General features: G+C 38.4%; 1 protein-coding gene and 1 pseudogene across 17 annotated transcripts; both read left to right on the top strand.

The window, feature by feature from the left end:
- The first annotated feature begins 12,192 nt into the window (after positions 1–12,192).
- On the top strand, positions 12,193–56,489 carry RIMKLB (ribosomal modification protein rimK like family member B). 17 transcript variants are annotated; one of them, XM_074326069.1, is made up of 12 exons: positions 12,203–12,739; positions 14,237–15,041; positions 22,973–23,102; positions 25,906–26,137; positions 37,067–37,297; positions 39,135–39,221; positions 40,525–40,728; positions 42,380–42,525; positions 46,729–46,938; positions 49,133–49,210; positions 49,680–49,838; positions 55,391–56,489. In XM_074326069.1, exons 4-9 carry the CDS (start codon positions 25,963–25,965, stop codon positions 46,816–46,818), a joined length of 933 nt encoding a protein of 310 aa, XP_074182170.1. In that variant the 5' UTR covers positions 12,203–12,739; positions 14,237–15,041; positions 22,973–23,102; positions 25,906–25,962; the 3' UTR covers positions 46,819–46,938; positions 49,133–49,210; positions 49,680–49,838; positions 55,391–56,489. The 17 variants fall into 17 exon arrangements, with proteins under 17 accessions (XP_019569072.1, XP_074182159.1, XP_019569070.1 ...); XM_074326058.1 differs by having other exon boundaries at positions 12,194–12,739; positions 14,237–15,032; positions 42,380–49,210; XM_019713511.2 differs by having other exon boundaries at positions 12,194–12,739; positions 42,380–49,210.
- An 11,614-nt stretch (positions 56,490–68,103) lies between these two features.
- On the top strand, positions 68,104–69,267 carry LOC109435526 (ferritin light chain; annotated as a pseudogene).
- The last annotated feature ends 2,822 nt before the right edge of the window (positions 69,268–72,089 follow it).

The raw sequence follows: 72,089 nt of genomic DNA, 5'->3' as shown, positions 1-72,089 counted from the left end.
GAGTCCATGTAGAATTTGATTTGGGGAATTTTTCAAAAACATTAAAATATTTGAACATTTTATTGAACTGAATCACAGATCATTATAAAATCATACTTATCTATTTAACCAAAGTTACAGTACATGATTTTAAAGGCAAATACAGAAGGTTACATACTTGTGAACAAAACCCAGTTCTTTAATGTAGAGAAGATGCAGTTCTCCCAAGTAAATCAGTCCTGAAAAGACACAAAATCTTTGCTTTCCAGCCAAATTACTTGAAAGGTAAGGAAAAACCTTTCAAAATCTTTTACCATGTGCAGGTTAATAATCCAAGAAGATTTTGTCCTTTAACAGAAAATCAAAATCTAACTTTTCATTACTATACTTTTGATACAAAGACTCATTGTTTAAAAACTTAAATTTATTCCAGTCTTAGCCAGCTTGACCACACATAAAATTCTTTTCTCAAAATTCCTTTTTGACAAATCTTATACAACATTTTTCCATCCATTCATTTTTTTTTTTTTTTTTTTAAGATTTGATTGGGGGAGGGGAACAGGACTTTATTGGGGAACAGTGTGTACTTTCGGGACTTTTCCAAGTCAAGTTGTTGTCCTTTCAATCTTAGTTGTGGAGGGTGCAGCCCACCATCCCTTGTGGGAGTCGAGTTGTTGAACTGGCAACCTTGTGGTTGAGAGCCCGCGCTCCAACCAGCTGAGCCATCTGAGCCATCTGGCAGCTGCATTGACTTCATTCTAGTTGCGGAGGGTGCAGCTCACTGGCCCATGTGGGAATCGAACCGGCGACCTCGGCATTAGGAGCACAGTGCTCCAACCACCTGAGCCACTGGGCTGGCCCCTCCATTCATTTTTTTTGGCCTATACTTTTCCTCTTTCTCATTTTGAAACAACCAGTCATTCAACTTTAAGACAAAACTGCGCTTTTCTCCATAACAAATCGTGTTCTTCAGACTTCCTTATCTACCCCCCCACCAAAAAAAACCCCACTGCATTTTACTTTTATTACTTACTTTCCCTACACAGTTGTTTTATTTCAGCTTTATTATTTGTAGTGGTTTTAATTACATATATTGATTATAATTTCTAACCTTAGAAACCTTAACTTTTAGTGAAAACTAAGAAGTAATTGTTGGATGTCTGTTACACTACCATTCTGTGGATTGGCAAGTTCACAGATAAATTTCATAATTTCTATCTGTATATTTTTCCTTCATACATATATATATATAGACATACATAAACTTACAGATGCATAAATCGTATGACTTTTGTTTAAAAATTTTAGCTATGAGGCAGGTACAATAATGCAAAACTCACTAATTTAATAAAAGGACAGTTGGATCCAAATTGTTTCTGGCAGGTGGAATAAGTAAAGGTTACCTGTTCAGATGGTTTAAGAAAAGACATTAAAAATTTTTTACTTCCTTAATTTCCAAATAGCTTTCTCCCCCCCCCCCATATAAATTACCTCCCTGAATTTTGCATTTGTTTTTTTGTTTTTCAATTACAGTTGACATTAAATATCTGAGGTTTGCATTTCAAAGAGATGGATTTGGGTTTCTAGAGAAGCCCACTCACTGTAGAACTTTTACACCTCAAAGCCACAGAGAAAGGATGTTAGTTTCTCCAAGAAGTGCTTTTGTTTCCTAAATCCAGATCTTGTACAATATCTGCAAGCCTTTTGAGATGAATAGGGAAGTTTGGGGATTGGTGAAAACGATAGGTGGCTTTGTATTGCTTCTAGAGCTTCCATTTCTGTTCTTGTAAGAATTCAATTTATAAAGCAAGAACAGTTGTGTTTGGTCCCTCCAAGAATTGGGTTGCAACCTAAGTGATATTGAGAGGCTGACCCACCACACCACCTACATTATTTTCAATTTGCTTCTTTATATCAGGGAGATTTCCAACTAAGGTGGAAATCCAGATTTCTATGTTTTAGATTTAGAACTGTGTGTCTTTGGAATGTTTTTATAAATGCCTCCACATGGGATGGGGTGGGAGTGGGTGTGTGGCTGGTTAGCTCAGTTGGTTAGAGCATGGTGCTAATAATACCAAAGTTGCAGGTTTGATTTCCACATGGGCCACTGTGAGCTGCGCCTTCCTTAAAAAAAAATAATGTTTCCACAATGGCCTCAGAATATTTTTCTTTCCCTCTGAGTACATAGCTTCTTTATAGCTTAGGAGAGAATGACCCCCCAAAAAGTTCCTATCAGGCTCTGAATATCAGCTTCCTATTGAGCCAACTTCTGACTACTGTGTTTCCCGAAAATAAGACCTAGCCAGACCATCAACTCTAATGCGTCTCTTAGAGCAAAAATTAATATAAGACCTGGTTTAATTTTGCTATAGTATAAGACCGGGTATAATATAATATAATATAACACAATATAATATAATGCCGGGTCTTATATCAATTTTTGCTCCAAAAGACGCATTAAAGCTGATGTCCGGGTAGGTCTTATTTTCGGGGAAACACAGTATAGAGCTACCTTAAGAAAAAAAAAATCTTTTAAACTATTTTGTTAGGTTTCAGCTGGGACAAACTGAATATTCCTTGGCAATGTTGAACAACCCCATGGACACAAGAGGCGTCCTCAAAGAGGGTACAAAAGATACTACTCTCCTAAGATACAGAGCCACTCCCAAAGATAGCCAAAAGAGAGACTTAGACAATTCCTCTGAGAGCCGGCAATAGTCAGTAGCAGCTCAGCTACAAATGGAGTACAACCCACATTCTGTCCAGCCAGATCGAGTTACAAATGCATGCAACTCACATCTCTGTCCAGTCATATTTTTGGGACTTCTAACTTGATAGTTGAGCTACCCGAACACACAAGAGTCGCCAAACTGCATGCCCCAAGCAGGTAGAAAGCCAAGCCAAGTTCTCAGGACACAAAATAAGTCAAACAGGAGGCAATAGTTGTCCCTGGGAGAGAAAGAATCAATAATCAATGGGTACTCCAAAACCAAATTCACAAGAGTCTGAATTTGGGAAGGAAATGTGTGGGAGGAAGAAACTTTACCCTTCAAGTTTCCTTCAGCTGGTCTAATAATCAAATCTACATGAGACAAATTAACAAGAGAAAATAACCAAATTTAATTACATATGTATGTATGGGAACCTCACAGGAGAAGTTCATGGGCAGAGAGTTAAAATGAAGTACACATAGCATTGTGAGCTAAGGATGAGGTGAGGCAACTTAGGGGATCAGAAGGGAGGAGGTCATTGCAGGAAGAGTAGATGTTCATTTGCTCTGCCCTATAGATAAGTCAAAGGGTTATCTCTGATAATCTCATTATGGACAAGGCCTCTAATTTAAATTTTTTTAGGTAGTGGGGTGGGGGATAACACAAAAGTTTCTCTTGAGCCCGCATACAACAGAGGCACATCTTATGACTTGTTCTGAATTTCTACAGAAGGGGCAACATGAAATTCTGCCTTCTTCTGTCAAGCAAGCAACACAGATAGAGATCTGGGAGAGTTGACTTAGGTAAGAATTCTCACCCTTTGCTGGCTTATGCCAGTTTTCCCAGGATCCCATCTGCAAGCTCTGGAAAGAATGGGCTGTCCCAGTAGATGTCATTCTGATCACTAGAAACTGTAGAAAAAATTTTTTCCTCTACTTTTTATAGTGAATGCTTGACTAAAACGCTTTTTTCTCCAGGGCACCTCAAAAATGGATCCAGATTAAGTTTCCCACCATGGCCTCTGTAATTCAAGATTATCTTTTGTAAGGTTAATCTACTTATTCAGCCGTAAAAGAAAATTTTATTCACCTGAGGCCTCACACTGGACCCAATCAAGTTTAAGTCAGGTCCAGCTTCATCCCCAACTAGTTTGGTTTCTAAGTTGGACCATGTCCAATTCTGGTTGGTTTCTGGACTCAGTCTGGAAAAAGAAATGCTCAAACGAAGTCGGACAGCTTGTCACACAAAAGCTGGGGAGCTAGGATCCGAGAGGGACTTAACTATGACCACTAGATACAAGGAGAAAGCAGGGAGCTCAGTGGGCTCAGTGGGCAGCACACTGGCTTGTTCATTGCTCCTGGGGGCCACCGGGTGTCTCCTTTGGTTCCTTCTTCTGACACTAGAACTGTTAAAAGATAAACTGAGGTATGTTAACATTTTTGAGTTTATTTGAACAAAAACTGAATTGGGCAACACCAAATTAGGAGTGCTCTACCCACAGGAGCTCCAAGAGAGAATTTCATAGAGAAAAGGTGAAAACAAGGAAATTATTGATTGGCTATAGCTTAAAGCCTAGCTGGCTATTTGTGATTGGTTGTCCTTAGCTTTTGATTTCCTAACCCTGACTCATTTATAGGCTTAGATTTTGGTTTGCTTACATAACTGCCATGGCATTAGAGCCACCTCAGTCTAATGGCCCCCTGTTCAATTAATTTAACAATTTTTAATGCAAATTTAGGGAGGATTCCATGGAAGAATTGTGGGGAAGTCAGTGGTCATCATCATCAAACTTTAGCACATCAAAACCATCTATTGTATATCAAATAAAGATTCTTATTCGGGGATTTCAATTGGTATGTCTATGGTGGGGGTGAGAATCTCCACTTCGCAATAGGTGATCTGAAACTAAATGCAGGTTTTCTTACTTTATACCAGTATTTCTCAAACACGATCATGTATCAGAATCCCCTGAGGACATGATTGCCAGATAAAATACAGGATGGTCAAAATAAATTTGAATTTTAGATAAACAACAGATAAAATTTTAGTATATCTCAAATACTGCAATATTTGGGACAAATCACCTATTGTTCTAACTGAAATTGAAATGTACTTTCTCTCCAAGCACCGCTAAATACTAATTAGTTTAAATCTTCTTTGTGGCAGATAGTTGAGATATTTTGTCTTTTTAGGAAATTTCAAAATGTACAATCTTATCAGAAGATTGCTATTTTTATCACTGATTTTCCTATTAACTTTCTCTAGAAATGTTCTGTTCTACTTCTAGGGTCACCTCAGTAAGTTATTGAGTAACAAAAAGCTCAAGAAACTGTTATAAGTAATGTTTCATAATTTTATTTTGTTTCTTTGTTTCTTCTTTTACTTTCACACCTGGTCCATTTCCTCTCTTCTTGTCTGCTCTCCACTCTTTCCTCCTAAAGTCTCTTTTCTCTCTCTCTCTCTCCTCCCCTCTGTTCCTCCCTCTCCCTCTCCCTCCCCCCTTTTTTCCCTCTTATTTTTCCTTCCTCCCTGCCTTCTCCCAGAGCCTTTCATGTCAAAATTAAAATCTGTAGAATCGAGTTAGGGCACTAGGGACCAGCCTACATTATTTTGTTCCAGAAGGACTGTTCTGACAATCCTTTGGCTACAGCAAGTTCCCAGTCAGGGGAAAAGGGAGCTTCAAAAAACAATTGCTTTGCCTGAGGATCTGTTGGGAGGGTGATGGATGGCACTGCAGTTACGACTTCAAGAACTGCAGGAAAAGGAGGGGAGTCATTGCCAGGCAGCATGAGGGGAGGAGGGGCTGGGAGAGCCAGTCAGGAAGAGCTCATGAAAGGGGTGGAGAATGCAGTCTGTATGCTGCCTGCAAGACCTCTCTGCAGATATTGTGTCTTTGTGAGCTGACTGCAGAAGCCATGTGCATGCAGAATGTATGTGAATGTATGTGTTGCTTATTTCAGATTATGGGTCTGTGTGAGCTGCTGACTGCAAGAAACGGGAATGTATTGTTGAAAGGATTTTGCAGTCAGAGTGCTTGTTTGTGGTTGTGTGGTATGTGTGACTGACTTTTTGCCAAAAGCACTGTTCCGATTCCAGCTCTGAAAGTTTAGTGGAAGTCTGGCTGACTAAGCCAAGACACAACAAAATCAGAAGGAAATATGGGGGCACCATCAGATGGAAATAAAGAGAGAGGCCATTACAACAAGTGAAAAGAAAAAGGAGATTTGGAGAAAGGGGGAACAAGAAAACAAGAGAAGCAATAGAAATTCCTTCCTTAGAAAAGGGAGAAATTTGAGAGGAAGGAAAGAAAAGCAACATTCTTCTAGAGAGAGACACTATGTACCCTAGTTCTGTTACCTTGGTGAGATAGTTCCTAGTTTTTCTCCCTTATTTCTTTCTAGACATGATTTATCATGATATGTATATTACAGGTATATTTTAGTTACACCAAGGGATATTTAAAAACTTAACAATTATCCAGAAAGGAGCATTAACAGTTCTTAGATAAGAAAAAACGGTTGTTTTTTGTTATTGTTGTTGTTATGGTTGGTCAGGAAAGCTAGCAGACATATGGAAAGACAGTCAGTTTTGATCAGAGATTAATTAAAAAGGATTTGAGAATTATTTTTTTGGTGATTAAAATAATATGTGACGTGCATGACATTTCAAAAGCAAGGGTGTTGAAATATATTCTATCTCCATATTGTAAGGATAGTTATTGTTATTACTATGATTACTAACAAAATTTTATAGGGACCCCCTATACCTAGAATGAAGATTTAACTTCGTCACGAGATCTTCTTCTAGATCTAGACAGATAAACACAGAGGCAGCATAACTTTGAACTTGGATGTGGGCTGAGGAGAGAAGTCTTAGTGGGGAGCATCCCAGTTTTGCTTTGTTGCCACAAGTACATATTTTTGATGATTTCAAAATGCAAACATTATGATGTCTTTCTCAGCTTGTTGATCACTTCAGTTTTTCAATGTAATTAGAAATTATTAGAATTGTATTTCCAATACTACTTTTGCTTCATTCGTGAATGTCTTTTGTTTCATTTAGCCATCTTTTCCTCCTTTTCTTTCTACTTTTTTTAATCTGCCTCCATCCATTGTTATTACTTCCATGTTTCCCCTATTTGATTAAAATTCTGTTATCAAAATAATTTTTTTTCCAGGCTTTTCTTCTCATTCCTTTCTCGGGTGTCTTTGTATCTGGCAGAGGAGGTCTGATGGTGATACAGAGGTAGGGAATGAGGCCTGAGAGAAAGCAGGCAGGGAGAGGGGAGGAGGAAGTTGTTCTTCAGCTGTTTCTGCAATCAGCCTATAAGAGGCTGCCTTAAGCCCGCCTCTGTAAATTCCTCCTCTCCTGCCCCACAGTTCTCCCCCTCAGTGTCTCTCTACTTCCCCACCTTAAATTCCACCTCCCCTGCCCCCCCACCCCATTTCTTGGTGACATCATTCTCTACCAGCTGTGACTGCCAGGAGACACTGACCTACTTTTGTCCTCTTTATTAGGAGCTAAAACCTGCTTTCTCTGCTAAACCCTGAATTTCTGCTAAACCCTTTTTGTCCCAATGTGTCAGCGGGTCCTTATTTATTTATTTATTTATTTATTTATTTATTTTTCAACCTTTTTTTTTATATTAGTTTCAGGTTTACAGAAGAACGTAATGGTGGGTCCTTTTTTAAATGTCAAACATTTCACAGTCTCCCTCAAGATAGTAGTTGTATTGTTAGTATCTGAATTTTGAGAAAAAGCATAATGATAAAAAGCTTCTATGCGTTTAGCAAATTCATTTATGACTTAAATGGATCTGTACTTTGTTAATCAAAATAGAATCTATGTATATATTTGGAGAACAACACATATTAGTAATAATTTTTTGTTGAATATTTATAGATATACTTGGTTAATGGACTCTTAGATCATTTGCGACAAATTCTAATATATATGTACTATTATTTTTCAAATGTTTGTGTATGGTGTTGGAGACATAAGCAAAAACAGCAGGCATCGATATCTAAATAAAACTTTACATACTAAGAAGTGGGGGGAACTGCAGACAAAATAATTTCATAGTCTTTGGAGGGATTATAAGAAGTGGTTAAGAGCATGTACTTTGCTTGGATTCAAATAATGGTTTAACCACTTGCTAGTTGTGTGAGTTTGGACAAGTTACTTTGCCTCTCTGTGCCTCAGTTTGCTCATTTGTAAAATGGAGAGACTCAAACCCAGTAGGGTTATTGGTAGTATTCGTATATATATAAATGCTCAGAGGACATTGTATGTTCTAAGACATATTAGGTTTATTGTAAGACTGGGGACAGAAATATCACTATCTGTGCTTCAATTATTTCTGTGGTAATTTCCTCATTCACGATTTATTTACTAAGCAAGCCAGTATTACAGATCCTCTATTTTGGTCTAAGTTTTCTGCCCCAGTTGTCCAAAAAAAATTATTGAACAAGCAAAAAGGATTGGAACAAATATATTAGAGATTTGCCTAGTAATTCCATTGTGTCACTCAACACAGATTTTCTTTTCCATTTTTTTTTTCTTTCTCTTTACTGTCTCCTTTGACTTTATACTATGCGGTTAGAATAAAACCCAAACTGAAAGGCACTGAGAGAGAAGAAAAATCAAGGAAAGAGTGGTTTGGGGATTCAGGTGAATTTGATGGAAGAAAGGTTAAATTGGAAAAACAAGGATGATTAAAAAAAAATTCTAGCTCAATGACCAATATGGTTTTGAAAACCAAGAGAATAAAATGATTTAAAAACAAAATGAAGAAATAGGGCATGTAAAAGATTTGTACAGAACAGATAACTTGCACTGTTTCTTAGCACTAAAGATAACTAAATGAACTTACACTAATGAACAATGCTCCCTAGTTTAACTTCTTCAGTGTGCAAAAGACAGCAAAACAAACCAGGACAATCATGGTGGTGTAGGTCATTAGGATGCTTCCAACATTCTCTCATTCATTCAGTCTGTAAACGTTGTTAATCATTCAAGGTGCTGCTGGTGACATAGATGTGTGACAGATCTACACAGCCCTTGTGTGGTTTGAATATCATCATTTCTGTGGTTGAAATGTCTACCAATTCAGTCATGTTTCCCTGCGTATAATGGGGGACTCTTGTTTTCTTTTTTTTCCTCTTATTACTTGATGGTCCCTCTAATCTTTAGAAGAGAACACACTGCCTTTCTACATTTACTTATTCCATTCTCTCTTCTTCCATTCTTCCCAGATTGATATACTTTTAGGATACTCCAGTGGACCAGGAATCAGGAGACTAGGAAATAGCCACCAGTGATTTTATCCTATTGCCTCAATTTTCTCTTCTGTAAGAGGGGACTAACAACATCAACTTGACAAGGATGCTTGAGGCTAAAATGAGTTTATAAATGTTGAGTGCTTTAAATAAAGAGCATTTTATAAATGGTTATTTGTTTCTTTAAGTCACTATTCTCAAACTTCCATGGATGTAAGAATCACTTGGTATACTTATTAAAAATGCAGACTTACGGTTGATTCCATAAACTTTGAGTTTGGCTCAAAAAATGGAGATACACAGGCTGATTCAGGTCAGGGTGACAGCCAAGAAAGCTGCATTTTTAAAAAGCATACCAGATTATTCCTATGTAGTAGAGAAAAAGAAATATTACTAACAACCAGAAACAAAGAAGGTGGGGAAAACCCACATCATTCCTCTTAGTCTTTTTTCTTTACATCCTTTCCTTCTCTGCTTCAGCCAACAGTCTTTCCTCCCTTTCCCCACCCCATCCTTCTTTGTGTCTGGCATTGGCATTTTCTTAGCATAGTTAGAGAGGCACTCAGTTTAATGTGCAGAAATGGAGTGGAGGAAAAGGAGGGGGATGTGGGTGGAGACAGGCTAGATCAGTGTTTAGCTATTCTAACTGTGAAGACTGTTGTCGGGCTGGTTTTAGCCGGCTAGCAGAGAGGAAACAGTGGGGTGAGCTAGATCTACTGCAGCTGTTCATACTCTCTCTTATTTGCTAGTGTAGGTTCTGATATAAGACACCCGCTTGCTACCTTTTCTCCAGCCACATGAATTTTACGGTAACCATGTTAGATATCCCATAAAGAACACAATTTTAGGTACTGATAACAATCCTGTATTCATTCTTGTTTATAATTCTCCTTTTTTACTACTTTGAGGCCTTTAGGTTCTGATCAAATGCCAGCTTGTTTCCTTGTCTTGAACCCAGGAGGAAAATATTTGCACCAGATGGAGTCTATAGGCTACTGAAACATTTTTTCTTGATATGCAATCTAGATACTAGGTGAGTTATGCTTTTCTGGCTGATGTAGATATACACCAATGCAACACAAGTAGAATCAGACATTCATGGGATTGGTTGGAGCTGGGCAACTTTGTTAGAGAGGATTTTGTTTTCATCAAACCCTCGTTTTTATGTGCCTTCCCCCTAGTATCTTCATATTGTCTACCAATAAGTTTTAAAAATGTTTCTTGGGCCAGCCCAGTGACTCAGGTGGTTGGAGCCCTGCGCTCCTAATGCAGAGGTCGCTGGTTCAATTTCCACATGGGCCAGTGAGCTTCGCCCTCTACAGCTAAGATTGTGAACAACGGCTCTCGCTGGAGCTGGGCTGCGGTGAGCAGCCTCCGGCTGCCATGTGCTGCCTCCGGCTGCCATGTGCTGCCAGGAGAGGCCAGTGGCCAGCGTGAGTGGCCGGCAGCCAGTGTGAGTGGCCGGCAGCCGGCGAGAACTGCCATGAGCTGCCGTGAGCTGCTGTGCGCAGCCAACTGATGACTGGCCACCGGCGACTGACTGTCTCAGCTGGTGGGAGTGCAAGGCTCATAATACCAGCATGGGCCAGGGAGCTGTGTCCTACACAACTAGACTGAGAAACAAAGGCTTGAACCCGAGTGTGGGGCAGGGATAAGTGGAAGAAGGGGAAAAAAAAAGTTTCTTGCTGCAAATCTAGCTAATATTCTAACCAGCTAATCTGATTGGTTAATTGAAATGTCTAGGTAACACGTACATTTCAATACTGTCATATATAGTTAATTATTCTAACATCTCTGTTGTCTAAACCTTGGTCTTCAGCTTGGCTGTATATTAGAATTTCCTGGAGGGCTTTTAAAAAACATTGGTGACTGGATTCCAATCCCAGATATTCTGATTTAATCAGTTTTTTAAAGGTCTCCATTGATTCTTACGTGTTTAGGAATATGAACAAAAATCTGTTTAAGTGTTTTGGTTCAGGCATAGGATGCACTACAATTTCATCTCAAAGATATTATTTACCATAGGGTTGGTCTATAATATGCTCCTTGAAAGTAGGTAACTATTTTTAGTTTTTATAAAATATTTTATAATTAATTTTTTATAGTTGAGTAAGTTAAAATACAGAGAAGTTTCTTCAGAAGGTCACATAGGTAAGTGGAATTAGAAATCTGATCCATTCCAGAAGTTATCACCCTAGGTTCCCTGAGGGAAATCAGCAGAAAAACCAGTCTCAAAAGATTGGGAAAGGAGTGCTGCAAAGAATTTGTTGGCTGAGGCCACTGAGAAGGGAGATGTGACCTGCAAGTAGGCAAACTGGTTAGGACATTATTTTATCTCATATCTGGGATTTCAGGCTGTAATAAATGACTGAGGTTATTTGGCAATGAATCTTCCATGTGAAGTACGTAGCAGTCATCTGTTGCCTTTGGTTTTATTCTATATGATCTAGAAAGATTTAACAGAGTAGTAACCTAGTGGAAGATATTCATATACTTAGGCTCTTTTGGACTATAGCTTTTTAAAATATAGTTTGAGAATTTACAAAACGCTCTTAAATGTATAATCTCATTTCATTCTCACAACAACCTTGAAATGTACTCTTATCTTTTCAAGTCTCTGATAACGAAGTTAAAGTATACTAATTAGCCCAAGGTTTACACTGGTTTTTTAAGTGGCAGCTGGTATGTACAATACCTTGTATCTTTAAAACCTGTCTTGAAAGCTTCTAGAATATATGACGTATTTTAAAAATTTGCCTCACACTATACAGAGGCATTGTGTATATTCCGTACACGAATAAGGACCTTAATAGGTATTAATTATCTTTGTTCCCAAATCTTTGCCTCGGATGCCATCAAAAAGGCTGAGCGGGAGATGGGCTGGGCTGGGCTGGGCGCGAGGCAGAGGCGTACACTGCGTCCTAGAGGCTTGGTGGGCTCACGTCAGGGTCCAACGTGTGGTTGAATGCTGCCCGAGAGGGAATGTGAGGGCAGGGAGGGTGTACAACGGAAGGGATTAATCTCGCGGTTTCGAGTAGGGAACAAACCTCGCCCCCCCACCCGTTTCCCTTTCTCCGTGAGGACGGTTTGGGGCGGGTGGGGGAAAGCGCGTCCTCGAAGCGCTCTCGCGCTCCCGTTTCCCTCCCAGTGCGCGCGCTCCTTCGCTTCTTCGCAACCCCAGAGGCCGGCGATGGCCGCCGGTGGGGACAGGGTGCCTGGAGGGCGGGTCCCACACCCCAGGTGGCCCACCCCAGGTATTAGACCCGCTTGGCGGGGTTGGTCTGGCAAGCCTGGCCCCTCTCCCCGCCGGCCACCGCCCCCTCCGTACGCCGCGCAGCCGCGCCTGGAGGGCGGGGCCGGGGCGCGCGCCGGGGCTCTGCACGCGGCGCCTCGGTCTAGGGCAGCGCGGGGCGGCCTCAGCCGGCGTCGCGCGCGCTGTGTGTGAGCGAGGTCTCTCTCTCTCGCGCGCGCGCGCGCGCGGACGGCAGGAGCGTGAAGGAGCGAGGAGCGTCCGGGTGTGGGTGTGTGGGAACGAGTGTGTGTGGGAGTGGGGGTTGAGGGCAAGCCAGAGCGACCGTGAGGCTGTGAGAAAGTGGGCGAGTGTGCGAGGGCGCCCGGCCTGGCTGCGGGAGCCGCGGTGGCGGAGGAGGAGGGAGGCGGCTCCCGGCATCCCGACCCCATCCCCCTTCTCGGACCTCCAGCCCGCGCTTCCCTCCGAGGCCCCAGCCGGGCTCAGCTGGCCGAGTGCAAGGGAGCAGCCGTCCAAGCCAGGTGAGCGGTCCGATCGCTTCCCTCCCCCGGTGTCGGGAGTGTGGTGGAGGCACGCCCGCCCCGTGTCTCCCTCTCCGCAGCGGACGGGTTCGGCCGAATGGACTCGGAGGCGAGCGGGGGCTCCGTCCCCAGAGTGAACCGGGCTGTGCGCGCCCACCCGGGGCCCGAGGTTTGGGAAGGCCGGGGGTCGCTTCAGAGCCTGACGCGATGGGAAGCGACGCAGAACCTGGGCGGACTTGTCGGGTGTGCTGGGAGGGGGTCGATGATGCCTTGTGCGTGTGACTGGGAGGACCGTGTTGGAGAGGCAGCGATCTCAGGCGTGAAGTATGGTCTCCCTGTTTTGAACGGTGAGGGGGGTGTGGTAACCCTGGGAATGTGCTGTGCTAACCTGTCCCCAAGAGTGTGGTCATCTGTGCTGCCCCTGCTTCCGTCAGACAAATTCCTGTGGTATGACCGAGGGAGGAGGATGTGGTGTTCTCCCTACAGTCATGATGTTTTTAATTCCATGTTTTCCTCCTTACGTGTAAATTTTAGAGTGTGACAGTCATTCCTCTGTCCTTTGACAGCCCTCTGAATAAGAATGGGGTGACAAAATAATTGCCTGTGTTTGTTTTTCTTTTTTTAAAGCATTTGACCCTTATGCAACTTTTACCTTCCCCTTCTCCCCTTTAAAAAAGCCTAAATATGGGCTAATTTCAGAATTACTAATTTATCCATATGTCTGATAGCAGATTTGTAATCCCAGTATTTTATCCCATTTGTGTTTATGAATAGAGATGGGGCGTTAATTCTGTTCTGTGAGTGGAGTTATTATACTAACTGTGTTGAATGTAACTTAGATGTAAATTTTCAGTGTGCTGTTTTCCCATTAATTATGAAATCGTTCCCACATCTTTGTGGAGTTGGGTTAAATGCTAAATCTGTATGGGAAGTATATGGGCAGCTTAGTATGGTAGATATTTTTTTGTGGGCTTGACATGTTTATTATATTTATGGATGATTTTAATAATTGTAGCCATTAAAATTTAAATGTTATTTAAATCCCATTTTAATTCTTTCCAACATTGGGTAGTTTCAAGGTCATTTTTTTTCTGTTTTTTAAACGATTCATTGTCAAAATAGTTTAAGATATTCATTTGGAATACAATACTCTGGAATTCCAATCATGGAGATTTAACGTTTATTTTCTATCTTTTAGAGTGAAAAAGTCTAAATTAACAGTCATAGTTAAATTTTTTGTTTATTGGTTAGCTGTGTGTTACCTGGTTAGTGTGTCAAAGGGGAGGAGGCCTATTTTGTTTTGAGGTAATCTTTTGTTTATTCCTTTCATCCTGGTTAGTGCTATTAATTTCCTTCTTTCATGTCATAGATTTAGTTGTTAGTTTGGCAATATGGCTGTTGATGTTTTTTTCTTTCTTTCTCTCTCTCTCTCTCTCTCTCTCTCTCTCTCTCTCTCTCTTTCTCTCTTTCTTTCTTGTCTTCTCTTACCCCTACCAGGTGCTGGAGTCTGCTTGTCAGGGAGGGGGGCAGTCTGTCATTCTGAGAACAGAGAGCCAAGAAGGGGAACAGCAAATTTCAGTCACATACAATCTTCCACTCAGTCTAGAGCCACCTTTTTCTTTCCGACTATCCCCCTGCAGGTGGTAAGGAGCTGCATATCTAACCTTTAGACTTTTGGCTACCAGTTAAAATCCACTTAGTTTCTGTGGGGATAGCTTTTAAATTTTTTTCTCAAGTTTCCTTAGAGCCCCTCTTGATAGCATCTAGAGGTGGAGGGGAGAGTGACATCAAGAAACTCCCTTTTTCCCCCCTTCTCATTCAGTTCCCTTTTCCTCTTCAGAGGGAAATCTTATAAATTCTCTACCTCTTCTTAGCCATATTGTGAAGAAACAGACTAAAGGGAACATTCTGTTTTCCTCTGATCGATGAACACCAACCAAGTTTCAGGCATTAGTTTGTTGGGGGCACAGGATGAACCAAATCCTTTAAAATATCTTCCAGTTCTTCCTTTGCCTAATTTGTATCCACCTGGGATTTGCTACCGGGGTAAGTCACTACACTGATTTTTGTAAACTTGTTTCCACCCTTTGACCTGAAAGACTGAACAACATGAACCCTGGAATGGGGTTGGGAGAAAGGGACAGAGCAGAGCGAGTTGTCCTACACTTTGGGAAGTAGCTTTTATCATCCCTTGGGGAGCAGGCATAGAGACCTAAACTGAGTGAAAATGGGGAAGGAAGAACTTCTAGACCCACGAACAACATGTGAAGAGTGAGAGAAAACCAAACATAAAGTAAGGAGGGTGAGTTTTATTGTATGTTGCTTCCTGACAACTGTTTTGGGGGGGTACTTTAGTGATGTGGATTTGTATAGAGAATTTATGGCAGGTTAGTTTAAAAAGTATTCTCTGCCAGTAGGATTAAGTTATAAGCATATGAGAAAAGAGCCGTTAGAAATTGTAATAGTTATTTTAAAATCTGAGTTAGTAGATTGTGATAGGAATGATTTAAAAAAGTGTTTTTAAATGTTAGCTGTACTGGCATGTGCAGTTGTTTCAAGAGAGGTTGAATACAGGAGATTAGGTACAGATGTTGGGGAAATTGTCTTTCATTACTTGGGAATTTTCCTGCTTGTCATATTAAGGGTTGTTAAGAAATAATATAGTACCTACAAAAATATCTGTACATAATGTATTTCAGAGTCATGTGCCATATGTATCTGTGTATGTGTTAGGTTTACAAAAAAGAAGGACTTTCTGGCTTCATAGTAATGAATGCCATGGTGTTATTTTCAATGTTTTCTTTTCCAGTGTTTTTTTTCCTTTTAAAATTGGCTTGGAGGACAAAAGCCACAGTGCTCGCCAGCTCTACTCCCTTAGAGCCTGATCTGCATAGAACCCATCTGCTTACATCTTTTTTCCTCATCTTACTAAAATTGTTTTTTTTTCTCACCAACTTTAATTGTTAACAAAGCTAATTATTTCAGGATCAGTTGTATAATAATGACGGAAAATAGCATTCGGCTTGGTTGGGTTGTTTGTTTATGAGAAATACCAATTTTTGATAGCTATGTTTTGATCGAATGGGATACACATTTGTTTGGTATTTAATGTTGAAAATAGCTATGGTTTTTTTGGTGATCCCTTATGATTCAATATAGCAAACTCCTTAAATTAACTCCTAACCGTTGACTTTTGTATGTCATATATGAGGTTCTATGTTGCCCACTGGGAATAACAGCAGAGAATAAAACAGGGATTCTATCTTCATGGCATTTACAGTCCAATTTCATTGACCCCTGTACTTTTCATCTGTCAGTCAGTCCCCCCAGCAATGTCTGGAGGAGTCTACTAGATTCTTATATAAAATGTATACCAATTTGTGAATTGATGAATTAGCAAGACAAATTTGTGTAACCATTGATACACCCAATTCATTTTTACTACCTTTCTTTCAAAAATGGCATCACATTATCAATTTGTGACCAAAAAGAAATCCAAACCTACCCCTTACTTAAATGTTTTTAATATAGTCAGCTCCTTATAGTACATTCTTCTCTCCCTCTCCCTCTCCCTCTGTCTCCCACTCCTTTCCTCCCTCCCTCCCTCCCTCCCTTCCTCCTCCTCCTCCTCCTCCTCCTCCTTCTCCTCCTCCTCCTCCTCCTCCTCCTCCTCCTTCTCCTCCTCCTCCTCCTCCTCCTCCTCCTCCTCCTCCTCCTTCTCCTTCTCCCTTCCTCTTTCTCTCCCTTCTTACACTAGCTCTTGGCTTCATGTTCTTCTTAGGAATAAGGTCTCCACAATAGAACATGGATTTGCTACATAAGATGAGATGAATTCTGTTACTGCTCTGCTGTCCCATGTTTGACAGCATTTGAGACTTTGATACGTCTTGAAAACTACATCTTGAAAATTCATGCAAGTTTACCCAAATAGCAACCTTTGAATTCCCTGATGCTTTGGTGTTATCAGTTAGCCATATCTATAAAGTGTTCCGCTGGAGTACATTAATAGCTTTCCAACTGTTTTTTTCGAAGTAATATCCAAATGTTCAAAGAAAATTTGGCCCAACATTTAACATGTTAGATGAACTTTGAGCTATACAGTGCATTGTGTCTCGGGATCATTTTTCAAATCTTGTGCCATGTTCTAAAGATACTTTGATATAACATTCCTCTGTTAAGTGAAATCATTAGAAATTTTATTTGCATTCTAGAGTTTAATAGGTTTTGTGTACCACAGAGTATTTTGGGAATTTTAGTAACTAAGATACAGGTAATTTAAGTAACACCTTTTCTCACCTTTTAGTTGAAAATGTGTAAAAATTTGTATGTTAATTTGCTTATGACCTGTTTTTCCTTTTCCAATTTTCCTTTCATTATGGTAAAATACATACAACATAAAATTTACCATCTTAACCATTTTTAAGTACATAGGTTAGTGGTATTAAGTACATTCATATTGTTGTACAGTCATCACCATATCCATCTCTGGAACTCTCTTCACCTTCCAAAACTCAAACTCTATACATAAAAAACAACTCCCCATTCCCCTAACCCGCCAGTCCCTGGCAGCCACTGTTCTCCTTTCTGTCTCTATGAATTCGACTACTTTAGATACCAGAGCGTAATTAATGTCCTCAAGGTTCATCATGTAGCATGCATCACAATTTAATTCCTTTTTAAGGAATAGTATAGATATACTACATTTTGCTTATTTATCTGTGGACGTTTGGGTTGCTTCCACCTTTTAGCTATTATGAATAATGCTGCTATGAACATGTGTGTACAAATACCTCTTTGAGACTCTGCCTTCAGTTCTTTTGGGTATATACCTAAAAGTGGAATTGAATTGCTGGATCATATGGTAATTCTATTTTTAATTTTTTTTTTTTTAAGATTTTATTGGGGAAGGGTAACAGGACTTTACTGGGGAACAGTGTGTACTTCCAGGCCTTTTTTCCGAGTCAAGTTGTTGTCCTTTCAATCTTAGTTGTGGAGGGTGCCATTCAGCTTCAAGTTGTCCTTTTAGTCTCAGTTGTGGAGGGCGCAGCTCAGCTCCAGGTCTAGTTGCTGTTGCTAGTTGCTGCGGGCACAGCCCACCATCCCTTGTGGGAGTCGAACCGGCAACCTTGTGGTTGAGAGGACGCGCTCCAACCAACTGAGCCATCCTTGAGCTCGGCGGCAGCTCAGCTCAAGGTGCCTTGTTCAATCTTAGTTGCAGGGGGCGGAGCCCACCATCCCTTGCGGGACTTGAGGAATTGAACTGGCCACCTTGTGGTTGAAAGCCCACTGGCCCATGTGGGAATCCAAACGGTAGCCTTCGGAGTTAGGAGCATGGAGCTCCAAACGCCTGAGCCACCGGGCCGGCCCCTGTATTTTTAATTTTTTGAGAAACCGCCATAATGTCTCCTATAGCAGCTGCACCATTTTATTACATTCCCACTAACAGTTTGCCAGGCTTCCAGTTTCTCTACATCCTTACCAACACTGTTTTTTTTGGATAGTAGACATCCTACTACTACTATGTGTGAAGTAGTTTCATGGTTTTGATTTTCATTTACCTAGTGATTGGAGATGTTCAGTATCATGTCTTACTCATGACATTTTAACATCAGATAATTTTTAGCTCTATGAGGGCTGGGACTATGTCTATTTGTTTACCGTGGTATTTTTTAAGTATAGTGCATTGTAGAAACTCAAATATTAATTGAATGTATTACTTAATTGAATGCTTAGTTTTGTGTATTTAGTAGTTCCTTTATTAGAGTCTTAGTTTATCTGTGGTTATGACTAATTTTTGCTATTTGGGGGGGAGGGATATGGAAATACTTCTCCAGGGAGGTTGTGAAAAGGAATATAAAAGTTATTAAATCGTTAAATGTAAAATGATTATCTTATTAGTGTAAGAAGAAAGTCCCACTTATAAGCAGTACCATTACTTGTTGACATGTACAAACCTTGATATCAAGGGAATAATTTCCTTTAGCTTTTGAGCTAAGTATGATAGAGTATATTTGTTAAGGTAAAGTTTAGTGGTCTGTAATAAAGAATCCCCAAATGTCTTAGACGTAAACAGGATAGCATTTTATTTCTTTCCCATGCAAAAGACGTAGTAGGCAGTGCAAGGCCATGGCACCACACAATTGTTAGGGATTCAAGTTCTGACATACAGCTGTGCTTTTCCTAGGCTTGACTCCTGTCCTCACACTCCAGATGGTTGTTAGAGATGTAGTCATAACATCCTCATTCCAGGTAGCAGGATGGAGGAAGTGCCAAGGGAGAGTACATGTCCTAAGTATGCTTCCTGGAAGTTCAGTGCAGTACTTTCACTAAGCTCTCATCCACCAAAATTTAGTTATATGACCACATCTAGTTGCAAGAAAGCCTAGGGAATACAGTCTTTTAGTTACATGGCATTGTATTCTGCTTAATGTCAGATATCTTATTACTAAGGAGTAAGTAGAAAACGGATATTGTGAGGCAAGTGGGAATCTCTGCCACAGAATGTGTGGAATTTGAAGTCACTCTGGGCTCTACCACTTTCTAATTGTGTGAATTTAGACAAATTAACCTCTCTGCTTTACTTGCTAAACAAAGACAATAATGTGTCAAAGGGATGGTTGTGAGGATTAAATGAGAAGATACAAAAAACTGCCTAACACAGTATTTGGACATATACTCACTGAAAATGTGAATTTATTTGCTTTATCCAAATTTCCTTTAATATCTTTCCTTTAATATCTAGGTATAGTAGAAAAGAGTCCAAAGAGATCAGAAAACCTGACTCCTAATCCTGCCTCTATTGTGATGTCTTGGGCAGGCCATTTCTTTAAAATTGGATAATATATGCTTGTGTTCCTCACATAATTAATTATATGAGATTAAATGAGAAAATATATGTGGAAAGTACTTTTTGAACTGTAAATGGAGAATGTGTTTAACCTTACCTGTGTGCATTGTTTTGCCTTTGTCATGCACATATTTCTTTATATGAAGAAGGGGAATTTATTATAGGCACTTGTCTATGTATTCCAAAGTGTTGCCTTTCCTTACCTTCATGGCTTTTTCTGTTTCTGTGTAAGCACTCAAGGTTTACTATTATTTTTCTTCAGTCTTTTGATAAAAGGACCATATTGAATTTGGTTAGGAAAATGGTTATCCTTTCATTTTTCACCCATAATCATGTATATAGCTTTTAAAAAGGGGTGTTATGGGTGAAAGAGGTATAAGAAGGAGAGAGTAAACATGTCATGTAAATTTTGGGAAATTAGGTGTTTGCTCCGTTTTTGAGGTATATACTCTTTTGAGTATAAGGAGGGTACCCTAGGGACTGTCATACATTCCTTTTCTGTCACTGGTAAAGTCAGTTTTGATTAATATCTAGCCTCCTGCTTTTGCTTTAACAGCATTTCAGCCTACCTTTAAGTTAATGTAGTAAAGAAAATGACATTTTATAAACTCAGAATATCTAAACAGCAATATTATTTTAAGTGGCATCTTAGCTAAAGGATGCAATTATATAGGAACTACCTAGTTTCAAAAGGACATTCTTTTTGTGATCATTTATTGATGAACATTTTTAGTGGGTAATAGGGTAACTGGACTAACACAATTATTTGGTTGTTTTTGAGACACTTCTGAGTTTTTAGACTTACCATTTATTTTCTGTATCTTTAAAAAATGTATGAAAATCACTACTCTCGCCAAACAGCAGATGATTCTCCCTTTTCCCCATTTTTCCTCTTAATGCGTTTGTCTCTACCACTTATTCCCATTTTTTTTCTCATTTCTAACAGCAGTTCAGATCCACCTCTGATAGACTTTTGGATAAAGGACAGGAAAGGGTAAATTTTCACATATATCCCAAATTGTGTTTTGTTTTGTTTGGAGGGAGTTGGAAATAATTGGAGACATAACTCATTGAGAGAAAAAAGCCTTGATAAACAGATCCTTGGTTAAATCTGAAGCATTACAAAGTTGGTGTTAAAAGGTTATGATTTTATTATTAAGTCACATGACTAGAGGGGGTGGGGAATAGATTAATGTTAAGGAATTGGCTAGTGTGATTGTGGTGCTGGAGAATTCTAAATCTGTATGGCTGGCCAGTAGTTTGGAAACTCAGGCAGGATTACTATGTTATAGTCTTGATTCAGAGTTTCTTCTCTGGGAAATCTCATTTTGCTCTTTAGTCCTTCAACTGATTGGATGAGGCCCTCCCACATTATAGACAATAATCTCCTTTACTCAAAGTCAACTGATTATAGATGTTAATCACATTTACAAAATACCTTCACAGCAACATGTAAACTAGTAACATGTTTGACCAAACAATTGGGTACTGTTACCTAGCTAAGTTGACACATGGGGAATTCAGGTGTTGGAGCATGTTTGTAGTGACTAAAAATAAAAATTCATTTTTCCAATTTCTCAACTGAGGCAGTAGTAGGTAGCATTAGTTAGGGATGTCCAGTAGGCACATTGAAATTCAATTTAGAGCTCCTGGTTGGAGAGAGATATTTAGTAGGTCAATGAAATATTCAGGTTTCAGTAATAATAGTTGAAACTTGTCTGAGGATGACATTTCTAGGAAAGGAGAGAAGGGCTTAAGAATGAAGCCCTGAGGGTTATGTATAGGAGAGCTGTCAGGAAAAAAGAGTCACAGAAAAGGAGACTGGAAGGGTGACTACAATTCAAGATACACATATTTATAAATCTGATACAACTTCTGTATTTCACATATAAGACAGAATGATATCATTGAAAGCACATCTGTAGTAATTGTCAGATGTAGTAAATTTTAGTTTTTATATTAGTATTCATTTTTTTATTTCCTAACCTTTATTCTTTTTCAGTCTTTTGATTCTGATTTCATATGTTATTCTTACCTGGATTAAAGAATTTTCCTAATAGTAAGTGGTATGTTAATATCTTCCAATGGTAGATTGTGATTTTGCTTTTTTCCTACCAGAATAATTACTACTGGGGAGGGGCCTCATAAGAAAAATAAATGATTCACTTTATTTATGACAGTGACTTTTTTTAATGGTGTTCCTATCCAGAAGTTTGCATGAGAAAGCTATCTCTAATATAAAAGTAAATTCTCTCTGAATTTCTCTTTATTTCAAAAAAGCTACTTTAGTAGTTTACCAGTAGTATTTATTTGGTATCTGATATTTATGCATAACATTGTTTTCCTTTGATACTCTGGGGAAATAAAGAAATGGAGGATGGAAATTAGTTTATCAGAGTTTACATTCTAAGAGGAGAAATATTGTGCTCTAGTGTATATATATATGGACATTTACAAATGCCATATTTGTCTTACACTGTTGGAGACTAAACTCTTACAGATATCTTATTGGGTAACCAAACCTACTCCTTTAAATGGCAGAGGAAAAAAAGGAACCACTTTATTTTACAGGGGACTTTTTTCTGTCTTTTAAAATAATGAATATAATTTGAACTTTTTTTTTTTTAAAGACTCAGGACAGTGATTTATTTGGTGTACTTTTGGGCTCCTGGTTTGTAAATTTACTGTTACGCTTTTGACTTCTTAACAAGCTTTTTTGTTCTTTCTTTTTCCTTGATTTTAATGGTAGGAAAAATAGAAAAGTAGATGTTTTAAAATAATAGTTAGGGAAGGAGGAGGCCATCAGAGAAGGTGCCAACCTGCTGGTCCCCTCCCGGCCCCACTGGAAGGTGTTCGTAACCAGGCCATGGGGGTGAGGATGGGGGGTGGAAATGGCAGGTGATGTGGAGCCTCTGCCTTTGGGATTAGAGAGTCTTCATGGGTATGGTTAGATGTGATTCCCAGTGGATCAGCCTTAAAAATGTGAGCAGCCACCACAACATCAGCCCTGGGCACTGAGGATGGCCAGCTGCTCGTCCTCCTGTGGAAACGAGTGGGTCATTGAGTGGAGAGAGTGCCCTTTCATTCCCTGGCAATAAACTGGTCTCTGGAGATCACTGTAAAATATAGTGGATAAAAAAATCTTGACAGGTGTCACTTGATATCAGCACTAATGGAACTATAATTAACAAGCTGAAGGTTGTTAGAATCAAATGTGCCCTTTACAAACTGGGGATGTCATCTACTTGGTGTATAGTAGGAATAACGAGTTGGAACACAATGTGGCATACCTCTATGAATCTTTACATGAAAAACAAGACATTAACGATCTTTTGAGGCTGATAAAGAAAATGTATTCCTCATGACTAAAGATACCTCAATTCTAGGTGTGCTGATGACCCCTACAGCCTGCCAAGTTACCTGCCACTTAGGTGGGCTTTGAGAAACCACAGCTTGACACTAATGTCAGATCTTCAATACAGCCTCTACATCTTTCATAGAGTCTTCTTTTACAAGGTGAGAGCATTTCTCCAGTTCCAAATCCTAGGGTGCAGGCATCCCTTCTGAAAGGATGTGGTCCATTTAGGGCAAATGATGGTATCTGTAGCTTTGCTTCCACTCTCCCAGAGAGGGGATGCCATTTTCTTTGTTAGAACCCCAGGATCAAGAGAATTTGGAGCCCATTATAAAAAGAGAAGGAAAGGAGATGGGGGAGCCCAATCTGAACATGCAGTTGTTTGTTACATACCAGTGTAGAAACACCCAAACTTTATGCAGCTGTGAAGCCAGATGTGATGGAGACGCTCACGTGCATTATCTGTCAGGAGTTGCTGCACGACTGTGAGACTGCAGTCCTGGAGTGCTTTTATTGTTTGGTTATAGAATCACTGGAAACACCATATTGGGTTGCCGGTGAGGCCTGTGCTTTTTCCGAGAGCCGACATATCAGTATTGGCAGAATGTTCGTGCTTCCCAGTTGCCAGTGGCTTAACATCCCATCCTGATTTCTGTTGGGAACTGCTGTATTCATGCAATACAGTTTTTCATACAGTGAAATTCAATCGTATTGGTGAACAGACGATGTTCAAGAACTTAGAGTCAGGGAGGCATTTAGATTAGAGTATTGGTGGTCAAGGACACTGTTTCAAAAACTACCCAATATAAATATTTTAAGGGCATTTTTACAGTTTTCCTCTGGGGAAACGAGATCTCTACATTAGGTACTCGGTGTGACTTTTCTTTTTTGGAGTTTTTCCTTCTGAGTGAGACCCTTCCTAGTAGGCTGGGAAGCCTTATAAGGGCCACGTCCTATCTTCCTAGTGTGTAAGAATAAGTTCAGTTATTACCATATATCTAGCCTAGGGTTCAAGTGTACGTGTTCTTGACCACAGCTGTGGAACAAGGGCAAAGAGGGCCAGGAGGTTCTGGGCACAAGACATCCCCTCTGCTGGTTACTTGGGTCTCAGCCTGATGCATCACCACAGCTGAGAGCTTCTCCCTCTTGCTTTTCCACAGCTACAAGCTCCTCTCTCGCACATCTCCCACATTTCTTCCCTGCTTTCCAGTGACTGATGCCTTTGAGGGCATGGGTGGGGCAGGCATGGCAGGCCAAGGTTCCGGGTGTGTGTGTAGTAGTTCCTTTGTCCCATGATGTTCTGGTCTTAACCACCGTGTGCATCTGTGGAGCAGGCTCTTCTGGCTGAGACCCTGGGGAGGGAGCGAATGGTGCATTAGGGACCAGTACCAGCTGCTGTGACGCTGGAAGCCATCCATCTGTATGACCACTGCTTCCTCTAGTTCTTGCACTTGTCTTTTCCTTCTATGTTTGCCAAGTTATCTGGAATAATACCAGAAATTTTAGTTTTGAAAGCAAAAACTAGTTTTTTGTTGAAATAACCTGTTAACGTTTGTTAATAAAACTTACAACTTCGCTTCTTCTCAGGGAAGCGATTTTTGACTGTTGTCTTATAATATAAAACTCTGAGAAGCAAAACTATTTGTAAAAAAAAAAAAAAGTCCTTTTTTTGCATTCTAGTGAACAAGCTGTGTTTATTTTGTTAAAATCTATTTAAAAAAAGAATGAAAACACTGAATAAGCACATGTTGTCCTGACGGAAATAAACAAATTTTAGTAAATGGACTTTGACATTTATTTTGGTTATTTAAAGTTTTTTTCAACATTCTCAAATTACTTATTTTGATTAAAGTTGCTGTGTAAATGACTTCAGTGTTGATGCTCATCCAGTAATATAGGTGCTGTGCTATTTTCTCTTTTTACATACCCATAAATATGTTTATAATAAAATATACATATAACAAAATAAGGTAAGAAAATTGAATAGAAAACATAACATGAATAGACGTGGTTGGGGTTTGTAGTAAAGGGAGAGCTATGGGGACATACTGTTGATGATTGCAGTCTCATTTATTTTATATCAAGGATTTGCATTTTTGGGGAGGGAATAAATTTGTCGAAAGTATATGATCAGAGTAAAGTATATTTCTAGACAATATACAAGGCGTGGTCGAACAATACGGTGAATGTTTAAATAAAAATTTATTACAGTAAAAGACACATTGCCGTTAATCCTCAAAATACTCCCCCTTCGAATTTACTTATCCCATCATTCTTGCCACTTTCTGAAGCAGTTTTGGAAGTCCTCTTTCGTGAGTGTCTTTAGTTGCGCTGTCATGGATGCCTCAATGTCCTGAATCATTTTGACTTTGGGGAAGAGCCAGAAGTTGCATCTGGTGAATAAAGTGGATGAGGACACACCATAATGTTTTTATTTGACAGAAATTGCCGTATATCAGAAACAATGTTGTCATGATGGAGGATGATTTACTGAACACTTTAAAACACACCGTCTCTCAACCGTAGCTCACACCTGACTGCACCGAACAAGTTGAAACTTGTCACACACTGTTATTAAGGTTCGATGTGCCACTTCCTGTATTGAAAATCCCATTTGATGGCACTCGGTAGCAGCATTTACTGTATTTTTTTTTATCACACCTTGTATAATATAGGGAAAAGCACTGAAAGTATCTGATAAGTGCTGGCTGTAATTAATTACAAAATTGCAGTGCTACCCAGCTTCCCCAGTGGAAAATGGAGAAATATTATGAAGGGGGAGGTTTGTCAGTTTCCATATTTCTAGTGGTGTAAAAATTTTTAATTTGAATGAAAGGGAAAAAGTCATAATATTCCCTGTTATCCTGTTTGTATAGTTAATACATGATCACAGCATTTATTTGTGTAAAAGTCAGCAATTAAGTAGATTTCTTAATTTGTATGTATATTTTCTCTTCCATTTAGGAAGAGTTTACATTCAGGAGGAAATAATCCAGGAAAAGGAAGAACACGCAGATCAACATGTGTAGCTCTGTGGCAGCCAAATTGTGGTTTTTGACAGATCGTCGAATCAGGGAAGACTATCCCCAAAAAGAGATCTTACGAGCATTAAAGGCCAAATGTTGTGAGGAGGAACTGGACTTTAGGGCCGTGGTGATGGATGAGGTGGTGCTGACAATTGAGCAAGGAAACCTGGGTAAGTCTGTACTAAGTAATTTTTGGGGTTTTTACTTAGAATATGGTTAACTGCATGTTTTCTGAATAATTAGGACAAAGGAGTTGTTAACAGCCTTATCATACTCAGTATTCTCTAATCTTAAGAAATGGAAACATCAGTGTTTATTAAATCCCTTATTGCATTATTTAGTAAATAGTTGGGAGGGAAATTAAAGATAACTTGCTAGTTTTCTTTCATTATTACTGTCTTCTAGTTTTGTTTTGTTTTTTAATGCTCACACTTTTTTTTTTTTTTAGATTTTATTGGGGAAGGGGAACAGGACTTTATTGGGGAACAGTGTGTACTTCCAGGCCTTTTTTCCAAGTCAAGTTGTTGTCCTTTCAGTCTTAGTTATGGAGGGTGCAGCTCAGCTCCAGGTCCAGTTGCCGTTTTCTAGTTGTAGGAGGCATAGCCCACCATCCCTTGCGGGAGTCGAACCGGCAACCTTGTGGTTGAGAGGACACACTCCAACCAACTGAGCCATCCGGGAGCTCAGTGGCAGCTCAGCTCAAGGTGCCGTGTTCAATCATAGTTGCAGGGGGCGCTGCCCACCATCCCTTGCGGGAGTCAAGGAATCGAACTGGCAACCTTGTGGTTGAGAGCCCACTGGCCCATGTGGGAATCGAACCAGCAGCCTTCGGAGTTAGGAGCACAGAGCTCTAACCGCCTGAGCCACCAGGCCGGCCCCTTTTCTAGTTTTAACACGTTGTGTATGGATCACGAGAATCTTCGTTTTGTTCTGAGCCATGCGTTAAGGACGGATAACGAGAATTCTCGTTTTTACTGTTGACTCTTTTTACTTTGCACATTTTATTGAATTATTTGTGTTTCGTTAATAACAAAGGAAGCTGCTTTCTGTAGTATCACACCAGGAGGGATTACTAACATCATAGGTGAGTAAATCCTAAAGAATTCCATAGAAAAATAATAAATGACATAGAAGCATTTACGCTTTAAAGAAAAGAGTGCCTTTTAAAGTAGTTTCTTTTAAAAACCTGCCGGAACAGAGGGGTATGAGGGATTTAAACCCCGCCGTACGCAACGTGTTAAATACCTTGTTTATAACATACTCATAAGGGAATTTGTAATTTGTAATCCATGGGGGTCCTTTTAGTAAATGAATCAATTCACATGTGATTCCTACTGTTTTTTTCTTTTTTTTGCCCTCTTTTTCGCCTCCCCCTCCTACTCCCATTCAAGCTGTTGTTTCTCAGTCTAGTTGTGTAGGACACAGCTCCCTGGCCCGTGCTGGTATTATGAGCCTTGCGCTCCCCCCGGCTGAGGCAATCGGTTGCTGGTCGTTGGTCAGCTGCTCACAGCTGCTCACAGCAGCTCTCGCCGACTGCCAGCCGGCTCACAATGACTGCTGGCCACTCATGGCAGCTCACAGCAGTTCACGCTGATCCCCGGCTGCTCACGGCAGCCCAGCTCCAGGGAGAGCCATTGTTCACAATCTTAGTTGTAGAGGGCGCAGCTCACTGGCCCATGTCGAAATCGAACCAGCAACCTCGGCCTTAGGAGCATGGCGCTCCAACCACCTGAGCCACCAGGCCGACCCACTGTTTTTTTCCTTTATAAAAAGTTTACACATATGGTATAAAAGACTAATAGGCTTTTTAATGGAAAAAAGAGTGCTAATGATTTGACTCAACTGATGATAAGTATGCCTAGTATTTCATATTTGTTTTAGGATTATAAGGGGAAATACCTTGGAAATGTATAAAAATTCTTTAGGACTAATTTTCAGGAATCTTTTACATCTTTGCTTTGGATAGTTATGGCTTGTTACAGCTAAATTGGTCATTTCTGTTGTGGAGCATTATATGGTGGCATATAAGTGACACTTTTGATTAACTTTCAGAAAATAATATAATGGTTTAGTGATAGTGTTGGGTATGGATATAAGTAAAACAAACACTTAAAATGCATTCTAGATCATTTACTTGTTTTGTTGACAGGAATCATAATGAGGCTATGCATTTTAATTTCCTCAACATTAAAATGGAGAGATGATTTTTGTAAGAATTAATATGCAAAGTACAAATCTGCTATTTTAGGGTAATTTCATTCATAGGCTAGTTAATAGATCCAGAATCTTGCACGGTTAATAACATGATACCATAGATTTAAGTAAGTAGAATTTCTTAGGAAAATTCACTCTTTGTTCTCTGCCCTCTTAATATTTATTTATTTCATTCTCAGTACCTTTTAGCAGTTATTGCAGCTTTAGAAATGACTGCTTTAGAAATGTTTCTAAGTTGTTGGAATTGAGTGAGTAACTAGTTACTACCTTCGTAGAAAAGATAGGTGGCTATCTTTTCTACACATACATCAACACATGTATCCTAGGATGTGTTTTTCTAATTCTGTAAAAAATATCATTGGGAATTTGCTGGGGGATTGCATTGTCTCTGTAGATCACTTTGGATTCAGTCCGTTATTCTTTAATTTCTTTCAGCAGTGTTTTATAGTTTACATTGTACAAGTATTCACCTCCATGGCTAAGTAAATTCCTAAATATTTTTATTCTTTTTGATGCTATTGTAAATGGAATTGTTTTTGTATTTCGTTTTTAGATTATTCATTGTGTATAGAAGAAATGAAGCTGCTTTTTGTGTGTTGACTTTTTATCTGTTACTTTGCTGAATTTATATATTTGTTTTAACAGGTTTTTTTTGTGGAGTCTTTAGCCTTTTCTCCATATATTAATAAGATCATATTATCTGTAAAAAGAGATAAGTTTACTTCTTCCTTTCCAATTTGGGTGCTTTTTATTTCTTTTTCTTGCCTAATTGCTCTGGCAAGAACATCCAGTAGTATGTTAAATAGAAGTGATGAAAGCAGACATTCTTGCCTTTTCCCTTACCTAGAGGAAAAGCTTACAGTCTTTCAGCCTTGAATGTGATGTTTGCTGTGGGGTTTTCATATATGGCTTTAATTATGTGGAGGTAATTTTCTATTCCTATTTTGTTGAAAGTTTTTATCACTAAAAGGTGTTGAATTTTGTCAGATGCTTTTCCACATCATTTGAGATGATCTTTTTTTTTCCCCCTTCATTTTGTTGATGTAGTATATTACATTGATTGGTTTTCCTATGTTGAATGCTCCTTGCATTCTAGGAATAAATCTCACTTCGTTACTGTGTATAATCCTTTTACTATGCTGCTGGATTCTGTTTGCTATTGTTTTGTTGAGGATTTTTGCATCAATATTCATAGGGGATATTTGTGTAGTTTTCTTGTAGTGTCTTTGTCTGGTTTTAGTATCAGGGTTATGCTGGCCTCAGAATGAATTAGGAAGCGTTCCCTTCACCTCAGTTTTTTGGAAAAGTTTGGGAAGGATTGGTATTAATTCTTTAAATGTTTGGTAGAATTCACCAGTGAAGCCATCAGGTCAGCTGGTCCTAATTTGTTGGGTTGATTCTGTCTCTTTAGCACTTCTTTTCCATTGTTGCATTAGTAGACAGACCTATCCCCAAATAAAGTTATTTCATATAATTAAAACATTTTAATTTCTTCTGGCATTTTTCTTAAATACTCCTCTGGAAGTTTTCTGTTAGTTAATTGCAAAGGAAGGAGAAAGGAATAGTTTGAAAGCACCTACTATATACAAAGCATAACACTAGGCATCTTAAGTACATATATCTTTCCCCCCTCCTTTTCAAAATACCAATAGGTTTATATACATTTCTTTGTTATACAAATGACACAAACAGTATCAAAATATAAAAATAAAAGTAAATATCTGAAATTTTGCCATCTACAGATTGATCACACATATACATATGTGGATTCATAACATACATGCTGTTTTTTAAATTTTTTTCACGTGTCAAGGTGATTCACGTCTGTGTGCCAAGATACTGTGGTAGGCACTGGAGATGCAAAATAGAATAGTCCAGGGGCCGGCCCGGTGGCTCAGGTGGTTGGAGGGCCGTCCTCCTAACGCCGAGGTTGTAGGCCAGTGAGCTGCACCCTCTACAGCTAAGATTGTTTGTTAACAACGGCTCTCCCTGGAGCTGGGCTGCTGTGGGCTACTGTGTGCTGCCATGAGCGGCTGGTGGCCAGCATGAGTGGCTGGCAGCCATCGTAAGCAGCCGGAGGTCGGCGAGAGCTGCCCTGAGCTGCTGTGAGCAGCCAATCGGCGACCCATGACCGACTGCCTCAGCTTGGGGGGAGTGCAAGGCTCATAATACTACCATGGGTCAAGGAGCTGTGTCCTACACAACTAGACTGAGAAACAATGCTTGAACCAGAGTGGGGGTGGGAGGGACGGAGGGAAAAAAATAGAATAGTCCAACTGGTTCATGGCTTCTTTAACCAAAGTGGGAGACAGGACATTATGCCAAAGTCAAAGACATAATTAGACACTAATTATTATAAAAGGAAGTATAGTGTGACATGAGAGAGTACACCAGTGGAATCTTGTTTAGATACAGAGATCAGAGAAGGCCTTTTTAAGGAAATGACTCTAAAAACCTGAAGGATGGATAGGTGTTATCCAGGAGTAGAATGAGAGAAAGAGTATATCCATTGCCCCTAGGTAGGATTTCTTTGCCATAAATTCCTAGAAGAGGGAATCCTTTTCATTGCCAAACTGTCCTCCAGAAAGGTTGTACTTATGTGCCTCTTTCCAATATTCTCTCCAGTGTGATTGTTATCATTTTGATGTTAATTAGACAAATGGCCCAGATTGAGTTGCTTTCTGTTTTAATCTTTTGGAAATTGGGGTTGTGATTCCCAACCCAGCTGGGCAGTGGGATATATACAGTTGGGTATTTCCTTAAGTCAGAAAATAAGTTGTTAAGTATTCAAAGGAAAAACCTTTACTGTCTTCAGTCATCAGGAAGAAATATCTTTAATGAACTCAGATCTTCTCCCCCAGCCTTCCTCCTATTATCAAAGTATTTGGGAGCTTTGATTATATTTAGTCTGCATGCTAAATTAGTCTACATTTTTGGTATTAATTCTTCAGTGAGATACCTGAATGAAATTTTATCTTCTCTGCCAGTACCAAGTGATTATACCTGTCTTATCAGTGTTTACCTGTCCTTTTCCAAAGTATTTCAGGAAAGTGAAGGAATTGGATTAGTTGTACCTCTAATGCTTTAAATTCTTTCACATTTAGGGATCAAATTGCTCTTGGAAATAACTATAGTTTTATATGTGATGCTGAGTATTACAAATTAGGGTATAGCTGTATGAATAAAACTCACTATGATAAATTACAAACAGATGAAGTGAGATAAACTAGGAAATGTGACATTCTTGCAAATAAATAAGAAGGTCCTTATTTATAAGTGCCATGTCAAAATAATTCCTTTCATTATTTATTGTTCCATAGCTTTCAGTTTATATTTACTACTACTTATGTTTATTTAAAATTCTATGGTTATATAAATATGTTTATGTTTCTCTGTTTTTATTTTTATTTACTTATAGGTGTATTCAGAAAGTTTTGATATCATGCAGTTGTGATTGCTAAAAGTTGGGTAGAACAGATTGACATAAACAAGTATTTATCTTTAATGTGGAGCCACTGTTTAAAAAGTTTACCCTTTTTCAAAGTGGACATGGGCTCGGCATTTAAAAGGTTTGCCTACATTATCAGGATGCTTTGCTATCTCTCGCCCCTCTCGTACAGTATGTTGCTATTAGAAGACTGCAGTAAATTTTTATGGCTAGCTTCATTAACAATTACTTAAATTATATATTTCCTCACTTCTGTATAGCTTTTCTTTACCATTTCAGTAAAGATTGCTGTTATATTTTATGTATGAAGAAACTATAATAATAAGGTTGGATATAGTATCTCAGCTTTTAATTTTCAAATCACATTAGGATAATAGTAAGGAAAATAACTTCATAAACACAAGTTTTCATGCTAAATTAGCAAAATAGAAGACTATCATCTTGTTTCTAATACTGAATCCGTATGCATCAAATACTAAATAAACCAGAAATATTTGATCAGGATTGAGGACAAAAGCGTTCTTCCAAGTCCTATTGCTAGTAACAGGTATCATGTGCCAGCAACCTACTCTACCCCACCATTGTAAACTGAGAGTAATTGAAAGCTACTAACAATTACTAAGGACTTACTGTGTATCAGTCAAGTACTTTAGATGTTCCCCCTCCCCCCCATCCTTCTCAAAACTTCTCAAGTGTGGCTAGGATTTTATCCCAAGGTTCAGATTCAGAGTATCTTAAAAAGTAGGTGCTCAGGAAATGTTTTTGAATGACTAAAATGACTAGATAAATGGATTAATCCCTTAAGGGTATTTTGTCTTTTTGTTTATCAATTTCATAAAGTATTTCTCCTAAGCCAGTTTTTTAACTATCTGTAGAGAAGCTAAAGAGAATGTACGCAAACATGCAGAACTTGCATGGTTAAGCATTTATAAATAAAGTCTAAGGAGATGAATTATTTTAGCTAGTGGCATCAGTGTTCTCTAAATTTGATATGTCTTTCTTCCTTTTGCCAACTTTTGGGATAGAGTTGGTTATCTTGACCTCAGATTCTGTATTTTATAATGGTACTTACAAAAAAAACTAACCAGTTATTACCTTCCATAAAAAAATGCTTTAAAAATGGATAGCCATAATGATTGTGCTTGTTTACTTGCTTTCTATTTTCCCTTTCTCTTTCTTTTCTGTCAAAAAATTTTATTCAGTTAATTGAATTAAAAAAAATCAGTTCACCCATTTTCTCTCTGGTTTTTAAACACATGACTGTCAGCTGCGATGCAGTAATCCTCAGTGATAATGAGGAACACTGTTATAGTAGTCTTCCTTTTGTTTCTTTCTGTACCAACTGATGAAGGTCTGGGAAAGGAATTTTATTGATTCCTCATCATTCCCAAAAGAACTTACCTGTGAAGGAAAAAAAATTGTCTCTGCCTGGGATTGATAGCTAAATAAGACAGAAACAAATTGGAGGGGGAAAGGATTACTGAGAATGTCAAAGAGGGATATTTTGATGGGAAATACAAAATATATCTTGTTAGGAAGCAGCCAAGCAGATAGGAAAGGCATATATATTCTTATAAGAATGGATTCTTAAAGAGTGGCATTTGCTAAGAGTGTCCAGGAGATCAGTAGCAGAGTCATAAGAGATGTTACTTTGCCTATTTTGGCTCACATTCATCTGTACCTTCCCTTCTTTCCAGCCTTGGATGACCTTCTCTTTGCCTAGAATAACAAAGTGTTTCTGTTACTGAAGGCATTGGATTTCTTTCCATCCTCAATAATACCCATAGTGTACAATGCAGATCTGACTGCCTTGGGTAGAGTAGTACTCCCATATTCCCATTTTTCTGGTGGCAGCAGATAGGTGGTTGCTACTGGAGGTATGTATTGAGCATGGAACAGTTTCATTGCTTTCTTTACCCCATTTCTTAAAAAGAGCAAAAGCTGTCTACAGTTTAGGGAAATGAGAAGATAATGTAATAATGGTTGAATTTTCTTGACAGTTGATGGCATCTCTTTTCCTGATTACTCAAGCTTTTCTTAAAATTCAATTTTTTTGTTACCTCTGTTTTATTTAGTGAATTTGATCATTCCCCCTTGATAATACTGACTTTTCTTATCTTTCATAATAGTACTTACCATTAGATTTTTCTAGTTTTTTGACTGACTTTTCCTCAGGTTTTTGCTTCCTTATTGACATCCACCAAATCTTGGTTCTAGGTTTCTGTTTCTTCCTTTTGTTTTTCAGTCTATATATCCTGATTTCTTTAGTGATAACATCTTGGGCTGATTCCCAATAAATAAATAAACACACACACACACATTCCATAGTATCAATATGGATTATATATGCATATATGTAAGTTTCGATCCATACTTCAACTATTACAGAGTAGTTCTACTTTGTCCTTATGTTATCACCAAAATCTTTCATATCTAGATGCAGATTCAGCATCTTCTGTTCTAAACTGGCTTCCCTTTCCAACTTTCTCATTCTCCATAGCGTAGTCTCACACTTTTCACTTCCAATCTGGTCACTAGGTTTTTTTTCCGATTAAAAATAATAGTAATACTCTTTAGATTTTTTTGAGTGACTGTTGAGGCAAATCACTGCCAAAGCCTAAGGATGAGAATGTGCAGGATTGCAGAAATATGCTGTTGCTGATCTCAAGATGCCTGTAGCAGCACAGTGAAGGATTGTGAGGAGAATGCCTAAAGCCACTGGTGAAACCTCACATCTGCTGATGACCACGTACCTACCCATAGCTGCCTCTGGAGAACAATGACTTCCACTTCTCTTTCACCTTTAAAATTTTGTGTAATTGTTTCTCATTGGATTCTCTAAACGGAATCCTTTTGGCAAGGGAGCGTGGAAATGTTTCTAGCCCCTGCCCGTAACAGGGCGAGATTAAAAGATGGGGGTGGGGGAATAGTGTGAAATGTCAACAGGTAATATTCAGCACACACCCTCAGTTTCCTTAATCAGAACAGATGAAAACTCTTTAGCTCAGAATTTGTGGATCCAGCAATTCCACTTCTGAGTATTTACCTGAAAGAAATGAAATCACTATCTTGAAGATACACCTGCACTCCCAAGTTCATTGCAGCATTATTTACAGTAGCTAGGACATGGAAATAACCTAAGTGTCCATTGATGGATGAATGGATAAAGAAAATGTGTGTATATGTGCGTGCGTGTGTGTACATAATGGAATATTATTTAGTCAAAGAAAAAAATGAAATCTTGCCATTTGTGGCACCTTTGATGGACCTTGAGAGCATTATGCTAAATGAAATAAGTCAGACAACGAAAGGCAAACACTGTATGATCTCACTAATATGTGGGGCCCAAGTCCTTGATACAAAGAACTGTTTGGTGGTGGCCAGAGGTGAGGGTGGGGTGGAGGAAATGGGTGAAGGTGGTCAAGAGGTACAAACTTGCAGTTATAAGATAAGTAGGTTCTGGGGATGTAATGTTCAGCATGGTGACTGTAGTTAACAATACTGTATTTATATTTAAAAGTAGCTAAGAGAGTAAATCTTAAAAAGTTCTCATCACAAGAAAAAAATTGTTAGCTATGTGAGGTGATGGATGTCAACTAAATTTAGTGTGGTGATCATTTCACAATATATACAAATACTGAATCGTTATGTTGTACACCTAAAGCTAATACAATGTTATATATTGATTATATGTCAATAAAAATTTGTGACTTTGCGTGTTTGACACCTTAACTGACCAACCTTATCTTTTATATCAGTACAAGTTGTAATTGAGGCAGACATTGTTCTTGTTCTTTTTCTTCTGTGACTTCAGCTACTCCCTTACATCTGAAGTGTCTTTCTCTTTTCTTTAAACATACAGGATCTCAAGGCTTATGCCCTAAGTCAGCTGTTACCTGTCACCGATCTTTCCTGTATCAGGACTTCTACCATGTTTAAAAGCTAATGTTATAAAAATTAATACATAGAGTCTCTCCCACTAGAATGAAAGTGTCTTGAGAGCAAGGGTCTGTATGTAAAATTTCCCAGGGCCGGAAGACTGGAGAAAGGCTGACAACTGTAGTATAACATGGGAGTTCATTAAGGGAACTTATTTATGAGGCATGTCATGGCGGGCACTATAGGATGATATAGAGCAGGATGGATAGGGATACTGGGGCATAACCTGTCCCAGGTACGGGGAAAATGTCTTACATACTTGATCTGGGAAGGGCAAGGGCGTGTTACAAGAACCAGCATGCCTAGAGCACAGGGGAGGGGTCGGGCACTTTCTGAAGGGGTTTAGGGGAAGCAGTCTCTGTTCTGGGCCAAATCTAGCTCAAGGGTCAGATAAGCAGTTATCATGTCATGGCGCAGTCTCTCCTCCACAGGACCTTATCTGCCTTATTTACCAATTTATTCCCAACTTTTAGAAAATAATCTGATGCATAGTAATTGCTTAATATTTATTGAAAGAATGAATGCCCATGAATAAGGGATTGAACATATGGTATATCTATAAAATATAATTCCATTTGGTCCCCTAAAAAAAGTGAAGGGAATAAAACTATATATGCACTGACATAGAAAGATGTCTGTGGTATAATTTTAAGTAAGTGAAAGAAAGTGACATAAAATAATATAAAACACTTCATTTTTCTAAAAGTTACATTTTTTTCTATACTAAGATTAATGGTGGGGAAAATACATACTAAGTATTAACACTTAAGTACCTGTGATGTTGGATGGGCGGTGAATACGTTATATCTCTTTGTATTTGAACTTTTTAAACAAGTATATCTATTATTTTTTAATGAAAATAGGTGTTAAGGACCATCTCATATAAATACCTTGTTTCATTACTGGGGAACTCTTTAAATAGAATGGTATTGGATAAAATTCCAGAAACTTCTCTTTTTAAACTATTCTTTTCTTTATGATAGCATATGTCCTCACTTAAAAAAAGAACATAAAGAAAATAGAGAATTGCATGGAGAAAAATGTTAGTTTTCCATTCTGCCTTCCTCTTCCTGCCTTGCCATCCACTCAAACTCAGAGAGAAGCCATTTACATCATTTACTCTTGCATACATTTTCTATGCATATGTAAACACAGATAAAACTTATTCTCAGATTTGCTTTTTTAAAAAATTCAACATCTGGACATTTTTTCCATCTCTGAACATAGAGATTTATGACAGTCTTTTTAATAGCTATGCAGTATTTAATTGTATTGACATGTACCATAATTTATTTAACCAGTACAGAAGTTTATCTCATTAAATTTTCTTTTTTCTTACAAAGAAATATAATTTAAGGAGGGATGTCTCTTTGTCCCAATGAAATGTCAACAAAATAGTACATTTAGTTTTGTGAGTCAAACTTTGATATGCTTCTCTTCCTCTATTTTATTGCATGTTTCATTTTAATGGTTTTGGCTTCATTCCTATATATCTCAGGTCTGCGGATCAATGGAGAACTAATTACTGCCTACCCCCAGGTGGTCGTAGTGAGAGTACCAACCCCTTGGGTGCAGAGCGATAGTGACATCACTGTTTTGCGCCATCTAGAGAAGATGGGATGCCGTTTGATGAATCGACCTCAAGCAATCCTGAACTGTGTTAATAAGTTCTGGACATTTCAAGAGTTGGCTGGGCATGGTGTTCCTCTGCCAGATACTTTCTCTTATGGTGAATTCACTAATAAGTTATAACCTAAGTTTTAGAGAACTGATTGTTTTGAAAGCATATTAAACTAATAGGGTTATGTGATATAAGGAAATTTGTGAACATGAAAGAACTTCTTACAGAAGTGATTTTCAGTTTTAACAAACTGGCAGTAGAATTATGAATCATGTTCTAACATTTAGTTTCATGATATGAGTAGAACAGACTTAGCAAACTTTTCCTGTAAAGAGCCAAATAGTAAATATTTTGAGCTTTCCAGGCTATAAATTCTCTCTTGTGAGACCTTCAGTAATGCTGTTCTAGTGTGAAAGCTGCTAAAGAAAATGCTTAAGCAAATGAATGTGGCTGTATTCCAATAAAACTTTATTACAAAAAAGGCAGTGGGCCAAATCTGTCCCACAGGCCTTAGTTTGGCAGCCCCTAAAAGATAATAGAATTTGATGATGTCTCTAATATCTGTTTATCTTTATTACCATTTTCATGATAATTCTTCATATATATTTTCTTAAGACAATACTATTTTGGGTATGCATTCTGATTTGTACCAGTACTCCTTTAAAGTACAATAAAAATATCACAGCAATACCATATTGCTATAAAAACTTCTAGCGCTTACTCTTTTTATATTTATCTGGTCACACATCAATAGCAAAGAAGTCAGAAACGGGCACAGGTTACTGGACCACACTTTTAGTAGCACTGCTGTAAACAATATTATGTTAATATTTTCTACCTTTCCAGTTCTTCTAGTTTGGAAAGGATAAGATTTACTATAAATTAGTACAGTTTTTTTTTATAGATATTTCTACAAATAAATGTCCCTGTCCTCTTCTTATTTTTAATATTCTTAAAAAGGGAACTCTCCGAGTCTGTATGCCATATGTGATACAACTGGCTGTTTTTAGCACTTGCACAAGAGACAATATGAATAGTTTGAGAATTTTATCTTTCTGATACTTCTGGGATGTTATAGCTTGTGTCATGGGTCTATTATTCTCATGTTAAGAGAATGGAAAGGAGAAAAGGCTTAACCAAATTAAATATTACCTGTGCTCTAATATTGAAGGTTTAAAATTTGGGGACTGAATTATCTTAATTTCTCTAAGCTGCAAATTTATGGCATTGCAGTTGTTTAATGAACTGTTTCCTGGTTTAATTTTTCTGTATCACCATGGTATTTTTTTTTACAATTATAATCCAATTTTGCTACTTGTGTCATTTGTTCTTGGGCAATAAAAACAGTAAGAAGCAAGGTTTAACACACAGGTACTGAATAGCTCAGTGTAGAAACAACTCTGAATAATAATGGAGATAAGAAAATTTAATTTGTATGTTTGAGAGAGGTGTGTGTGTGTGTATGTGTATGTAAACGTGTGTACACATGCACGTACGTGCACATGCAACATCTTCGATCTTAGATGAGTCTTCTGAACTGACTCATTCTTCTGTTTCTTAATCCAAACAGGGAATTGAATATACTAAAGTAGACCGTGGGGCTTCTATTATTTGTATGGTGGAAATATAAAGGATAAAAATATGAAAAATGGTATAGAATTAGGAAAAATTGTTTTAGCTGAAGGATACTTAATTTCTTTAGGTTGGATATTAGAATGTTTATAATTTAAGGTAGGTTTTATCTATTTTAAAAGATGTGGTTGCTTTAAACTGATGTTTAACTGTGCTTTTGACTTTGATTTATTACCTTCTCCAAGAAAAACAAAATTTAGTCATCAGGTCCTTACCTTCTACCTCCCTTGTGTTGCTGACCTTAGTGTAGATAAAATTCATCACAAAACACCTCTACTACTGTTTTTAAATTTCTTTTTTTGTCTCCAACCAGGTGGCCATGAGAATTTTTCTAAAATGATTGATGAAGCAGAAGTACTGGAGTTTCCAATGGTAGTGAAGAATACACGGGGTCATAGAGGTATGTATTAGTCGTTGCTTTGGTACCTAATTTTGAAATTTATTCTGGAGAATCAGTAAGGGTGATTATACAGTAGAGATTTTTTTCCTTAGATCAGAGCAATTATTTTATATTTGTTCATGGTTATTGATTAGACAGTAGTCTTATCAATTGAAATGTATAGCTTTTGAAGCAGGGATTCTAAAGAATAATTAGAGGGTAATTGTTAGCTGTATGGTACCTCAGACTTACAGTTTCAGTTTGGCTATTTCTGTTCATTTAGTGGTTATCTTAGAAATTTTAAGATGCACACTTAATTTAGATGGAGTCTCAAGTTAATACCTTTACCTTTCTCTTCAACAGTGCAAGGCCCCACATCACAAACTCCAACATTCACCCTCCCAGTTTATATAGTTTGAAGACTTAAATGTATAAGGCAGAAATACAAAGCTTTAGAAGACAGTGTATGAAAATATCTTAATGACTTCAGATTAAGGAAGGATTTCTTAAGGCATAAAATGATTCATAAACCCAAGTGCTTCATAAGATTTAGTGCCTTGACAGGGATAGCTGGATCAGGGTTCAGCTGGGACTGTTGACTGCACTGTTTGTTTGGCTTCTCCAGTATGGCGGCCAAGAAGTCTCGGCTCCTAGAGGGAATACTCCAATGACCAAAGAAGTGACATGAGCTTTTATGACTTAGCCTCAGAAGTCATATAGAATTGCTTCTGCTGTATTCTGTTGGTTTTGAAGCAATCACAAGCCTTCCTAGATTTAAAGGGATGCAACATAGATTCCCCTTCCTCTTAATGGGAAGAATGTTAAAACATAACTATTTTAAAAACAGCCACTTCTGTTGGCATTAAAATTTACAAGTAGACCAATGGAACAGACTAGAGAATTCAGAAATAAAACTAGATGTGTAGTGACATACTGCTATTTTACTATACACAAGTATAGTATATTAATATATTGTACAATAATATATGACATGTTTTAACTTAAAGGGAAATATTTTGCTAATAAGTGAGGCTGGCATTTGTCTAACCTGGAGGAATACAAATTTTAGATACCTACTCACAACATACTGAAATAAATTCTAGGTTACTGTAAGAGTTTGGGCATAGAGGGACTCATAAAAGGAGATTATTAACTTCGTTATATACATTTTTGCATTATCACTAATTATCATAACTATATTACTTTAGTTAAAAAGTAATTGGTTCTGAAAGAGCAGATTGGGACAAAAAGATGGAGGTAATAGATAACAACCTACCCACAGTTTGATGGCTTGCATATATTTTTTATTCTTTTTCAATCACAGGCAAAGCAGTTTTCTTGGCTCGAGACAAGCACCATTTGGCTGATCTAAGCCATCTTATTCGCCATGAAGCTCCATACCTGTTCCAGAAGTATGTTAAAGAGTCTCATGGACGGGATGTACGTGTCATTGTCGTGGGAGGCCGTGTGGTTGGCACCATGTTACGTTGTTCAACAGATGGGAGGATGCAAAGCAACTGCTCACTAGGTAAAAATGATGCAGGTGTCTTTCTGGTATATAAAGGAATGTTACAGCTTGTCTAATTAGTATTTGTGTATAACTACAGAGCTTTTTACTTAGTTGAAAAACACATTATCTTTCCTATGTAAATATGATTAATGACTTACCATGAATGTAATATATTTTTGAGTTATTTTTCTAGTAATGAAATTGAATTTCTCTGAATCATGAATTAATATTTTCACCCAGGCTCAATTTGTAACTCAATTCAGACATATATGAAATATCTGACCAGAATTAAAGATTCCTTCTTTGTTGATATGCTTATTTTGTGTATAATTGGAGTTCATTTAAGATGGATGTGCCCTAGCTCATTTTACCCATTGGTCCAAGCAAGATTGCTGACTTTGATTGATTTAAATGTGTATTTTCTGAGATCTCTTATTGTTGAAGTGCCTCAGAGCTTAGTCTGGATTGTTTCTTCTCTGTTTATTTCACTTTCTTAGTAATGTTATCTAGCTCAGTCTTCCATATTTCTTATCTTTCTTTTGTGATTTCACCTCAGGCTTTTTGTATGTGCTTTGAAGTATTTCTTAACACTTGAGTTTCCAAGTTATGGCTCACAAAAGTGACTATACTTTCCTTTAGTTCTTCTAAGTTTTTAGTTGGGTAATCATGTTTTTGTTTTAGCTTCAGAAAGTCTTTTTGTGTTGAACTTGAATCTCCTTAAAGTGCTCGTACTTCTTTTATTCAAGTCATAGATGGCTTGTTATTTTTTTGTAGTTATCACATCATGGCTCTGCTCTGGTTTTTTGGAGTATTCCAGATGGCCTCAGTCCTAGAGATGCTGAGAAGCAGAGTCATTTAATTCATAGGCTAGTGTGCCAGTCATACTTCAAAGAAGCCTTCCTGTTTCTTGGACTCCCTCCCTACTCTTCCAGCCTCAGTGGTAGGGAGGACTTAGCTTACCTTTGTAGTTATATTTTGGTCTCTTTGAGGTCAGAGACATTAGGCATATTCTTATAACGCTGATGTCAGTTTTCCTCCTGTGGATACATAAAGCTTTTTGAGTCAAGCTCTTCTCCAACTTCTTTGCTTTCTAGTCCTTATCTCAGAGCTTCCTGAAACTAGTCTCCAAACGAGAAAATCTAGTTCTAATTCCTTTCTCTCAGACACCAGCAAACCCCAAAGCTTCACTTACATTCAGTCAGCTACCTTAAGCCCCAGAATCCTTTTGGCTGAGGAATGGCAGGTAGATGGGAGTGAGAACTGTAGAGGAAGTGTAGAGGAACAGGGCTACGTTCAGGTCCCTTTGTTCAGGTTCCCAGATTCCAGCCTGTCCTTTATATCTATATTATTCATCTCTTAATTTTTGTCGTAATTGTATTTATGCAAAAATTCCTTGTACTTGGTCTATATTATTGAAGTAAGATAGGCTTCAGTGCAAGTTTAATGTCTTCTTCAGAATAAATAGCACATTGAAAAAGTACTGAGTCATGAATTCTTTGAGAGAATGAGTTGGAAGGGGATTCCCCAGTGAAGGAAACTTAGACTTCAAAGTCCTGATTTTACACTTTGTTTTCACTAATTTACGATAAAGGGTTATCCTTAGGGCCAGTTTTAGTTTTACTGCAGATATTTATCATTTTGGTAACTTATTTTGTTTCCCCTTTGCCAGGTGGTGTGGGGATGATGTGCTCATTGAGTGAACAAGGGAAGCAGCTAGCCATCCAGGTGTCTAATATCCTGGGGATGGATGTGTGTGGCATTGACCTGTTGATGAAAGATGACGGCTCCTTCTGTGTCTGCGAGGCCAATGCAAATGTAGGTTTCATCGCCTTTGATAAGGCTTGTAATCTAGATGTAGCTGGTATCATAGCGGACTATGCCGCCTCCCTTCTGCCCTCTGGCCGGCTCACCCGGCGTATGTCCCTGCTCTCCGTGGTGTCCACGGCCAGTGAGACTAGTGAGCCGGAGCTGGGTCCCCCAGCCAGCACTGCTGTCGACAACATGAGCGCAAGTTCCAGCTCTGTTGACAGCGACCCTGAAAGCACCGAGCGAGAACTGCTCACCAAGCTCCCAGGGGGCCTATTCAACATGAACCAGCTGCTAGCCAATGAAATCGAACTCCTGGTGGAGTGACTCCACTGGTAAATAATTAACCAACAAAACCCTTGTAAAACTTTCTTCTTTTTTTTTTTTTTCTTTTTCTTTTTTTAAACCAATTTGCAATGCTGTTCATGGAAGATGCTCAGGAAGATGAGAGAAAATTGAGTAGGATTAGTTAGGAGAGAAGAGGGAGCTAGACAAGACCTCTGCTATTAAGATGTTACTGACTTTCTTTTACAAATTCTACAGCTAGAGAGGCAGAAGAGGTGAGAGACAGAAAAATGTGAGGCTCTTATAGTTACCCTTTTAAATTACTCAAAATGTTGTATGCTCTCAGGCCATGAGAAACATAAATTTTTTTCATGGTCCCTTTTGTTTTTACACAGTTGATACAAATTTCAGAGTAGTGTAACTTCACATTGTGTTGCAAAGATTTGTAATGGGTGAGGAAAACATCTACCTAAATTACATGAATTTTTTTATACAAATCTGAAAATTCTCTTTACCGTATTAACTAGCAGCTTTATGTTCATAAAGTCTTGAGGGGCTCCTATTGGGGTTTATTATTTTTGTTTTTAGTTTTATCCCTTAATTTTGGTGGGGGGGGCAACATGAATATGACCCAATAAAAGTTTCTTTAATGACAAAATTGGCATGTTTGCATGATAAAAGGGAAATGAACAGTATTGCAATATCTGGTACACAAAATAACATTTACTCCAATGTAGATAAAATTACACTCGTTTAAAATATGTGCATTGACCTGTATTTGTTAGTGTTTTAGTCTTTTTTGAAAGATATATGCTCTGTTAATGTTGCATTTTTTTTTCAAACATGCTAGTTAACATTCCCTGATCTATGCCTGCATCTTTAACAATGGCCAAAGTGAAGAAAATGCTACCTTTTTTTTGTTAACAAGACACTGACTTGAAACGTGTGCATATAAAGCTTTTTATTTTTTCCTTTTTTCTTTTGGTGGTTGGGCATTTAAAGAATAAGGACAAGGAAAAATATTTTGAGGGGATACAAATCAAGGGCCTGTAAGTTCTTACGTATAAAGCTGAAGTGATTTTTAATCCCAGCATTATATATTTGCATTTTTCACATTTTAGGAAGGAGTATATATGTGTCTGTGTGCACGCATGCATGTGTCTGTGTTTTGCTTTTTGTTTACACCAACCATTCAAAAAGGATAGATTCTAGAAAATGGAGCATGGTGGGCAACACATTTTTTTACTTTAAAAAACAGATGAGTTGTTTTCATAACTATACTCCACTGGGGTAGAGATACTCACCTGCAGACATAAGGAGAATAGATGCTTCTTAAGCCTTTTTGTGTATATGTTGTTTGGTTTTTTTCTTTGGTTTTAGACTGTTCAGTGTATGATGTATTCAAGGCTACATGCTTTTCTTCAATGCTTCTGGCTGTTCGTTTTCTCCTATTACACATAGGTTTTGAAATGGGGTGGGCTGGACGTTTTTATTTGGGGACTTAGCAGTATTAAGTCTCTTATATAGCCCTACTCTGAAGTGTTCAGTACTTTCTACTCTTTATATTCCTTTACTTTCTGAATTTATAAAAGCCCCAAAACTGCACATAATATGAGCCTTTAAAACATGGGTAAAACTATGCCAGTGATGGTTTAGAAGGTGTGTTAAGAAATGGAGATGCTCCAGAGCTCAACGTACTTTTTTTAAACAGCAAGTTCCATCTCCCTACAATCCTCTGAAGCTTATACCCAAGTCCTTTCTTGTCTCTCCAGTGCGTTTTTCCTTCAGATGGACTTTAAACTTTATTTCTTGGACACTATTAGAGAGACTTCAAGGCAATAATAAAAGATCAGTATTAACCAGCTCTAACACAGGTTTGATCATGCTTGTACAGTTTTTCTCCCGTTTTAAAAAGGAATGTAATAAAATGTGTTTTTTTCCATAGAATGAAATAATATTAAAATTGAGTGAAAGGTTGATTGTTGACAAATAGAATAGTACCTCTAATCTGTGCGGTGTTTCATTTCACCTCATAAAAGGATACATAAGAGGAGTTTCTAGTTTATTTTATGATACTCTAATCTCATCTAAAAGAATTTGACTTGAACAGGTTTATTATGGGACTTACATAAGTACCTCTGACTCATTAAATACTTGGTACTTCTTTCACAGAAAGACCATACTTTGGAGGATGTACACTATTTGGGCAAGAGAAAGAAATAAGGGAGAAAGAACTACTTAGTTAAATCATTATTCATATATTTGTGTAGAGACGATCTGGTTGCCACCTAAATTATGTTACATACACTTTGAATAGTTACATATCACATGTATATAGATTAATGAATTTTAAAACACAAATAGAACACTCTCTCTGATGAAGTACTCAAGGTTTGTGTTGGGTGGGATAAGGCACCAGGAAAAATATAGATAGCCTCTTAAAAAATTTTACCAAATTAACCAACTATATTATAAGGAATATCAGATATATTAATTTTATTCACTATCCATCTTTTATGCACTCACACTATATTAAAACTTAGCTTTACCAACCTATTTCTGGATTGTATACTCACATGTTAGAATGAAAAGGGAAGGAATGGTCATTTTAGACTTTAAAAACATGAATATCTTCTTGAAATCCTTCAAAAATTAAGGTAAAGAAAATGAACAAATCATTCTGGAAGAACCTGCATAAAACAGCCCAGATAATTAAGTGAAATTTAAATATATTTTTATATTGTTCAATAACTTTTGTTTAATCTTTATTGCTATTATGAGAGGTAAAAATGTATTTATCAAATATGTATAATCATTATGCCAAAATCTGAATTACTGTAAAATTGTGCATTGTTAAAATTGTAATTAATTCTGAATTGTATTTTAAAAGTAATTCTTTCTGATACTGTTTTTTGTCACCCATGATGAAAACTCGACTGTATACACACACACACACACACACACACACACATACATATAAATATGAACTATTCCATTTAAAACTTTTAATAGTTCTTTTTTCCTTTTTTGGTGCTTATAATTGATTGGTCATTTCTGCTGGCTTTTACTGCACTGAACTTTAAAATCTTTCTGTATATGTTATCAATAAGAAAATAACCCTGGAACATTGTAAAAATCCATCAAGAGACTTGCTTTCATCAGCACTTTATCAGACTTTTGAGAAGTTATTGAAGGCATTGAAAGAAGTAATTGACTTTCAAAATCATCTCTTCTTTTTCTCAAGAAGAAAACAATGGAAAAACAAATTCTCTTCGTTCAGTGAATCCCCAGTTTGGGGTCTGGGGAGCCTAGAGACATTGTGAAATCAAATCTTGTGTTATTTTCTCCTGGCTCACTCTTTTTGAGAAGGTTAATGGGCTATGTGGCTGGTGAGACTCGATCCCCTCCTAAGAAAATGTAGGTGCTCAGACAGGTAACCTCTGCTGCTACTGTTTTTATTTGTTTGTTTGTTTGTTTAATTTCATTTAAAATTTGTTTTTGTTGTACTAGGATATTTAAAAATGTAATATATTGCAGGATTTATAACCAGGTTTATTGCTTTCTTTTCTTTTTTTTTTTTTTTTAAAACAAAACAAAACAAAGTTTCGTTTAAGATACATTTAGGCGCCTTTGAAGCTTGGATTTTGGAATATTTCAGTAGTGGACAGAAATCTGCTGTCGGAATCTTCTAGTCTTCCAGGTTTAATTTGAAGTTTTTAGTTTTGCTTTGAATTTTTGTGTGGTATTTTATTTCTTTTATACCAATGCCCTTTTGCCATGATGTTTTGGGGTGGCTGCCTAACTCTAGTGAAAATTCTTTCTATATTAACGAAAGTTTTGGTGTTTACATTCCTTAATGTTTTGCATTTTTTAAACTGTTTTTAAAGAAATATTCTAACTGCTTGCACTGTTACTGTTCTTTGCCAGCCTTTTCAGGAGCCAAAAAAACAAAAACAAACAAACAAAAAATACCCAGAGAAAAAACTTTCCTTCTTCCCCCTTCCTGATGATGAGTGAGAAGTATTGAGAACTTTCGGGGTCAGTGCCCTTCTAAACTCCCCTTCCCCCAATAATGCAGCTGTATAATGAATGGTAAATGCAGCGGTTTGGATTCAGGCACAGCCCAGCTGCTTGCAGGTAATTTGACTCTTTCTCCTTTTCTTTCCATCACAAGGCTAACTTTACTTTCCTTTAAAAAAGAATTTATGTACTTTAAAGGCAACCACGGATTTGTAATAAGTCTCGTTTTAAAAAATAATGCATAACTATAACAAATAATTTGATTAAGAAAGAACTTTTGGGGGGTAAAGTTTGAATTGGTTGGGATGAACTCAGGACTTTCTTTGGGGATGTGCTTTAACCATATAGATTACTCCATTCCTTGCATATATGTCTATAATTAAGTATTCAGAGTGTGACTTTTTTGGCTTTGTTTTTGTTTTGGGTTTGTTTGTTTCTTCCATTGTGCTACTCTGGCTTAAGCTTTTTCAGAGGTTGGTGTTCCGAATACACAGTGAGCTCACAGTATAAAGACATCAATTAGGAGTTGACAGGTATGGAAAACTAGAGTTTTGAAAAGGTAAAATTAGGTTCTAGGTTACGTGTATGGTAATAACTCACCGTAGCATTTAGTTGACCTTAGTACTTTTCTTTCTGTGACATCATTATACAAGTGAAAGGGAATGATGAGACAAAGATGGCAGAAAGCATTTCGGTTATTGTAGGAGCAGCGTGATTTCAGAACTAATCATTTTAGCATTTCTGAGACACCAGTTCTAACAGATAGATATGAGTAGTTTTTGATTATCATAAAATAATGGCTTAAACATTAAACTACAGGTTTGAACAGATCAGAGGGCATTTCTGAAGCACAAGATTGTTAAGCAGATTAACGAAGGCCATAAAACAAAATTAGTGGCAGGAATAGGAATACAACTTTTCCATTTTAATAGCCTTCCCGTTTGTTAATATACTACCCCCTCCTCTGTATACTCCAGCCCAATTACCCTTTCCTCCTTTTTCCTGTTCTTTCTAAAGTTTTTGCTCTGATATGAATTATCATTTTGGGAGACAATCCTCTTTCTAATAGGTAGAATTTTAGTAATAGTAGTCAGGACCTTTTCAAGATATACTTCTGCATAATTTTATCCTGTGGCTTTAAGATGTCCTATCCAAAGAGGCTGTAAGTCCAGTAAACCATTAGTGAGTAGGAAATCCTGGCTTGTAATGTTATTTCTACAGTTGAAGGCATGAGATTAATTGTAACCTGTTTTGTGCTTTAGTTTACTCATATAAGATAGGGACAGACACTTCCCTAACCATTTTAAGACAAAAATATTCATCTGTCGAATTGAAATTTACTAACAAAGGAACCCCAACTACACTCTTGCAGGAATTTATGATGTACACTGAAAAAGGCTTGTACAGGAGAACCTTGTTCTCTTGTCGATAAGAATGGCTGGCATTAGAATGTGTGGACTGTGATTGCATGGGACATGGAGAATTTAACAGCCTCCGTTCTGCTGCCCCATGAAGAGCATTGACTTGATAAGAATGATCTTGCTTTCAGATTTTACCATATTCAGTTTGTTAGATAGGCCTTATATAGTGTATATACCTGGCTGCTATTGTGGGGTTTGGGAACATGAGGGGTGGGGTGAATTGTTGTTGTTTTAGGTTTCAGTCAGACAGACATTCCTGTGCCCCAGTTCCCAGAAGCACAGCAGGCCTCTAGGAGCATCCGTGGGAACGGCGCAGTCCTGCCATCACCAACTCTCCTGCTCAGGCTCATCCCATATACAGAGGTCAAAGGGTGGGGTTTGAGATGGGGGAAGGAGTCAGAAAGTAGAAACAATGTCACCGCAGTGCCACTGTTGACTAGCCTTTGGTGCTTATGTCAGTTTGTTTTATTTTTAAGTTGGCAAAACTACATATTTTTCTTTTGGGGTAAAGGTAGTGGGGGGGTGGAAGAAAAACAAGCCATTAGTATTATTACTAGTTCATTATTGGATACTATTTTTGAGTAGCTAATACAGAATAAATTTTGAATCCTAGACCCCAATGACAAAGAGAATGGGAATAGAAATGAATCTCAGGATTTTAACAAACAGAAAACATTTATATGGTATTAATTTCCAGTTCTGCAACTGCTATTACATTTGTCATTCTGTCACCCTTTTTTGCCCTATTCCTTTTATGTATGTATACAGTTTGAGGAAATGTGCATTTGTGGTCAGTCCTTTTAAAAGGACTTAATGAATTTATTACTCTTGCAAAAAAATATACCCAATGCTTATATGGGCATACAAATACTACCCTATTTTAAATGTAGGTGGCGTATGTGTTCGTGTTTTAATGTATTCAGAGCCATTGGGCAATAAGCAGTCCAGAACATTGAAAACTCAAGCAGGTAAAGCACCTAACACCCTTAGTTTCTAGAATTAACTTTTAAACACTCCTTTATTGCTGCACCTTCCACAATTCTTTTGGTAGTCTCTGAACTTAAAGTTTGCAGGAGTTGTAGACTACCTAGTTAAAATTTTAAGTTATGCATTAATTCATAAGATTATAGGGATAGGTGAAGAAGGAAAGTATAACAAAAAAAATGGCTCCTTGAGATGGCAACTGTTGAGTGTCTAAATCTTTCCACCTTTTTTTTTTTTTTTTTTCAATTTTCCCAGCTTAGCATGAACATTGATCATACATTGTTTGATTTTCAGTGATGGGGATTTTTGTTTGTCTTGACTTGGTGGGGAGGTCTTTCTTGGGGAAACAATGAGGAAGTTTGTGCACATGTGAAAATATGAAATGTTAAAGGAATTTTTCTTTTTAATCTGAATAGTAAGCAAGAACTTTTTCTGTATACCCTTCTGCTGCAGCAGAGAAAAAAATGGTAGGTGGCCGCAGAAGAAGGAATTCTTCAGATTGATGGCGACTGACAAATTCCGCAGAGAAGAGATAGAGCATGACCTACCAAGTGAAGTAAAGGAGGCAAAAAGTTGAAACGGGACTAAGATTCCTAGATTTGACTCTAAATGGTAAGTTATTTTCAACTAAGAATGTGTTTTCAATCTGACACTGGTGTTATATAAGTCACTGACATGTAATCATACATGTTAGTTACTAGGTCCTTGTTTTAGGATGAATTTCTTCTAAGTAGTGTGCTATCAGTTTTTATTTACTTTGGAAAAAAAAGTGATGTGTAAAATTAGGGATTTCTATCCAGTAAATTGATATATGTGAACCTTTTTTTCAGATTTATTGACATATAATTGACAGATAAAATTGTAAGATATTTAAAGAGTACAACGTGATGATTTGATATACATAAAGATTGTGATAGGATTCCCCCCACTGAGTCATTAACACATCCAATATGTGAACCTTAATGTTGGCAAAAATGAAGCTATCTCACAGTAAATCTAATTTTTTTAGAACTTTGCAAGGTAAATGAAATATGCATTATTAACCATTTTGTACAAATATAAGTCTGTCCCCTTAGTGGGAACACTGAGGGAATAACAACAAAAGTATGTAATTTGAAAAACTTATGGGGTAAAAGTGATCTTTTCTTCAATTGACTATCTTTTTTTCTGTCTGGTCCCATTTCCTTGTCACTGTGTCTGCCCATCACTTCTACTCTGTATGTTCAGCTTTCTTACGGTTTTTGCTCTTCCTCTTTTCCTCTTTGGTTGTGCTTCTGCCTCTGTGTCTTTTTATCTCTCTCACCTCAGTCTGTCTATATGCTTCTCTCTTTCATTCAGTCCCTCTGAATTTTACTTTTCCAGTGTTGCCATTTTTCATCTCTGCCTGCTTGTTTTTCTTTGTGTGTGCCTCCCCCTTTTCATTTGTATTCTCTTTAGCTGCCTGGGTAAACACCTTTATTTCCTTTGCATTGACAGCTGCCCTCAGACATGTGAATCTTTACATTTTAGAATTTGATGAGGCTGAGTAGAAGAAACTAAATGACAATTTGAAGTCCCTAGAATTAAAGGATTAAATTTCAATTCTTAAATTTATAAGATGCAGACCTGTTTACTCACTCAACTACTTGTTTATTTTAACTATAGTATCTTTGTTGTTTCTGGCAACCAGACTGTTTAAGATCACTTAAAAAGAAAAGGCATAAGGTTCTTAACCTTAGTTTCAAATTGATTCTGATTTTTTTATTGATTTTTTTTTAAAATTGAGGTATAATTGACATATAACATACTAGATTCAGGTGTACAACGTAATTAGTCAATAATTGTATACATTGCAAAATGTTCACCACAGTAAGTGTAGTTAACATCCGTCACCATACATAATTTTTTTCTTGTGATGAGGACTTTTAAGAAATACTCTTTACAATTTTCAAATGTTACATAGTATTATTAACTATAGTCACCGTGCTGTACATTATATCCCCATGACTTATTTATTTTATAAGTGGAGAGAAAAAGCAATTTTTAATTTTCATATGAAAATTAAAAGTAACTGATCTAAATCTTTTTTTCTAGGATGTGTCTGTGAATATTTTAGAATTATTTCTATGAGCTTTCTTCCCCCCCCACCCGATCCCTACTCATGCTGGCTGCTGGCCATTCTGGCCACCGGCCGCTCATGGCAGCACAAGCCAATCCACGGCCATCCACACCAATCTCCCTCTGCTCACAGCAGCCTAGCTCCAGGGAGAGCTGTTGTTCACAGTCTTAGCTGTAGAGGGCGCAGCTCAGTGGCCCATGTCGGAATCGAACCAGCGATCTGGTGTTAGGAGCACAGCACTCCAACCATCTGAGCCACCTATTAGCTTTCTTAAAGTAGCAAACAAATAATTCTTTTCAGGTCTTGTAGATGGTAAAAACAGGATATCCAGAAGAGAAATTATTACTTAAATAAGAAAAGGAATCCTGACTCCTATTAATATCCATAGTAACAGATTAAGCTACTGGCCTACAAAGGCCTGCCATGGAAGTTTAGAGTGTCCACGCTGGAAAACTTAAGAGTTTATACTCATATACTATAGTCTTTTTATTTATTTATTTATTTTATTGGGGGAACAGAGTGTATTTCCAGGACTTTTTATTGGGGAACAGTAGTGTGTTTTTTCCAGGACTCATCAGCTCTATTCAAGTCAAGTTGTTGTCCTTTCAATCTTAGTTGTGGAGAGCGCAGCTCAGCTCCAGATCCAGTCGCCGTTGCCAGTTGGGGGGGGAGGCGAATCCATCATCCCTTGTGGGAGTTGAACTGGCAACCTTGTAGTTGAGAGGACGCGCTCCAACCAACTGAGCCATCCGGGAGCTCAGTGGCAGCTCAGCTCAAGCTGCTGTGTTCAATCTTAGTTGCAGGGGGCGGAGCCCACCATCCCTTGGGGAGTTGAACCTGCAACCTTGTGATCGAGAGCCCGCGCTCCAACCAGCTGGGCCATCTGGGACCTCAGTGGCAGCTCATTGACTTCATTCTAGTTGCGGAGGGCGCAGCTCGCTGGCCCAGGTGGGAATCGAACCTGTAGCCCTGTTGCCCAGAGCTCGCGCCCTGACCAACTGAGTCACCCATCCACCCCCATATACTATAGTTTTGAATTTGCTGGTAAGGAAACAAAAGTCCATAGACGTTAGTAAGTTGCCCCAGATTATAGAGCCAGGACTAGGACCCACGTCTTCTAAATGCCAATACAATGTTCTTTGCATTCTGTGCCAGGCATCTTTCAAAATCTACAGTAGTCACTGAACAAGTGAAGTGCCCTTCAATTAGAGCTATGGTGTCACAAAGAAAGTTGTCACTGTGTGCATGTGGTTATCTAATATAGGGTAAGGAATCTCTTCAAATAAAGGATATTAAGGAAAGCTGTGGGTGGCCATTTTAGAAATTGTTAAAGATTTTGCTTACCTTGCTCAGTCCAAGCCAAGAGATCAAGAGAAGGCTGAAATTTGGAAGGGCAACCATGGAAGAATTAGGAAAGATCACCAAGAGCAAAGATGTGTTATTAGAGACCAATGTTAAGATCGTGAACACCTTTGTATCCCTAGTTACTATGTACAGATATGAATTGAACAATCACGAAGGCCAATAGGAAAAAAATGGATTCACTTGAAATATGGTGTTGGAGGAGAGCTCTATGGATACTCTGGACTGCCAGAAAGACAAACAAGTGGGTCCTAGAGCAAATTAAGCCTGAAATACCGCTGGAGGCAAAAATAACAAAACTGAAGCTGTCCTACTTCAGGTACATCATGAGAAAGCAGGGTTCTTTGGAAAAGACATAATGCTGGGAAAATAGAAGGCAGCAGGAAAGGAGAAGAACAAATATGAGATGGACTGACTCCATAAAAGAAGCCATAGGGCTGGCCCGGTGGCTCAGGTGGTTGGAGCTCCATGCTCCTAACTCCGAAGGCTGCAGGTTCGATTCCCACATGGGCCAGTGGGCTCTCAACCACAAGGTTACCAGTTCAATTCCTCGAGTCCTGCAAAAGTTGGTGGGCAGCGCCCCCTGCAACTAAGACTGAACACGACACCTTGAGCTGAGCTGCCGCTGAGCTCCTGGATGGCTCAGTTGGTTGGAGCACGTCCTCTCAACTACAAGTTTGCCGGTTTTGACTCCCCAAGGGATGGTGGGCTGTGCCCCCTGCAACTAGCAACAGCAACTGAACCTGGAGCTGAGCTGCACCCTCCACAACTAAGATTGAAAGGACAATAACATGACTTGGAAAAAAAAAAATCCTGGAAATGCACACTGTTCCCCTTCCCCAATAAAATCTTAAAAAACAAACAAACAAAAAACAGGTGTGAGTCCACAGGAGCAGAACAGGGCTGTTGAGGACAGGACATTGTGGACATCACTAATTCATAGGGTCGTCAGGAGTCACTCAGAGCTGATACAACGGCACATAACACACATGTATAATTAGTGAGTACACCATTTACAAGGTTTGATAATGAAAAGGTGTACCTTGTTAAGATGCAAAGAGGCCTTCAGGTTCTTTGCAATTTGTGGTCAAGGGGGAAGAGGAATGGATTCCATAGATCTAGAACATCATTAATCCTCTGTCTCTCCTCTTGCTGACCTTTCATTTTCATATTCTGGAAAATGAATCAATCTACAACGAGGTAAAATTCATATTCTGAGATTTATTTTTTCCTTGCAGATTTTTAGGCTAGCAATGGGGTGAGTGGACAGTTAAAGGGATGATTGTGTATTGGGAATAATAGGATGAATAGTAACATGAAACTAGAATAACTGATATTGTCTAAATATATAGTGAATTTTCTTTTTTTGAAAACCATGTAAAAAGAAGTCATCTGTTCAAAAATTGTTTATTCTCATGCTGAGTAACATTATGTATATTAGTACGAAACATAAGCATACATGGCCTCAGTTAATATGGTTAGAATTTCTAAATATTTTCAAACAGTTTTGTCTTAATCACACAATTTGGTTAGTATATAGAGATGTCACAGCTTTAGATCTGAAAGAAAATGACCAACTTGAATCTTAATCTGAACCAAAATGTATTGCTCATTGTATACTTTATTGAAAATGTAGTCTAGAGCACTAGAATAAGAGCATTTAGGTTTAATTTTGTTTGTTCAGGCATTTTGGTACTATAATTTTATGTTTTGTGTGATGTAAAAGAGATGTTCTTGCCTCAGTTTATTTCCTCTTGGTATAGTTTTTCTGACTAAAATAAAACACAAGTGCCTGTCCTTATTATGGGATTGTTAGGAGTAATATTATTGACAGATCTTTATATGATTGTATTTTTTAATTAATATGAAATCCTGTGTCTAAATTTGGGCTGATTTTTATAAAATATAAATTATCTCTTTAATACAGTTTAAATTAATCACAAGACAAATGCTTAACTGGATGTCTAATGGAAATAAGTCACGAAACTCAGGGATAAACAAAAAAGAAAAAAATGTTGGCTGTTGTGTTGGCAACATCTTAATGAAGTAGATAATATAATGGACCTGTAAATTGAACTGTTGATTCTTCACCCACTAAAGAGAACAAATTCCAGGGAGTTAGAATAGTTTCTCCTAAAGAAGAGTCAAGTAAATTTGGTAAATAAGTTTGCTCTTATGAACCAACCATAGGTTTAAGCTTTTAGTTTTTAATGATAAGAACATAAAATGTCTTCCAAGTCAGAATCAGAGTATACATAGTATACCTTTTTCAGCTGAGATCACCAAGGTAAAATGTTATAATTACAAAAACACTGGCTGTGATTTTTTTTGGTTAGAATCTAGACAATTTGTAATATTACATTGTCACATTAGTTAATTTCTATCTTTGTTTTTTTTCCCTCATCCTAATTATAATGACTGTTTAAACTGTGATTTAACACTTTGTAAGCGGGCATTTTCCCGCCAAATCGCGTCGTAACGTGGGACTTTTTTGACATTTTCTCGCCAAAATTAGACTTTCCGTAAAATATTCATATCTTTCGATCTATTTGATATTTTTCTATGAAACTTTCAGTGTTTTAGTTTAAAAAGAGGTGTAAAATATGTGTTATTCTCGTCTCCCGCGCTTTGGTATAAAAAGCGATATGATGAGTTTACTCGTTTCCCGCAAAAAATGTGAGCTGTATGTGTTTTCTCCCCGTAGGTTCTTTTGAAGGAGCCAGAGATCCTTTTTGCTTGCTACCTCATTCACAGAATGGACGAAGATAGATTTGACTTTGTTTTTACAAATGGAGGACAGAAATACACAGAACAAGGAAGCAATACCTCTAACCTGTTTGATTTAATGTGTTTTCTAAAATAAAAACACCAAAACTGGAAATGAAATAGCATGGGATATGATTCATTTTTTTTGGCAGCTATTTCTACCCACTCCATCTTATATGAATTCACTTCAGTTCTTATATCTAGACTTGAAGTCTAGCCCACATGTGTCATTCCCTTTTTCATTTTCTTCACTTTTTGCAAGATGAAACTCCTTTAGTTCTTGACAGACTGATCTCTGTATAATATATTCTGAAATGCTTATTCTTTCTTTTGGCACATAGACATGTATTTACATATGTATTACATGGATTTTGCCCTGCCTCTTTCATCACACTTGTGTCCATGCTTAATAATTGTTGCTATATTTTTTCTTTTTTTTTAAATCTCTTAAGAAATACACGCTTTTTTCCATTTCATGTGACAAGGCTCTGGCACACACTTGTCATAGCACTGCACACTACATTTTAATCTTGTAACTAGAGACCATGTCTGACCTAGTATATTTGTGGGTTTTTTTTTCCTTCAAATATTTGTGTGTTTTTAAAATTTTACTGAATTTATTGGGGGGACATTGGTTAATAAGATTGTATAAATTTCAAGTGTACAATTTTATAATATATCGTCTATATATTGCATTGTGTGCTTACCACCCAAAGTCAGGTCTCCTTCCATCACCGTATATTTTGATCCCCTTTTGAACTGTAGGGGATCAGATACATACATGTGTATACAGATGCAGCCCTACTACTTTCAACAAAGAATTGGCTTTATAAAGATTGATACAAATTCTAATTTGATTATGTACTGGTTATATGGCCTTTCTACAAGTCACCCTTTTGAAGCCATAAGAGAGTATTTGTAACAAATGGAAATAACTGTACCTACTTTACTAGATTAATGTGTAAGGATTAGCTTTGCTGTAATGCATGTACAGTGTTTAGCACATAGTTGAGTAATAAATACTAACTGTCCTTTAATTCTGTAAATTTTGGTTATTGATATAAGAGCTATGAATCTTTTCATCTCAGATTTAGAGTCTATAAGGTTTTCTTTCTTGATTTCCTTTCAGTTTTCCTATTTTAAACTTGTTTCATGAGATCTTGTGGTTGGGACTTTGTATGTTTTGGTGTGGTGGGGGGGGACACATTTCTAATCTAGACTGATTATTCCTTATCTCCACACTTCATTGGCTAACCGGAGTTTTATATAAGAAAAAAGCGTGCATCTCTTTTTTTTCCTCCAGATTATTTTCCCCGGTCAGCTCATAACAAAAATATTTTTTCTTGCTCCTAAATCAGGAGAATTAAATAAGTAAGGAATATGCATACCATGCACCATAAGCAATAATTTAGGACAGTATGACTTATTTTCCCAAAAATGATTTGAGGTGAGTTAAGAGATGCATTAAATGGAGAAGATTGGGATGAAGCCAAAGTAGAGAAGAAAAAGATGAAACAAGGGTTAAAATGCAAATGTATAATATCGGGTCCTGTATATTTGCTTAGAGGTAGAACAAAATTGGCAAAGAGCAGAATAAGACAATTAGAAGATTCGTGGTAAACCTTAAGATAGAAGAAAGTTTATTGCACAGGTAAAGCAGTATTTCCTGGTTCTGAGATGTCCCACACTGCACATCAATATCATGACAGCATGACAGTCCAATAAAAGCAATCCAGTAAGAAGTCCTCTTGATTGATAACCTGAGCTGATCTGATGATAAAATGTAAGATTTTTCTTAAAGCGACTTAGAGCCGTCTACATAATCACTTGGATTATTTATTTAAAATACAGATTCTAGGGCCCTAGACATGAACATTTGGCTTGCTAGCAATCTGCGTTTTGACAAACTCAAGTGATATACATGAATGTTTGAGAACCACCTCCCTAAGTCTTATCAGCACTGGTCCCTTTAAGAAATACTGCTCTGGAACAGGATTGACAAACTTACTCTGTGGAAGGGCAAGTAGTAAATATTTTAGGCTTTCCCTCCTACATATGGTCTCTTGCTTTTTATTCTTTTTAATATTTTAAATAACTATAAAAATGTAAAAACCATTGTTAGCTCACAGGTTGTCCAAAACAGGCTGACCCTCACTCTAGAGGAATGAGTGGATTACGGGCCTTAGCGAGTGATCCGTAAATGATACTTCTAAATTGAGGCTTTGTTAACAGTGGAGTTTGAGGTTATTTGCTGTGGTATGAAAATGGATGTATTGAAATTCCATGTGGTGAACCAAGAATGATCCTTTAGTCAAGGAAGGTGGAAGAGTTATTCTTATGAAAGTTAACCTAACTAGAAATAACTAAACAGAAAAGTGGAAGTTGTAAGACCAAAAAGTGCTAAGGCACTGACTGAATCCTTCACTTCTTAAGTTCTGAAAACTTGGTAAATAACAGTATTACAAACAAATGGCCTTGGTGGCTTGTTTATTTTTATTTTTTTAGTTTCTCTGTACTCAGCAACTAATTACACAAGAAGAATCTTTTAAAGGTCAGGGCTTTGTGAAAGGGGCTGCAACAGCACTCAGCTGTTGACATCTGAAACTTACATGGTATAGATTTGAGAGACAACATGGATTAGGTTATTAAAATCTGTGTTCCTGAAAGTTTTATAGCATCAAGAGATATGGATGGTTTTGGATAATCTTCCCCATTTGTTTACTGATTATTGTAATTTAAAAGTTTATTGTTTGGATTCTCCAACAGGCTGACACCAAGATGGAGCCACCTAGAGTTGTATGAAGGAGATGCCTGTGAAGGGCACAAAGGATAGGGAGCAGTAGGCAGGGAAAGCCTTCAGACTGCGGCATGAGTCTTGACACCTGTGATAGAAGAGTTAGAAGCTGAGTAAAAAGAGCATCAGATGTAAGCTGCTCTGAGAAAGTCTCTGCCAGCTCGATGAAGAATCTCAGCAGATTACCCATTATAGTAGTCCTGCGTTGGGAAGAAATGGCCTGGCTAGTATGCTGGAAGCAGCCTGGGGAGAAAGCATGTGAATCCTGCAACAGATCAGAAGGAGTGGCAGCTGGAGGCCACTTGCATCAGGTTTACTTTTTTCATTCCCCAGCTTTGAGATATAATTGATACATAACATTGTAATTAAGGTATATAATAGTGATTTTGATATATGTGTATGTATTGCATAATTACCACAGTAAGTTTAGTTAACATCCATCACCTGACATAGTTACAATTATTTTTTTGTGATGAGAACTTTAAAGATCTATCCTCTTAGGAACTTTCAAAGATACAATACAGTATTGTTAACTGTAGGTCTCCATGCTGAACATTATGTCCCCAGGACTTACTCATCTTATAACTCGAGGCTTGTACTTTTTGACTACCTTTCTCTACCTACTTCACTCCCCTACCCTATCTCCGGCAACCACAAATCTAATCTCTTTCTATGAGTTTGTGTTTTGTTTTAGATCATACACCATTCTAGTCTTAGATTCTACACATGATCAAGATCATACGGGCTTTCTCTGACTTACCTCACTTAGCATAATGCCCTCAAGGTCCATCCATGTTGTTGCAAATTGCAAGATTTCCATCTTTTTTATGGCTGAATAATACTCCATTGTATCTGTATACCACAGTTTCCTCACCCATCCATTGGTGGACACTTAGGTTGTGTCCATGTTTTGGCTATTGTAAATGATACAGTGAACATGGGGTGCAGGTATCTCTCTGAGACAGTGATTTTATTTCCTTCAGGTATGTACCCAGAAGTGTAATTGCTGAATCGTGGTAATTTTATTTTTTGAGGGCATTCTGTACTGTTTTCCATAGTAGCTTTACCAATTTACATTTCTACCAACAGTATACAACAGTTCCCATTTCTCCACATCCTCACCATCATTTAACTCTTATTTTTTTGATGATAGCCATTCTAATAGGTGTGCAGTGATATTTCACTGTGGTTTTGATTTGCATTTTCCTGATAAGTGATGTTTACTTTTTAATGTACCTGTTGGCCACTTGCATGTCTTGTTTGGAAACATAAAATATATTCCTTTTTTAAAATTTCTGCCTATTTTTAAAAATTTCTTTTTTTAAGATTTTCATGAAAAATATAGTTAGCATACAACATTATATTAGTTACAGGTATATACAATAGTTATTCACCAGTTATCTACCTAAAGAAGTGATCACCAGGCCGGCCTGGTGGCTCAGGCGGTTGGAGCTCCGTGCTCCTAATTCCGAAGGCTGCCGGTTCGATTCCCACATGGGCCTGTGGGCTCTCAACCACCGGTTCAACTCCTCGATTCCTGCAGGGGATGGTGGGCTGTGCCCCCTGCAACTAACAACGGCAACTGAACCTGGAGCTGAGCTGCACCCTCCACAACTACGATTGAAAGGACAACTTGACTTGGAAAAAATCCTGGAAGTACACACTATTCCTCAATAAAGTCCTGTTCCCCTTTTCCCACTAAAATGTTTTTTTTTAAAAAAAAAAGGTGTGATCACCATGATAAGTCCAGCAACCACTTACACTCACAATATTATTGACTATATTCCCTGTGCTGTACATTACATCCCCATGGCTTACTTGTTTTATGTCTGGAAATTTGGAGCACTTACTGCCTATACCTTCCCCCGCTTTTTAATTTTTCTGTTACAGTTGACATTCAATATTATTTAATATTAATTTCAGGTGTACAGCATATGGTTAGACATTTATATAATTTAAGAAGTGATCCACCTGACTAGTACCCACCTGGCACTATACATAGCTATTACCATATTATTAACTGTATTTCCTATGTTTTGCTTTACATCCCCATGATTATTTTGTAACTACCAGTTTGTACTTCTTAATGTTTTCACCTTTTTCACCCTGCTTTACTAAGCCCCCTCCCATTTATTGCCCAGATAAATCTAGTACTCATCTGACACCATACATAGTTGTGACAATATTATTGACTATAATCCTTAAATGCTATACCCTACATCCCCAAGACTACTTTGTAACAACCAATTTGTACTTCTTGATGCCTTCCCCCTTTTTACCCACCACCCCAACCCTCCTCCCATCTGGTAACCATCAAAATGTTCTTTGTAGCTACAAGTCTGTTTCTGTTTTGTTTGTTTATTTTGTTCTTTACATTCCACATACAAGCAAACTCACATTGTATCTGTCTTTCACTGTCTGAAATGAGTTTCTCAGAGGCAGCATATGTAAGGGTTTTGTTTTCTAATCCATTGAGCCACCCTGTGTTTTTTATTGGAATAGTTAACCCACATACATTAAAAGCGATTGTTGATATATAGTTATTGCCATTTTATTCATGTTTTTTATTTTTTTCCACCTTAAAGAAATCCCTGTAACATTCTTTATGACATTGTTTTGCTGGTGATAAACTCTAGCTTTTTCTTGTCTGGGAAGCTCTTTATCTGTCCTTCAATTTTAAATGATAGTCTTGCTAGGTAGAGCACCCTTGGTTGTAGGTCATCATTTGCTTTTCATCACTTTGAATATTTCGTGCCAGTCCCTGCTGGCCTGGAAAGTTTCTGTTGTGAAATCAGTTGACACTCATGGGAACTCCCTTATAGGTAACGGACTGCTCTTCTCTTACTATTTTTAAGATTCTCTCTTTGTCTTTAACCTTTGCCATTTTAATTATAATGTATCTTGGTGTGGGCCTGTTTGGGTTCATCTTGTTTGGCACTTTCTGCGCTTCTCCTGAACTTGTATGTCTATATCCTTTACCAGGTTAGGAAAGATTTCAGTCATTATTTCTTCAAATAGATTCCCAATCCTTTGCTTTCTCTCTTTTGAACTGGTACCTCTATGATACGAATGTTGTTATGCTTGATGTTGTCCCAGAGATCTCTTAAACTCTCCTCATTTTTTAGATTCTTTTTTCTTTTTACTTTTCTGATTGGGTGTTTTCTGCTACCTTGTCTTCCAAATCGCTGATTTGATCCTCTGCTTCATCTAGTCTGCTGGTGAGTCCTTCTAGTGCATTCTTCATTTCAGTTATTGTATTCTTCACTTCTAACTGGTTCTTTATGGTTTATGTCCTTTTTTATGTTTGCTATCTCTTTGTTGAAGTTTTCACTAAGTTTGTTGAGCATCCTTAAAACCATTGTTTTGAACTGTCTGTTAGGTTGCTTGCCTCCATTTGTTTAGTTCTGTTTCTGAGGTTTTCTCCTGCTCTTTCATTTGGGATGTATTTCTTTGTTTCCTCATTTTGGCTGTGTCTCTGTGTTTGTTTCTGCGTATTAGGTAGATCTGCTATGTCTCCCAGTCTTGCCTGGTGACCTTATGTAGTAGGGGTTTTGTGGGGCCCAGTGACACAGTCTCTCTGGTCACCTGAGCTGGGTCTACATGAGTGTCCCTTGTGTGGGTTGTGTGCGACCTCCTGTTATAGTTGAGCCTTGATTGCTATTGGCATGTCAGTGGGTGGTGTTGACTCTCAGGCTGGCTGGCTGTGGGGTTTGGCCATGTCCACGCTTATGGGCTGCTGTGCATGGGGGTTTAGCCCATGGAGCAGGATTTGTCCCAGCAGACTGGTGCCTTTTAAGACTGGCCTTTGTGGGTGCCACTTATGGGGCTAATTGGGTGGTCTGCTGTGGTCTGAAGCCAACCTCCAAGTATGTTGGCTCTGTGGCCTCTTGGGAGGGGCTTTGGTACAGACCCAGGTCAGCCACTGCTTGTGACCAGCGGGGATTACCTCGTAGGAGCTCCAACGTGATTCACAGTTGGTTGCTTCCTGTGCTGTACCTGGAGGGATGTGGGAGAGGCCACACTATGAACTGAGGACAGCTGCCACCAGTGCCGGGTCTGGAGTAGCTCTGGAAAAAGCCAGGATACTCGGAGGCCTAATGCTACCTGCCGGCTCCTGTAAGGTTCAGCCTCTGATAAAGCCTCCTGCTGATCTACAGTTAGGTGAGGCAGGGTCTCAGTGACTCAGCAGGATGGAGCAGTGGAGCTCGCTAGGCCAATCAGATTTATATTTGGTCGGGGGGGTGGGCTCAACACAGGAAAGATGGCGCCTACCTGCTGGCTGCATTGGAGGAGAGCTCCGTACAGGAAACATGAAGACTGTCCCTTCAGTCCTCTCCCCGAAGTTACACAACTCAGTCTCTCCCCATATGTCTCCAATGCCCCCATAGTCACTGTTCCTCCACCAGAGCTCAGGGTGAGTGCCTGCGTGGGCCTTAGGAGAGGACGTCTGGGTTTCCTGCAGCCTTCCATTCTGCCCAGATCGTCAGAATCCCCACTGCTTTTCACAGCCAGAAGTTGTTGGGATTCCTCTTTCTGGCACCAGTACTCTGGGCTGGGGAGCCTCACGCCTTCATGGGGACCTCTGTGGCTGAGATCTCGCTCCTGATTTTCAGCTGCCACAGGTAGGTGTGGGACTAGCCCATTTTGCATCTCCACCCTTCCTACCAATCTCGGCGTGGCTTTTCTTTATGTACTTAGTTGTAAAACTTCTGTTCAGCTAGACTTCAGATGGTTCTTCAGGTTGGTTGTTCTATAATTTAGTTGTAGTTTTGATGTGTTCATGGGATGAGGCAAGCACAGTGTTTATCTCCGCCCTCTTGGATCTTTCCTCTGCCTATTTTATAATTGTTTTTTTTGTTTTGTTTTGTTTTGTTTGTTGCTATTGAGTTGTATGAGTTCTTTGTACATTTTTTATATTGTCAGATATATTATTTGCAAATATTTTCTCCCATTCCATAGGTTGTGTTTTCATTTTATTGTTGGGTTCCTTTGCTGTCAGAAATTTTTCAGTTTGTTGTAGGTCCACTTTTTTTTTTTTTTTTGCTTTTGGTGTCAAATCCAAAAAGTCATTGCCAAAACTGATGTCAATGAGCTTATCTCTTTGTTCTCTTCTAGGAGTTTTATGGTTTCAACACTTATGGTCAAGTCTTTTATCCATTTTGAGTTGATTTTTGTATGTAGTTTAAGGTAGGGTTTGTTCCATTCTTTTGTATGTGGATGTCCAGTTTTTTCACACCATTTATTGAAGAGCCTATCCTTTCCCTATCGAGTATACTTGGCTCCTTCTGGTAAATTAATCGACCATATATGCTGGGGTTTTTTCTAGATTCTCTCTTCCATTGTTTTGTTTCTCTTTTTATGCCAATATCATACTGTTTTGATTATTATAGCTTAGTACTATAGTTTGAAATCAGGAAGTGTGTGATGCCTCCAGCTTTGGTTTGTGCATCAGGTTTTCTTGAAGAGATATGTGAGTGGCACACCTCTATGACAACCACATTCTGCACAGATCCCTTTCTCTGGATATGTTTGGGAGCAGCTCCTCCACATTTCCATGAGCCTCTGGCAAATGCTACATTGCATTTTTTCTCACCAGTGACAATTCCAATACCACAAGATCTGCCTGATTATATGACCCAAGTTGTATGGCTACTTACATAGCAGCTGGAATCTTATACAGAACCCTTTCTTGCCCCAGGCCCTACTCAAACTTGGTAGCCTTTCCTGTCATCCAGTATATCAGCTGGAATAGTGTTTACTAGATGGAATGTATTGCCTCCAGAACCTACAGTACTATGTTTCCTTGTAGCAGGTGATGTAAATGTAGCAAGCTGTCTCTTACTTTGTAGAGGCTGTTCCAGTGTGTCCTTTACCACTGGTTTCCTTAAAAACCTTACAGAAATGGCAGATCCCCAAATCTTTGTGTATTTTATCTCCCACCCTCTGGAACACATAGCAAGGCCTCTGGTGTGCTGATCTATCTTGTCCAATCAGCATGATGTCTGATTGGCTATTGATGTATAACCATGTGTTGCTTAACGACAGGGATACCTTCTGACAAATATGTCTTTAGGTGATTTCGTTGATGTGTGTACATCACAGAGTGCACTGACAGAAACCAACCTGGTACAGCCTACTACACATCTAGGCTGAACGGTACAGCCTACTGCTCCTAGGCTATAAGCCTGTATAGCTTGTTACTGTATGAATGGAATGGTGTGGGCAGTTGTAGCACAATGGTAAGAATTTGTCTAAACACACCTAAACAGAAAATGTACAGTAGAAATACGGTATAAAACATAAAAATGGTACACCTGTATATGTAGGGCACTTACCACGAATGGAGGTCACAGGACTAGAGGTTGTTCTGGGTGAGTAAGTGAGTGAGAGGTGAGAGAATGTGTAGGCCAGGACATTACTGTACACTCCTGTAGACTTTATCAACACTGCACACACAGCTTGGTGAGGTCTGCAAAATCTGCTTAACCCTTCACCGAATTTTTTGGGGAGGTTCTCCTGCAGTTTCCTTTTCTCTTGCCTCTTCTTCAGCTATGCTTTCCTGGTCCAGTTCTAACAACTCCTCATTAGGTGTTCTCTCAGGAACCGCCTTAGGAGCTCCTCAGTGTCATTCTCATCCACGCCCAGGTTAAAGTTAGTTGCCATCTCAGCCACAGCCTTGTGGATTTTTTTCCCCACTTTTATTTATTTAAGTGTGTTTTTCCAGGACTCACCAGCTTCTGGAAAGGAGTTGTTTCAATCTTGTTGTGGAGGGCGTAGCTCTCCGTGGCCCATGTGGGGATCGAACCAGCAACCTTGTTAAGAGCACCGCACTTTAACCAACCGAGCTAACCGGCTGCCCCAGCCTTGTGGATTTTTGCAAACTCCTTATCCTTGACCAATCTTTTGAAGTCATGGACAAACCTCTTGAGCGTCTTCTTTCAGATGCCATCCATACACTCTTTGGTGACATCACCCTCAAGCCCAAGCAAGGTTCTTGACGCAGTCATAGATGTCATAATCCTTCCAGAATTGCATCAGTGTCTTCTCAGTGCCTTCCTCAGTTGCAGCAATAGCCTGAGCAATGGTCTTCCTCGGGTAGTAGGCCTTAAAAGCTGCTATAACTCCTTGATCCATTGGTTGGATCAAAGAGTTGGTGTTCGGAGGGAGAAACACTTTGATATTTGAATGAAGATCACTGATAAAAGGAGGATGCGCAGGAGAATTACCAACAAAAAGCAAAACCTTGAAAGCTATGTTGTTATCCACACAGTCCTCTGTCTTGCTGGCATAGAAATTGAGGGGGGCATCTTGGAAGAGGAGTTGGGTCATCCGTGACTTTTTATCGCTCCTGGAGTACACTGGCAGTGTGTGCTTATTAATAGGCTTGAAGACCCTGGGTTCTCACTGTGCTAGATCACAAGGTTTCAATTTGTAGTCCGCAACATTGCCCCCAAGCAAGACTGTTGTCCTCACCTTAAAAACCTTGAAACCTGGCATTGACTTGGTCTCCTTATGGATGAGAATCCTTTTAGGCCTTTGTTTCCAGAATAGGGAGGTTTCATCCATATTGAATATTTGCTCTGGCAGCTAGTTTTAGGAGAGGTCTGATTAGCAAACCTCTGTGGCTGCCGCAGTGCTCATGGTAAACAAATAGTTCTCAAGAAGAGAATAAACTAGAAAGTAAAATCCACTGTCACCCCTTCCCCTCCTCCTGCCCTTAACTTCTGAGGAGGAATCACTGTTAACATGTTCTTTTTTCTTTTTTCTTTTTTTAATTGGGGAATATTGGGAAACAGTGTATTTTTCCAGGATCCATCAGTTCCATGTCCAATCATTGTTTTCAATCTAGTTGTGGAGGGCGCAGCTCACTGTTCCATGTGGGAATCAAACCGGCGACCTTTGTGTTATGAGTACTGTGCTCCAACCACTGAGCAACCGGCTGCCCTCTTAACATTTTCTTGCTTATCCTTTCAGAATTTCTAAATTCATTTATTGCAAGCATGTCTTTTTTTCTTAACCCAATGGGATCATGATATTAATAGTATGCCATAACTTCACAGCACATCTTGAATAGGTTGCCGTACAAGTAAGTATACTGCTACCTCAGTTTTTTAAACAGCTACATAAAATTCTACTATTTGCTTCTACCATAATTTATTTCCTTGACTTAGTTACATGAAATATCCCAGTATTATTCCAATAAATTTCCCCTCTTTGTTTAAATTTGTTTCTGTTACAGGTAGCCAAAATTTTCTAACAGAAAAAATAAGACTGAGAACAAGAAAATAAAATTTTGGGGGCCGGCACGGTGGTTCAGGTGGTTGGAGCTCCGTGCTCCTAACTCCGAAGGCTGCCGGTTCGATTCCCACATGAGCCAGTGGGTTCTCAACCACAAGGTTGCCGGTTCAATTCCTTGACTCCCACAAGGGATGGTGGGCTGCGCCCCCTGCAACTAGCAACGGCAACTGGACCTGGAGCTGAGCTGCGCCCTCCACAACTAAGACTGAAAGGACAACAACTTGATTTGGAAAAAGGCCTGGAAGTACTCACTGTTCCTCAATAAAGTCCTGTTCCCTTTCCCGAATAAAATGTTTAAAAAAAAAAGAAAAGAAAATAAACTTTTGTTTGACAGACTCTCTTAGGATAACCAATTGAAAATTATTTGAACACAAATTGAGCATTGCTGTAGAGATATCCCTTTGGGGGAGAAATCTGTATACTAATGGTAAAAAACAAAAGATAGTACCTTGGAAAACTGCAGACAAGCTTTCCATAGTTATATGTAAAGTAAATTGCAAAATTTGACCATGTGATTCATTATCAAAGGATGAGAAAAAAAGACGAGTTGATTAATAATAATAATAATAATGGCTTGCTTCCACAAACCAGGAGAAGTTTTGTATGACACTATATCTAATGGAGGATAAGCTGGACCATAATAAGGATATGATAAGATTAAAGAATTGCCAACTCTAATTAATATCTAGGGACTATAAAATGTCAACAAGAATAGTAAAGTCATTTGTACTAGTTCAATAAAATCAATAGAATATTTAAACACACACTCGGAATATATTAAAAACCCACATTTGGTGAAATTAGGGTATGGGATCATAATGAAAGTAGAAAGAGGAAAGGCTGCCAACCAATTCAATATTATATTTCCAAAACAATTTTTATAGTCTTCAATTTTATTTCAGTATATACTCCACCCCATCTTTAAACCTACAGGAAAATTCATTTGAATGAAAACACATGCCAACATTAACCAGTCAGAAACATTTAATATAAATTTATTGGCACAGTTAATAAACATTTTATACATTCAATTGATGTATAAGCAGATAATTACCATAATTATAGACCATTTTATGTAAGTTGTCTCTGCCAAAAAGCCTGACATTATATACTGGGCCTACTCTGGGTTGAACAGACCTGAATTTTGATAACATAAATACATTATCCCCAGAACAGAGCTATACAGATTTCCCGGTTCAGGAGTTTGCAATGCAGTCAACTGATAAATAAGTGCAATCAAGTCTATTATTTGCCCAACAGTCTCTAATAACTGAAGTCTGGTCATTTGACAAAGTATTATCATATATAGTGAACTAAGTCGAGTTAGAACTGAGTCTAAATTTTAGCTTTGTAAGATACTAGTTCTGTGATTGTGGGCAAGTTAACCTCTTTATGTACCTTTTTTTCTTTCAATCTGCAAAAGATCAATGATAGGTTTTTTTTAAATTTAAGTGTAATTCTAATAGCATTTGGAACATAATTGATTTTAAATAAATGACTCTCCTAGGATTTCCCCCTTTTGTACTGAAGGGTCATAAAAGAACTAACTATAAGTGATAATCCCTATCTTCCACTAGTCTATAATTCTGCTGGAATATGGAAAACAGAAAAACTACTTGTGAACAATTAAAACAAAAACAAATTTGTGTAATATCAACAGAGTAAAAGGGCAACCCATAGAATGGGAGAACATATTTGCAAATCATATACCTGATAAGGGATTAATATACAGAACTCCTAAAATTCAATAATAGAAAAACAACCCAATTGAAAAATAGGCAAATGACAGTCCCTCAGTCCCCTGGATCTGTCTCTTGCTCCCACAGTGTTTGGACAGAACAGACCCAGGGATGCACCTTCTTCCAGCCTCCGACCGCCCTCCAACCTCTTTTCCAGTCAGAACCTTCGGAACCATCTCAGCCATCCTCAGCCTGAGTCCAGCCAATCCTTTTTTGAGCTTAACTCTTTATTGCCGAGTAAGCACGAGCTCCCAAGTTCGTCAGAATTATTCCACTGAGGTGGAAGCCACATCAACCGCCTGGTCAACCTGCATCTGTGGGCCTCCGACACCTTCCTCTCTCTGGGCTTCTATTTTGACTGCAATGACGTGCCTCTGGAGGACGTGGGCCACTTCTTCTGCAAGTTGACTGAGGAGAAGCACAAGGGTGATGAGCATCTCCTGAAGATGCAAAACCAGTGTGGTGGTCACACCCTTTTCCAGGACCTGCAGAAGCCTTCCCAAGATGAATGGGGTAAAACTCAGGATGCCATGGAAGCCACCATGGTCGTGGACAAGAACCTGAACCAGGCCCTTTTGGATCTGCATGCCTTGGGTTGTGCCCACACAGACCCCTGCCTCCCCCACCTCTGTGACTTCCAGGAGAGCCAATTCCTAGATGAGGAGGTGAAACTCATCAAGAAGATGAGCGACCACCTGACTAATCTCTGCAGACTGGCCGGTCCCTAGGCTGGGCTGGCTGGTCAAATATCTCTTCAAAAGGCTCCCTCTCGAGCACAGCTAGGAGACTTTGAGTCCAGAGGCCTTTGAAGGGCCCCTCTGCATCCCCTTGGCATTGGACTTCTGCCTGAGCCTCTACCTGCAAGTGCTATCTGCAAGCATGTAGCCTTCTAACCACACTGGAGCCCTCTCCCGTACCAGGGACCAAATTGTAACAATAAAGCTTTTTGCAGCAAAATGAAAGAAGGAAGGAAGGAAGGAAGGAAGGAAGGAAGGAAGGAAGGAAGGAAGGAAGGAAGGAAGGAAGGAAGGAAGGAAGGAAGGAAGGAAGGAAGGAAGGAAGGAAGGAAGGAAGGAAGGAAGGAAGGAGAGAGAGAGAGAGAGAGAGAGAGAGAGAAGAGAGAAAGAAAGAAAAGAAAGAAAGAAAGAAAGAAAGAAAGAAAGAAAGAAAGAAAGAAAGAAAGAAAGAAAGAAAGAAAGAAAGAAAGAAAGAAAGGCAAAGGACTTGAATAGACATTTCTCAAATGAAGATGTACGAATGGCGAATAAGTTCATGGAAAGATGCTCAACATGACTAATCATTGGGAAAGTGCAAATCAAAACTACAATGAGATATCACCTCACGCTCATTAGGATGACTGGCAAGATAGGTCAGCTCCTAATACACACAGAATGAGTTTTCCCTCAAGAAGAAAGGGGAGAGGACAACTTTCTTCCCTAAAAAGATATAGAAGAGATAATGAATGGAATGAAAACAACTGGCTAATCTTAATATAGAGATACTGTTTTGTTTTACTGGAGACAAATATTTGAAAGATTAAGGCATAGGTTTAGAGAAATTAAGTGACCTTCCAATGGTCACATAGTAGCAAAGCTAAAATAAAAATAGCCTTTTGTGAACTCTTGATCCCTGCTCTCAGAGTGGGGATTTCAAGCTGGTAAATGGAAATGAATTGGAATAGCTCTGGATACTCAGGAAGTAAGAATGAAACATCTTCCATTAAGTATTGTAGTAGGCAGAATTCTAAAGCATCTCCCAAGATTCCCATCCCCAGTGTACATGCTCTGTATAGTTCCCTCTCCTTGAATGGGACCTATGGCTATAATGGGATATCAGTCGTGGGTTTAGGTGAAGGGATTTTGCAGTTATAATGAAGGCCCCTAATCAGTTGGCTTTAAGTTAATCAAAAGGGAGATTATCCTTGGTGGGCTCTACCTAATCAGATGAGCCCATTAAAAGAAATTCTGGATGACAAAGACAGGAGAAATCAGATATCCGAAGCAGCAGAGAACACTCTGTTGGCCTTGAAGAAATAAACTGCCACATGGAGAGAAAAAGAGAGGAGAAGAGAGGAGAGGAGAACTAGTATCTTTTTACTTCTATAGGTAAGTAGAAAAAATTATTGCTGCTTTTTTTTTTTAAATTTAAGAATGATGGTATTAAAACAGTTCTGGAGATGGTTGGTGGTGATGGTTGCAAACAATGTAAATACACGTAATGCCACTGAACTGAACACTTAAAAATGGTTAAAAGGGTAAATTTTATGTATATTTTATGACAATTTTTTAAAATTAAAAGAAGTTTGCAACACAGTTCTACCATTAGTTTATAAGGTGCCCACTTCACCACATCTTTCATCAGCATTAAAAATATTGACAAATGATTTTTTTTAAAATGGTGGTATTTTATAGCAAGTCTTCAATGAATTCTAATAGGAATAACATTTTCCGAGTAGACATCCAAATTCCTCCTGATGTTCTGTTATTAGACATTTTTGTCCTTTGAAATCATGTTTTTGAGGCATTTCAGGCTGTGCTTAATATCAAGTCCTGCTTTCCACAGTTTGAGTCATTTTATCCTCATCTCAGCCCAATTTCTAGGTTAAATTTTGGTCTTTGGTAAAACACATTAAATACCTCTTGTGCAACAATAACACTTGGCACCAAATGACTTTTGTTACTGGCGAGACTCTGATACTGTGCTCTATTTTTGGTAATTGGATTTCTGTTTTGTCTCCTATGTCTGAGTGTCTGTTTTGGGAACCTCCTAATATCCTAAATGCTCTATGATGGGACTCAGCCTTTCATTTAAGGGTATTTAAAGGGTCTACTACTGTGTGTTAGGCACATTTTAAGTGCTGGGGTTAAATCAGTGATTTAAAAAGAATCCCTGCCATTGTTGACTTTATAGTGCAGTAGGGGAAACAGATAGTAAATTTTAAAGTTATTAAGCTGGATGTGTGCCTGGAATGTTTGAGAAACAACAATGAGGGCAGTATGGATGGAGCAGAGAGAGCAATAGTAGAACGGAGGTAATGAAGGGCCAGATTAAGGGGAGCCGTAAAATAACTGGAGACACATTATTTTTAGAGAAATTGAGAGGCATTCGACAGTTTTCACCAGAGAAGTAATACGATCTAACTCACATTTTAAAAGGATCATTTTAGCTACATTATTGATATTATGCTCTGGATAGTCACAGGTAGAAACAGGGAGCCTACTGTAATAGTTCTGGCAAGAGAACTTCTGCTTCTGGCCAAGGAGTAACATTTTAAATTTACCTGAGACTGAATTTACCCTGCCATCTGAAACAACAAAAACTTAGGACATAATATATAAAGCAATGGTTTTTAAATATTGGACATCAGTTAGCTCAAGGTAATGGACTTTTAGAGGTAGACAACAACTGGGGTGAGCCCTCTGCTTGCCCCAGCTTACTACCTGGGGGATTTCTAGGTCACAGTGCAAGGGGAAGGCAATCTAACAGGAGCCTGGTGGTCTCACCGAATTGAAGAAATGGAGTTGAGAGTTAGAGGGCCAGCATAGCTAGACTTCTCGGAGCAGAGTACCAGAGAGAAAAGAGAGAGCATACAGAGACCTGCCTAGGGGTCTCCCTGAGTTTTCGGGTGAGTACTGATCAGCACATGCATGTGAAGAAACTACCCAAGGGCAGAGAAAGAACCACCTGCAGTTATCAGTGGAAACAGTCCCTGGGTTCACAAAAGGACCAGAATAATTTGTATTCCTACCAACCACAGTGGAAAAACCAAGTATGTCATGGGACACAGAGAACTCTGCTAAATTTTC

Source organism: Rhinolophus sinicus, linkage group LG02, assembly GCF_036562045.2.
Source record: "Rhinolophus sinicus isolate RSC01 linkage group LG02, ASM3656204v1, whole genome shotgun sequence".
Classification (NCBI taxonomy): domain Eukaryota; kingdom Metazoa; phylum Chordata; class Mammalia; order Chiroptera; family Rhinolophidae; genus Rhinolophus; species Rhinolophus sinicus.
This window is presented reverse-complemented; position numbering and strand designations above follow the sequence as displayed.

Coding starts and splice junctions, on each gene's coding strand:
- RIMKLB (XM_019713513.2), top strand. CDS start 25,963: ATGTGTAGCTCTGTGGCAGCCAAATTGTGGTTTTTGACAGATCGTCGA. Junction 26,138..37,066: donor AATTGAGCAAGGAAACCTGG/GTAAGTCTGTAC, acceptor TATATATCTCAG/GTCTGCGGATCAATGGAGAA. Junction 39,222..40,524: donor GAATACACGGGGTCATAGAG/GTATGTATTAGT, acceptor TTTCAATCACAG/GCAAAGCAGTTTTCTTGGCT.